At 45.3% G+C, this 71,535-nt stretch overlaps 1 protein-coding gene and 2 long non-coding RNA genes across 4 annotated transcripts; 2 read left to right on the top strand and 1 right to left on the bottom strand.

Moving 5' to 3' along the window:
* Positions 1 to 30,008: 30,008 nt before the first annotated feature.
* On the bottom strand, positions 30,009 to 32,210 carry LOC136553645 (uncharacterized). Of its 2 annotated transcripts, XR_010783196.1 has the most exons (3): positions 31,484 to 32,200; positions 30,731 to 30,917; positions 30,009 to 30,450 (listed from the first exon to the last, which is right to left on the bottom strand). It is a non-coding gene; the product is annotated as an uncharacterized lncRNA (long non-coding RNA). The 2 variants fall into 2 exon arrangements; XR_010783195.1 differs by having other exon boundaries at positions 30,009 to 30,917; positions 31,484 to 32,210.
* Positions 32,211 to 32,460: 250 nt separating this feature from the next.
* On the top strand, positions 32,461 to 65,187 carry LOC136553646 (uncharacterized). Its single transcript, XR_010783197.1, has 2 exons — positions 32,461 to 33,407; positions 61,684 to 65,187. It is a non-coding gene; the product is annotated as an uncharacterized lncRNA (long non-coding RNA).
* SOX1 (SRY-box transcription factor 1) lies at positions 41,834 to 44,081 on the top strand. Its single transcript, XM_066545309.1, has one exon. It carries the CDS (start codon positions 41,964 to 41,966, stop codon positions 43,080 to 43,082), a length of 1,119 nt encoding a protein of 372 aa, XP_066401406.1. The 5' UTR covers positions 41,834 to 41,963; the 3' UTR covers positions 43,083 to 44,081.
* Positions 65,188 to 71,535: the final 6,348 nt, after the last annotated feature.

The following is a 71,535-nucleotide window of genomic DNA, read 5'->3' as shown; positions in this document are numbered from 1 at the left end:
ATTTGACTAAACTAATCTGGGAAGACAGAGTGCACATCAAGACTGAATGGTGCTCTGTACAAATTAAGTGTGAACAGCTTGTCAGAGAAATAAAGACATATAGCAGAAAAGACCATTTACTCAGCCTTGGGATAACTACATTAATTGTGATTTTATTCTGTCTTCAAGGGTCTTCATTATCCTTTGTAAATATGTGGTCAAGTTGGAATTTTGTAACCAAAAAAAAAAAGAAAATTGTGATTGTTTCTATGCTCGCCAAACTTGCAGTAAGGGTAATATACAGACTAACTGGTACACAGCAAAGCACAACGTTCCTAAGGGTGAGACGGTAACAAAAGCTGAAATACTGGAGTATTTCTGAAGTTCCCAGCAATGGAGACTATTTTTTGTGCAGGCTGGCTCGAGCACTAATGCTGCCAGCACCTCCCTGACAGAGGCACCTTCCTGAAAACATATTTAGACAAATAAACTCTTTTAGCTGTGGTAGGATAATGGAACCGGGACTTTGTGGGGTTTGTAGTAGCAGCGTGCAAAATCAGCATAAGTATGTGAATTCTTAATGTTGTCCTTAACTGACTGCTTGATCCCAATTCAAGTTTTCTCATGTTTTCACACTGATCATACATTCCTAGTTGAGAATTTATATTGCATCAGTTAACTAAGAAAATTCAGTCACAAGTCTTCTCTAAGCTGAACAAACTATAGGAGTGAGCACAAATGCAGCTCACAGCAGATGATGCTTGAGTGGGAATCTGGGACTCTTAATCCTTGTTTTTCTATCACTCTGGCAGGTTACTTCACTACCAGCTTCAGTCCTGCTTGTTTTCTCCAGACTAGGAGAGGGAGATCATAACATAGGAAGTGTGACTAGATGTTACCTTTTCTTCTTTGGAGTTTGGCTCAGACCATTTTCTGATTCAGAATTCAAATTCTTGCATTAAGATACATGGTTCACATGCTATGTTTCTGTCTTCTGCTAGGAAGAGGAAAGTACTTAGGAAAAGATAAATGTCTTCTTGCTAAGAGCTTATTTTAGGGAATATTTTGCAATATATATTTAATTATATTTTATTTATTTAATTATATTCTTACCAATAAACTTGATTATTTGAGCATTTTTAGAAGAAAAAGTATATAGTCCTAAAAATATATGAAAAGAAAAGCCTCTTAAAATACAAATATTTGTGAGCATATTCTGTAGCTATAGTGTTTACTTTTCATTATTATCCCATTCCTGGCAAGCATAAAAAATTTGGGACTACAAACTTCAAAATTATAAAACCTTTCAGTTAAAGCTATTTCTGTAGGATGCAGCCCATGGTCTGGTGCACACTGATGGACCAGTCTGCACAATGTATTGTGACCAGTTTCGTCTGGTGAATGAGAATTTTTTATTTATGTAACAGAAACTCCCATTTTTTGATCCATGTGACTCCAACTCCTGTTTTTTTATTAAACAGGGTTCTGTTATAACAAACACAATATAAACTGTTTAGGGCCGTGGTAAAAGCAACTTGAACTACTTCGTGTAGATGTTGTCCTTGTATGTTTTATTTTATTAGAATTTTAGACAAGTTTAATATTAAACATTTATCAGAAGACTATAGAGTTTACATGAAAAGTATATCCTCTTACTAAAACCTCGATTCACCGGAAGAGTTCTGATAACACACATAAACCACTCAAGGTCCATTTTTGTTTGGTTATTACAATATCAGATCCCCAGCTGAATCAATTCTGCTTCTGCATTATCCCATATTAAATTTTTAAGCTTCCAGCTTAATATTGTTCCACCTTATTCATCAAGTAGATAACTGGAAAAGTATTCCCTTTTTTTATTGTGATTTATATGCACTGTAAATACTTCAGTCCATTTTCTCTCAAAGTTTCCTGCGATACTAAGTTGAAAGTCAATTGAAATTCACTCACTGAAGGTGCTGTGTTGAACTGGCTCAGCTTTTTCCCTAAACCATGTGTTGCTTCTCTTTTAAATCACTGCCACAAACTTTTTAGGGCTCATCTGCCAGTGCTACACACAATAAATTGGCGAATCCCAGAAAAGTAAGGGAAGGAATTTCATATCCTCTAATGGGGTATAGTGATTTCTCTTCCTGGTCAGAGATCACTTTAAGCATTCTCCTTAGTACTGTACATAAAATATGGTAGCCTTGGCTCTGGCCTTCTTTCCCGCTTTTGCCCTCCCTTACCATGTCAGGTTCTTTGTCAGTTTTTGGTTTTTGGGGGTATAATTAGTAGTTGCAGATATTTTTTGTAGTCATTGGTTATGCTGCAAAAGTGTAATTTGGTGAAGGGGCATTTGCACAAAAGAGAAAATGGAAGGCTGATTTCAGTAGTAGGGGGCTGAGTGATTATGAGACAGAAGGAGTTTATGTTAGTTCCAAAGCAGTGTAAGGTCTACCAAAAAAAACCCAAAATACAGTCTATTATTCCAGAATACTGTCTGTGTAGGAGCATAGAGAGTTACACAAGCAGTAGCTGCTGCAGCATTATAATTTTACAGCTGTAGTTCTGCCATAGTTAATTTCTTCACATGGACAAACCCTCAAATTTTTACTTGCAAAGGCTCACCAAGAACTATTATTCAGGATTACCTTCATGAATATCTGCCTTCTTTTTTAAAATGTATTGCTTTTTAAAACATCAATTGTTGTAAGAGCTATGAATTCTGCCCCAGGCATCACAATGTCTTTGAAGCACCGTGCAGATTTTAAAATGCCCAAAATACACTATCCCATTTTGTCATTTAAATGCTATGCAGATGTTATAAACCCCTGAAATGAATGGACCTCACAGTGTTAATAATAACAGCAGGTCACCTTTGCAAAAATTAGCATGGCTGCTAATTGGTCTTTAGGCATTAGGCCTGTCAAAGTAAGAGAGTAAGGAGTGTGGCGCACCAAAATAAGGGTGTAAGGTTAAGAATAGGGGTCTGAAGGCTAAAACAATGCTTAGATAGCCAGGCTGGCATTTCCTTGGAAAAATGTCCTAATGACCTGTGTGAGGAACGTTGCATGAATGTCTTTCTCAATCAAAATCTGTGGAAGGGAAGAAATAGGAGGGCACCACATTGCCAACTCCTTTAACTACACACGGATCTACTGCTCTTCTAGACTGGGCTGTAATACACACTCACACCTGAAGGGGTAAGCTGTCTCTCATGCAAACCACTGGCTAAGAAACTGGCAATATTTATGTAGTTATCCAAATCAGTTAGTTTGACCTAGGCAGTGGTAGGCTATGACTGGAATTATTGGGAGAGGACACCTTTGTAGGAGGAATGAAAGCAAACTGCACTGAATCTCTGCATTCACTTATGCTGTACAGCTGGGCCACCCTCATCCCCTTGTTATTGTTGGGCATTTTGTTTTCTTGCACATGGTGAGGTGAGTGTTTTGTTCTGTTAGTGATAGGAAGACAGAGTATGGCCTTGCTAAAAGCATACTTATTTTGAAATACATAATTTACTATTGAAGACAATTGTTAACAACATGGAGCCAAGAGGGAAAGCCATGAGGTTCTATTGTAAACATCCTAAATAAATAAGAGTAAATGCCCACATAACCCTGATAGTACAGCTGCAAAAAGTGTTTTCACAGTATTCTCAGGCAACTTCACAAGCTCTTCAAAGAACCTCCCTTTTTTCTGCTGTACTGGATTTTGTTACAGTTCAAGGGCAAATGGGTATTTGCTTCATTTAAAGCTCTGATACATTCTCCTGTTACATTAGGACCAAATTTTCAAATGGGAACAGCCTTTGTATCAGAGATAACCAGCTTGAGAGACTTCAGGGATCTTCACTGTCAGAAGGTGAGTTCTCAGGCTCTTTCAGACACCCCTCCTACTAGCACCAGCTACCATCATCCAGTGTCACAGCAAATGGAAACTATTCTTGAGCTTTTAGACTTATTTTTCAGTAATACTTAGCTTTATAAAAACTTCCTGCTTCAAGCCAGTTCCTTTAGTGAGAACATTCATTGTATTAGTAATCATTTACCCTATCCTGATCCACTGGTTGTTATTGTGGATCTGAGCACAGCAGAAAAATGTGCTATTTCCTTGAAATTGTGTCTCCTTATGTTTATGAATGGAATCATGTGTGTGGAGGCAGCTATACAAAGTAATAAACCTAATGATAAACTAAAAGGTCATTTCAAGTGCTGTTACTACCAAGAGAATAAAAAGATACATCAAGAACCGTGCTAGTTTCAATCCATGATCCCCAAAGAAAGGTTGAGGACAAACTAGTCTGTAAGGATAATAATCTGTCTCAATGGCATTGCTTTTATTAGGCTGAAACAAGCTCTGTAAGGTGCACTGGCTTTGAAGTCTGTTTTGCCCACCTTAGTTAAAATGTTTTGTACTGTATCTCCTCTGCTGGGTGAACAGAGTGTTGCCTCCAGTGTTTTATCTGATTATTCTGGGTAAAATTCAGAACAATTTAAGTTATTTTATGAGTTGTCTGTTACAAAATAGAAGCTGGGAATGTGGCAGGGGGAAATATAATTTACCATTATAAATTCCTGGACAACAAAGTCAGAGTTACCACTGCAATTGCTTGGTGCCTTGGAGAAACAGACTACAGAGTGTCTTGGAATAATTCTATGTGTAATCAGCATGCACTCCATTTAAAATTGCCAGTCTCAAACAACCCATCACAATCCCTTGGCCAGTAAAATACCCTCATCTACTTTACCTCATTGAAATAAGGAGATCAAAATGGCCTTAAATTTGTGATTTTTATACCTGCTAAAAATAAATGAGTTTTCCATCTTTAACGGCATTCCTGGGAGAGAGGTTGATTTTTCTTTCTTCAGGTTTTACCGGGGAGGAGGGAGATACAGTTACATAAACTACACAAATAGGAAACTGCTTATTTTTTAAGTTCTGGGTTCAGATCCACAACTTACTCATGTGGTGGGAGTTGTAGTGCCACAGCTAAAGTTTGAGTTTGACAGTTCACGTTTATTTCACTTCCAGTGTTCCAGATAAAGACTATTTTACTTGCAGCTAGTGTTCCAGATAAAGACTTCTGGGAAGACAACAAAAATCCCACAATGTGGTGTAAAGCTGACAAAACAGGAGAAAATGAGAGGAGAATAATATCAGAGCTCATAGGCCTCTAGTTTTAACAGTTCCACTCCTAATGCTTTCTTCCTTTATTTAAGCTTCCAGTAAAGTCTCCCTGTGTTTACCTCTAATTTAAGAAACTGTCCCTTAATCCCATCCCTTCCTATTCTCTGTCATCCTGTTATTACTTCCTTCCTCTTTTCTTTTAAAAGCTTGCTCACTGCCTCTCCACCCCCACCCTGGCTTATTCCTTCCATATTAATAATAATCTTAGTACTGAGCACTTATATCGCTCTCTACATGTTCAAAGTGCTGTACAAACCTTAGCTAATTAATCCTCACAACACACTCCCCTCCCTCTGTAAGATAGGTAAGTATTATTATCTCAGTTTTACAGATGGGGAAATTGTCGCAATGACTCAGTGGCAGAGACACAAGTACGGTAACCTTGTTCTTGCAACCTCTATTTTGAAAATACCTTCTCCAACCCAGCTTGCCTCTATAAATACATTCCCATCTCCTTTGTCTCCTAAATCATCAAGACAAATCCTCTGCCTACTCCTGCTGCCACAGCTCCCTTAATTGTTGCCATCTTTTGCTCCCTCAGACACCTCCAGCAGGAGCTTTGCCAATGGATTGCTCCAGTGCCTCTTTGAATGTCTTCCTATTACATATGCAGTTTTCATCTCACTTCCACCAAGCAAGATGAAAGTAACCCCTTGCCAGCCTCACTGGTTTATGGCTCTTCTTTGTTTCTGTCCCTGGATTCCATCAAAATCAAGGCATAAGTGCCTGACTCAAGGCTGTGCTTTAGGGATCTGGATAAAGATGACCTGAATTCTTTCTACATCTTTTCCTAGCACCTTGGGATTTCTGAAGGCATTGTGTACAAGTAGGAAAACAGCAGATGTAATTTTGTTACTAAAATTTATTCCCTCTGTATACATGCAGCTCCAAAACAGGTCCCAATGTCCTGCTCAGGATATTGGTTGAGGTGCAGTCCACTCTTTGTGGTTTCTTTCAGTGAGCTGCAAGTTCACCCCATAGGCAAAGACTTGGATCACCACTTGATCATTGAAGATGCTTGACCTCTCCCAGCTGATAGTTTTGTGTGACCTTCCTAGAATCTGGCATTTTGATACTTAAGAAACCTTGAAGTAGACGTGCTGAATCTGGCCCTGAGAACAAGTGGATTGAAAAAGGATATTCTTAAATTTACAAAAGAAGTGTCCACAGTTATAAGTGAGCCCATCCAGGATTTAACTGCCTTTGTACCTGTTGTGATGCTTCCTTGTTCTGGTATGTTGTAAATGGGTGTAAATGGATCATGTTTGTGTGTCATGTTTGTGTGGTCACAGAATATGTGTGACACAGTGAACCTAACTACTAATGACTTAGATATTATCCCTGATTTGCTCTCTCTGTGGTGGTTTGCTGTTGGTCTTATCTGACTGAGTAGCAATAAATTCTGATACTGTACTTCACTCAGGTTCTTGCTTAGCTGCAACCATAAGTTTTGTCAGTCTCTTGTTTCAGCTAATTAATTAGACATGACTACATGAATTTGCTCTTTAAAAGATTCTGCCCTAATGTCATGCCCTGTCATGAACAATCTGTTTAATGGATCAGTGCTCATTTTGTTATTTTGTGTTCATGTGACAAAGTATCATACTTTTGCAGGTGAGCTATCAGTATCTATGGTGCTATAGTGTAGTGGTTTTTTTTCAGATACCTTTGAAGACTTTTAATAAGACTCCGCAGCAAATTCTTACTCATGCTTATACTAATGAAAGCCTAATAATGATGTACTGAAAGTAAAGGCACATCTGTTTTTTTTTCATCAGCCATATGCATTAGTGTCATGGAGGTCAGAGACTTGGACAAAGAAATTTCTGGAATTTTGCAGCTAAGTTTTGTTGACCCATACCCACTTCTCCTGCTACCCTTTTTCATTACTTTATGTCAGCTTAGGTTATACACATACTATCAGTCCATGACTTTGGCATGCATTGGGTCCTCCCTTTCTGCAAAGAGAGAGCAAGGAAATTGGCCAGCCTTGGCAATGTTCTCTGGGAGTGGAGTCTCTGCGTCAAATGTTATTTACTTAGTGTTTGGCTTGGTACCCACAGTTCAGGTGATGGACCAGTGTGTACCTGGATGGGCTGCTTATGTGTTAGTTCAGGTATAACGAGGTCTCTGTTATGCCAGGTTTCAGGGACAGAAGATACTGTATTATTGCATAATTTGCATAAGTGTTTGTTCTCAAAAACACTTGCAATTTTTGATACCTCCTTCCTGCATTGTGCCTTCCTCCTTCTGCTAAAAATTTATGCTAGAGGGCGTAACCCACAAACCTCTCGTCTCTCCAGAGCTCATTCACTTTGGTTAGGGTTGGCATCACTTTCAGACACAAATATTCTTCCCAATTTGCCATCTGTACCTCTGTGTCTCACAGTACCTCTGAGACCAACTGTCCTTGGGTACTAGCTCTGACTTCATCTCTTCTGCTCTTTCCCCACCCTGACCTTCTTTCTGACTCTAACTTTTTTTAGGGAAAGTAGAAAACAGCTGCTTAGTTTGCCAGATACCTGGGTTGTGTGCCTGAGGGGTGGGAGAGACTATTTTTCCTAAGGACTAGTATTGGGTCTGCATGACAAGGTTTTAGTACTGGGGGGGCCACAGGGGAGACTTCTATGACAAGCTCCTAAAATCTTCCCCCATGTCTCAAAGACCAAATGTCAGAAGACTCCAAGTCAAAGCCAAGCAGTGACAGCTGTAGCATCTCTGTGATAAGTGTATTTAAGAAGGGGCAAAAGTTACTGCAAATGCAGCTGAGTGAGAATATGTGAGACAAACTGTCCTGCTGACCCCCGCAAGGTCATTGAAGAAGGAGGAGGAAGTCCAGGTGCTGAAGAGATTCCCCTGCAGCCTGTGGTGAAGAGCATGGTGAGGCAGGCAGCCCATGGAGTTCCAGAGTGGAGGGATATCCACCTGCAGCTCCTGGACTACCCCACACCGGAGCAGCTGGATGACCAAAGGAGGCTGTGACTCTGTGGGAAGCCTACCCCGAAGCCTACCTTGGCAAGACATGTGAATTCATGGAGAGAGAAGCCCACACTGGAGCAGGTGTCAGGACCTATGACCCCATGGGGCAAGCTGTTCCTGAAGAACTGCATCACCTGGAAGGAGCCACACTGGAGCAGTTTGTGAAGAACTGAAGCCTGTTGAAGCACTCCATGTTGGAAAAGTTAATGGAGGACTTGGGTCCCCCTTGGAGGGACCCCATGCTTAAGCAGGGAAGCATTTTTCCTCCTCTTAAGGAGAAAGGAGCAGGAGAAACAGCGTGTGATGAACTGACCACAGCCCCCATTCTCCATCCCCCTGCATCACTGGGAGGATGATGTTGAGAAACCAGGTGTGAAGCTGAGCCTGGGAGGAAGGGAAAGGAGGGGTGGAGTTGTTTTTAAGATTTGTTTTTATTTCTCATTATTCTATTCTGATTTGATTGGTAATAATTTTTTCCCTAGTCTAGTCTGTTTTGCCCATGACAGTATCTGGTGAATGATCTTTCCATGCTCTTATCTCTAGTCACAAGGCTTTCATTATATTTTCTCTCACTCCTAACTCCCAGCTTTCTCTCTCTCCCTAACTCCACAGGAGGGTAGTGATAGAGCAGCTTTGGTGGGCAGCCTGCCAGGGTCAACACACAACAGTTCATTCGGTGGCCTTAGAGCCTTTTAAGCCTGCAGATGGAAAATTGCTTTATTTTCTGGGAGCTGGGGCGATCATTGGTGCCTCTGGAAAGTTGTTCTGCCCAGTGGCAAGTGCAAAGATCCTTGGTCTTTTCTAAGCCTGGTTCTGACCTCAGCATTCAGTATATTCATTGTACTGTGGAAAACTTAATTATGAGAAGAGCAGTCAGGAACCAAATGAGCTCAGCACAAGGCCCAGGGAAAGACAATACTCCAGGTATTGAAACGCTGGTCCAGCCCCTATGCCTTCAGCCATTTCAATGGAATTTTTTTTTCTTTCTTTCCTACCTAACAGAATAATTAATGGAATTGTGGTTTTAGTGCATGTGTATGTGCTTACCCATATCTGTTAGCCATGAGTATAACTACTGCTGCCTGATAGAGTGAGTCCAGGGCCTTCTAGATACTCATTCAGCAAGGTGGCTGTAAATCCCATTGGAAAACAGTGACTGAGTGAAACCTGTTCATTGCTGGACTTTTTCAATTCTGTTTTCACAGGGTGTTGTATGTGGTATTTCACTTAAAAGCTCTGTTCTCTAGAGTAGAGTTAATGGGAAATATAGATTATCTTTAAAATTTGTCCCTTTTTCTATTTGCAGTGTATATTTTCCTTTTTTATTTAATCTTTCTAAATTCAAATGTAGTAAGTACATTGCTGAAACCAAGCTAAATGTTTATTAAAGTCAAATGTGAAGTAACAAGGAGAATCACATGCTTTCAGGGCTACTATAAATACTTCCTTTTGAAGAATAATGACAGTAGCTACATCTCCTTATTTCACCTGTATTCCTCATGGGTGTCTAAAAGTGCACTGGTGCTGGTGTTTTTACTAATTTCCTTACAGCCAAAAACACTGGCTGGTGTTTTTACTGATTTCTTATCAGCAGTATTTACCTCTCAATGTATGGAATGTTTCATTCCAAAAAGGTGCACTGGTAAAGGGTTTTGGTCTTTGCCAGCTTCTTTCATAGCAGAAATATTTTCTTACATTATTTGCTAGCAAAGTAGAGAGTCTCTACATTTTTTAAACAGTAAAATTTCTCAAAAAGTTTATATATTATGACCAAAACATTAACATTTCATTCAGTTAATTTGTTAGCCTACGTAAGCAGTCTTTCAGGCTACAAACTGATGTTTAAATAGCAAACAAAGAAAAAAACCAGTCTAGAGAGGTCAGTGCTTTGTATCTAATATGCTTTTGCAGTTTACTTTTGTTCTGGTAAGCAGATGCTTTGAAAACTGTTCAGCTGCAGTTCAGGCAAAGGTCAATCAGGCCAGTCAATATGTAATACAAAGATCCAAATCAATATCCTATGAAAGGAGGCTCAGCACCTTCTACCTAAAAAATATCTAGAATAGAACTTACTTCTCAGACTCATGCTGTCCTGGGGTATTTCCTTCTTGTTCCCACTGGAGGAGCCCATGATCATATTGCAGTAATTGGTAATATTTTAACCACCTAGCCATGTGGTGAATTTCATGATGTAAGGAAGCATATTGATAACCAGCCTTTGCTTTTTAGTACATAAATGCTAGGGTGCCAGGCTTATATTTTCCACATAGAAGTTCAGCAACTATTACCTGCAAAAGGTGGTTATTAGGGACTAAGACTAGAATTCATCATAGTAAGTATGATTATTTACTTTATACATTTATGCAGTGTATCAGCCACAGCTTTGACAGTGCTCTGCAATTTTTTTTTTCACATGAAGGCATTCAAAGCTAAGAAATATATTCATACCTGCTGTCAACAAGTGCAACTCCCTTGGAAAGCTCTGAGCCAATTTCAGCAGTGACGTGAACGGCAGCATAAATTTTAGTTCTAAATTAGTCAGAAAATAAGTGAAAGTGGGCATAATTTGCATGCTGAGGACTGAAAAGGGAAGAGTAGATAGCAAAAAAAGTGTGCAATTAAGTGGAGGGGGGGAGGAAATAGAGGATCTACTGGCATGAGTGTAGTGCGTCAAATTTGCTTCTGAATTCAGACAACTACAAGCAAATGTAAATGTTATACTTAATGCAACTAGCCATTTATAGTGGAGTGAACACACTTTCTCTACCTGTTATGCTTATTGCTATGCTAATGGATGGCCTGGAGAATGTCATGTCTAGGGTGGCATTCAGCACATACCTGTATGTATGTGCTGGATACATTTCTCAGTTCTCCAGTGAGCTCAGCAGTATGATTGCAAATATACTGACTCATTATGGAAGGGAAATCTTGAGAAATTAAAACAAATTACCTTGAATCAGTGGTCTTCAGGGGTATTTTGCTTAAATCAACCATTCCTGTATTCCAGCCTACTGATCTAGATCATGGAAGGTGAGGGAGATATGTCACTGAAGCACCACTTCTTTGCTACCTGCTCAAAGGAAATGGCTAAGAACTGTGTCATGAAGTGAAGGCAGTATTTGAACTGTCAACAGGAACTGCTCAGCTTTGGTGCTGTCATGCTTCTAGGCAGCCCCTGGCCCAGCAGGATGATTCAGAGCCTCTGAGATAGACATCTCCATTCCAAATACAATGGGTGCGGAAAGGTGGCCACTTCTGAAATAATTCAAAGCAGCTAGGAACCTTTCTTTCTCCACTGTCTGAGCAGGTCACTGAAACTTCCACCTACCAATCACCTGGGAAGCCTCTCCATTTTGATCTGAACAAGTGTTGAACCTCAGTCACCTTCCTCCACTTGAAATGCAGAGCACTGAGTCGTCTCTTGAGAGCAAGCAGCTGATGATGGGGGAGGAAGAGGCAGCAGCCACTTCAGAATAACTTCATTGTTTGAACACTCTTACAAGAAGTGGGAAACATGGATTTTAAGCCTTTCTTGGACTGAAGGGGTTTGAACTGCAATTCCTTTTTCCTCAGAGTTTATCCTCCCCATCAGGCTAGGGAAGTTCTTCATTCTGCTCAGTGTGTGAGGCTATGGAGCACAAAAAGAATAGGTAAGAGGGAGCTTGATTTTTCAGCCCATTGGTGAGGGCAGGCATGAGAGAGTCCTGAGTCTTGGTCCCAGCTGCCACTGCTGTTTAAGTATTCTTTACTGTTAATTTGTAATACAGGCACTCATACAGTCAAGTAGACATGGTTGACAGACTATGGAGACTGTAGTGTTTCATTCTGCCTGAATTTGTACTAAGCACCAAAAACATGTGAACGTATTTCCTGACTTTTCACACCCAGTGACAAGCACCTGAGACTAGCAGCAGAGTTGCCTAGTCAGGAGCAGAGTTGTTCAAGGCCTTCTGCAAAGGAGGTTGAAAGAGAAAGGAAATTGATGAAGGAAAAGTGAGACCATTCTTCATTCAAATCACATCCTGGAAGTGCCTGTTCTTCTCTGTTGATTACAGAGTGAGCCTAGAATGATAATGTTCCCCAAATAAACCTCGTGGCTGAATTTAGTATTCCCAAATCAAGGAATGTGATTTTTTTTCTCTGTTGTTTTTCACCTTATTGCTGCTGGTTTCCTTTGTGTTCACCTCAGAATGGTGTACACCTCAGAATAGTGTACACCTTTGGAGAAAGATACAATTGATTTGTCTAAATGCAGCCTAAGTGTCAAGACTGCTATCTAGCACCAACCTTTCAGGGTAAAGTGTGGGAGATTTTAAACCTTCCCTTTGCCCCAGGGCATTTGTGTAGAGGAAAGCCTTCACTCTTTCACAAAACTGGCACACAAAAACAGACCCCATTGGAAAGATAGGCTCAATAATCAGTCCTGAAATGTTACATCAGACAGCAGTTCTACCTTCTTTAACATCATTAAATTTATCTTCTCCTTCAAAGCGATGTGCAGTTTCAAAATATAAAATGCATTCTTTATGTTGGGATTTTTTTTCACCTCAGAACATTTTCCTTATTCCAAACAGTGGCTCTCCTAAAAAAAGAAAAGCCCTAAAAAGGTTGTGACAGGATATGCAGCACTGCTGTACTGCTGGTGTAGTTTGTGGAGGGATCTGTAGTGTAGAATCCCAGAAATCCCCTTTGAGGTTCCATCTTACTTATTTTCAGTATTTCATGATCTACCAGGATCACACCTCTTCTTATTAATGTGCTTCTGTAAGAAAGGTTGTTCACACAAGAGAGGAGGAAACTCATTGCTGTGAGAGTTTAAACTGGTAGAGTACCATTTAGCTAAAGGTTTCTTCAAGTGCAAGTATTTTAAAGGGACCTCTGTATTGCTGACTTGGGCTCTATAGGTAATTCTGGGACCATAAGGTCTTTTGTGGCAAGTAGTGAATCTTCTTAGATGTTTCCAAAAGGTGTTATTTCTGTCTGGGGCCTCATGTTGTTATTGTAATAGTAATGACAGCAAAATCAAAATTAGGCCACTATGGATTATTTTCGTTTTTTCTGAGATATAGCTCCTAGGAGCTTTGAGTGGAGGAACAATATTTTGTAACTGTAATCCAGAATATACACAATTAGACACTGTCCCAAACAAAAGATTTTTCTAAATCAAATGTCTTCAGTCCTCACCGGTGGTCTAAATGGCCTGTCCTTCCAGCAGTAGGGCTGAAGGGAAAATATGGCTCTGTAGGGATATTTTTCTAAATAACAGCGATGGCAATAGCAGGGAGAATGGTGGCTGGTGATGAAGAATGTATTAACTTTGGGTTAGCCAGTTTCAGCAAACTAGCAGAGAAAGCGCAAGCACTTGCCATTTTTGTTTGGAAAAGACTTCAGTAATAATGTCACCGAAATGACTCACCAGCCTTTATATCTCTCTGTGCAGTGTTTTTCACCTTTTCATTCTAAGGGGAAGTTAATTTGTTAGTGAAAATCACATAAAGGTCACATAAAGTGAGTTATCTGATGGTCTTCACATATTCATCACCATCCTTCATAACCATAATGATCCAGAGTAAATTATACACACTTTAATTGGCCCAGGGAAGCTTCTGGAGGAGCAGGTTACAAGACAGCTACCATCTCCCTGCAGGTAGTGCCATGTACCAGCACTTCTACTACAGTCTGAAAACAAAATTTGAGGCTTTTTCATCTCTAATGCCTTTAGGATTTAGGAGTTGTACTTTCAACAGATTTTCCTAGGATGATATGTATCTTTGTAACATTTAGACTGACTGTGTATTTTCCCCAAAATCATTCTAATTCTTGAAGTATCTTTTTTTGCTGATCAGTTCAAGAGACATGGAAAGGGTATTTGCCTGCTCATTTCACTGTATTAGTTGACTTTAGTCCAAAAATAAGTAGCACTAACTGGAGAGGAAGTACTAGGGAAGAAGCAAGGATGTACTTATTTAATCTGTAACAAAGCTCTTGTTATGGATAAAGAAAACACAGATACTCTCTTTGATTTACCTTAAACCACCTCCTTCTGTGTTACATTTAAAAACCTTCAAGACCATGAGGATAAAAAACTAGGGCTAATATCTTCCCTCCTGTACTACCTAATTTAAGTGTGAGTTTGAACAATTATTTACATTCATAACTCTGAGTAAAATCTACCAGCCTTGCCAGAAAAGTCAGAGAAACAACAAAGGCAGCAGCTGAACACAATTCTAAATAGGCAACTTCTCCCACAGCTTTCCCCTCATTTGAGATCTCTTTCATACTGCTAGGGATGATTTAGCCTACAGATTCTGGCAGCTTCCCTTCTGACTGGTTGTTTTTTGTGCCAGTGTGTTATGGAAACGTTTAATTTCATTTAGGGGTTCTTGTTTCCTGTTTCCTATACAGTAACTAACACATCACCTTCTGTGCAGAGTGTTGAAAAGTTTACATTTTAACTGCTAGGATCAAATCAGAAAGAGACTTTGTCTCTGAGAATAGCTTTCCAAAAAGTTACATTGAACTTATCAATAATTTAGTAGCTTGTGTACTAATTCAGACTCTATCATCTCTATGATTGCTGTCACTGTTGCTATTAAACACTACAGTTGCTTTCTGCTGCAACTGGTACTTACTTTATGGTACTTAGATGTCATACCCTCTGGCATCTCTGTGAATAAGCTTTGTTCTCCCAGTCCCATAAAATTCGATGTCTCCTCCCACTCTATCCTAAACTGTCCTGGCACTGGACTCCTGCCGGGGTTCCATCCCTACAGCTGCTCCACCCACATCCTAGGGACGCCAGCAGGGCTGTGCCTGGCTGGGTGTGCTCAGGCAGGGAGGATGCTGTGAAGAATGAAGAACCTGCTCCTGCTGCACCAAGGGCTGCTCTTGCAGGTTCAGAAGTCAGGGAGCAGGCAGGGTTATCCCAGCAGCCTCAGGGCACTGCAAAGGCAGTAAAATCCTGAACCCAGTCATGTGCTCGTTGGTGTCAGGATTTAATCCAAAGGCTTTCTCTGGCTGGCTTCCACACAGTGGTTCTGAAGGCAGAGGTCTGTATTGAGGCAAGATCTGACATGTGATCTTTCCTATTCAGAAAGTTTGTGTAAATGAAATCTATGGGTTTTTTCCAGGTGCAAGATCACTCCCACACCTTTCTGTCAGTCTGATCTCTCCGTATGGCTACATGTGTCACAAACAATGTCCCACTCTTTTGTGATGCCATCATGCAATACAGATTATAGGTTCTCCAATTCCTGGCAAATTGGTTTTTAATTTTAGGCCTCCCGGTGCATAGACATTTACATGAATTTTATCTTTATCTACATACCAATGTTTATTTAGCATTTTATTTGATATTATTATTTTTTTACAGCCTTCCCCCTATTATCTTATCCACATCACACGCTCTTTATTTTTTGTGTGAACTTTAAAGAGTTACTTTTGTATTCCTCAGTCTATCTGTAATTGTTACAGCTTTTATCCTTGGGTGTTACCCATTCTAAAAAATGCTACTAACTTTGGATGTCAAACAGATGTCTTAATAGAACCTCAGTGATTCTCAGCACCTGTTTCTTCCCACTCCTTGTTTAAGTAAGCACACATAGTACTTAGTCTTCCAAGCCAGTAGTCTGGTTTCATTTTTGTTAGGTAAAAATCTAATCTTACTGTACAGATGTTCTCTCTTAAAGAGAAGCCCAAATGCCTTACCATATAGTTCTGTTCTCTTTCTACCACACTCACTCTTTAAGTGAGGATTTTAACATCTGTCCTTATCATCCCATTATATGGTCCTTTGCAGAAAACTGTTGGAGAAAACTGCCTGAAGGTCTGCATCATCAGTGTACGATAATATAGGCATAACTCCTCAATCCCTGTATTCCTGTCTGTCTTTAGCATCAATCTATATCTAAGAGCACAGATACCTGCTCCGTCTATAAATCTAGACTTTAACCGAGATCCATAGCCTGCATAGTCACAGAAGTACTGATATTTCTACTAAAGTCCCTATTTTAAAAACTCGTCTTTAGCAGGACACTTTCCAAGCACACTTGCTTTCTTCTCTCTGTCCTTTGAAGTGAACTTGTTTCTTGTGTACCATGCCTAATAACCCTCTTTCACCATGGAGAAGAGGGGATCTTTGGGATCAGCAAAGTGAGAGCCCCAGTTTTACAAGCATCATGCAGAAACCTTTCAGGGACTATTTACAAAGTCAAGAGTTTTAGACCATGTGGGAATAAATGAGTGTGAAGATTCAGTAAATTAAAGAGTAAATTTTCAGTCTATCAAGAAGAGATATAAATCAGTAGTTTTTACACAGAAGACTTTTTTTAAGCTTCTTTGGCCCAAAGATAATGTCAAATCAGTTTAAATTTCTTAGACTTGATTGGAAGAATTTCAATGCCTGTATCAACAGTATTTTCCCAATCAAGTTAAATTTGTAACAGCATTATAACTATTCTGTGACATTTGATCATATCACAGCATTAGTATATGATAAAAGTAATAAATTAACTGAGTTAGACAGTAAAGAATCTAGATTAAGCAAATAATCAAAAGCTGGGCTGCAATTCTTAGGTATCTTCAACAATGACATATAAAAAAGATACCATAGCACAGATGAGACATATGCCAGATTCTGTGTGCTTAAGTAGAAACAGAAGGGGGAACTTTACCTACATAAATTGACACAACTGCCAGCATATAAAATTATGACATTTTAAGCATTTGTTCACTAGAGAAAATGAAGAATAAGAAGTATTCTTGCCCCAAGATAGCACTGGAGAACTGATAGAAAAAAGATAAGAGTTGGGTTTTACTGCACAGTGGAGAGCAAGTCTTTGTGTATGTTGGTGGTTTGATGGGGAACAAGATGCTGAAGGGAGGAGAATATGTTGTTCAGCTGAAGAGAGACCTAACCTTCTATTTTGTACTTGTAAAAGAGCCTTTTCAATTTCATGATCACAGTATAAATACATGAATATTTATCTGAACACTTGCACTTTCACCTACCTGTTTGATCATGGCCATGGCCTGGGAAAGCAGGCTGGTGCTCAAGAGTGAATTGTGAGTGCAAAGCATTAACATTTCAAATACCCAAAGAGCTGAAAATCACAGTGGAAAAATATTTTGATAATACTGCAGATTACAAAGCACAGTATTACAGCGCATTCCCCAGATCAAAAGAAGTGCAATAAAATCAGCAGGACATGTAAACTTCTAAATAAACACCTCCAAAGTCTAACTTGAAAACAACTGAAGGTCTTTGGTCTAATTCACAGAGAATTAGATGAATTAGATTTGTCTTCAAGGAAGAATTAGATTTGTCTTCAAGGAAACTTATGACCAGCCCTATCTACAGACAATGGCTTCATCTCAGCATATATTTTTGAGCTGATGATAAAAGCAAGACTAAGGCTTCTTAGGACTAAAGATTTGTGGTCCTACTCCAACTGCTTCATGCATCACTAACAGCATATATTGCTTCCTGAGGATTTCTCCTTTCAAGACTACTTTGATGCAGACTGCAATTTAGTACTTCCTGTATGAAGTTTGATCTAGAAACAGAATCATGAAACAAGTTAAAAACAACTTTCTAACTTCAGAACCACAGTATATAGTCTGTATAACTTCTATAAAACCAAGGTCTGGAACAATAGCTAAGTTTATGTAGTGTTACTGGACAGTCTTGAAGTTCTCTGCTGAAGATCTGGTGTGGCAGCAGTTGGTAGGTGTCCAAGGCTGTTACTCCCTGGTCTTCCCTTGTCCCACCTACACTGCTAATGGTTTTCCAGCATCAGACATGCCTTTGGTAGGATTTCTGTCATCTAGTTTTAGATGTTCGCATCTGAACTTGTTACCTCCAGATCTCTTCATTTCCAGTGAAGAAAAATACATGTAGTTCTAGAGAACTACGTTTTAGACAAGTACTTTAGTAAGAAACCATTTGTTCCTACTGACTTCAGAGGGTGTTCAGATGACCAGCTCAGGTACAGACTTTGAGAACACAGGCTTCTGGCAAAGTTCATCTCACTCAGTTTTTCTGTATGAATTGTCAATCATAGAACCATCTGCAACTTCAATTATCTGAAAATAAGAAAATGATCTGTCATTTTTCATTTTCTTCATTGCAGGTCACCCATATGTCTGTTCTTTGGCAGCTGTTGCACTTCCTAGCATTACTTGCCATGGTACTGTTAAATTGAGCACAATCCTTTTCTCTTCATTGACCTTCCAGCAATTAACTGGCTCTCTTTATTACACCCTATTTTAATGTCAACAGTTTTATGCTAGAGTTCAATCACTTGGACACTCAAATGACTTCACAGGAGACTAAGAATGATAAAGAAGTCCCTTTAATATATTTAGATTAGAATTATAGTAGATAATTAACTTTAAAACACATTTATATAAGTGAAATTTACTGAGTACAACCAAACCAAAAACAATTGAAGTTATTCCATTCACTACTTGAACTGTGTTTTTACTTTCTGTGTTTTCTAAGACATGCAATTGATTTTCATAAGATAACTTTTTAGCTTTTATTTCCAAACCAAGCCAAGCCAACAGGGAAAAAAAAAAGGCATGGAGTTTGAGGGTCTCTCAATTCCTAAAGATTCTCCATGTACTCCCATGTCTTTAGGAAATACCTGGTTTCACATTGAGAGTCAGAGCTTAACACATAAACTGACTTTGGAAGTGTAGAGAGAAATGGAAGAAGTAGAAATGGAGATTAAGAATTAACCTATTTGAATATTAGGTATTTTGAATAAGATTCCTTTCTCATTACTGTATATCAGCCACTTCTGGCTGCTCAAATGAATCACAAACTTTTTGTTATCACAAGGCTTTAGATAAATAAAATGCAAAGATCCTTCTCACTTATTTTGGTGTCTTTAAATAAATACCATGAAAATCATGAACAAGCACTGTGTTCCCTGTAATTAATCTAGTGTCCTTGCATGCTTTTGTAATTTTTTTTCTAGTATTTGTTGGACATAGATGGAGTGAGGGGAATCTTTATAAATTTCTTCATGGACTTTGCCTGAAATAAAGCACCCAAAGAGAAGTGCATTAAAACAACACAAACAAAACCATCTTAAAATCTTATTGTGGACCAATAATATATTACACTATCTCTAGCACTGGCTTTCACCTTCTCCTCAAGAGAACATTATCTTAATTCTAGATCTATTCTAGTACACTCCACTTCATCCACTCCCACCATCGTTTTCTTCCACTGATCTCCCTTTTGCATCCAGCAGGAGTTCTGAGGGAAAAAAAGACTGATAAATCAGGACCATAAAAGCCATTTTATGATTTGGGAAATATCTTTTCTCCTGAGATGACCATCTCAGTTCCTGTCCACAAACATGTATTTGGGCTTAGATTGTGTTTTTCTTTGCCCCCTGGACAAATGACACTGTCCAGGTAACACTGGCCAGCAGCATTTTGCAGGTGCAGCCAGGAGTGGTATTTAATGCAGAGGTAGTCCTGAGGACATGAATACCTCTTGGTCTTGTTGGAAGTTCAGTTAACAGAGCACCTGGGTAGCAGCTTTCATTGCTGACCTTCAGAAAGAAGTAGGCTTTCCTTAATTTCCAGATGAACAGCATAAAAGCTTTGGTGGGTTTGTTTGTAGTCTTGGCTCAGCAAACAATGTCTATGTTGATACAAATTTATGTTGATGCTTTCTTTTATTACTAAGCCATAGTACATTCAGAAAACAGACTTCCTTATAAAAATCAAGCATGAAATTATATATCTGTTCTACCACTGACAAGAGATAGAATATTGTCCCTTGTTGTTTCTGAACAATGCCAGTGTAGTTTTTTGTAACTTTATGCTGGCCACAGAAAGAAACCCTTTGGTTTTAAGACAAACCCAGTGCAAGCTATTTTCTTTTATAATCATATGTACTATGTCACTGAGATCTGTACATTCTATCATCCAATAAATATTTCGATAAACAGAAATATGTACCCTCCCTTTAAAAAAATTTAAAATAGTTATTAAAATGCACAGAAAGCTGTACAACAGATGTTCTAGACTTTTGTAATAAAATATATTTTGGGAGAGATAAGATAAAACATAACATAATTCGTTTTCTTTATGGTAGTTTTGGGTTTGTTTTTTTTTAAAGACAAACTGAGCTGAGATAATAAAATCATTAAAATCTTGTTTAATCACTTAGAATGTTTTATCATGTGCATTTCTACATTTGGAAACATTTAAAGGTTATTTTTAGGTAAATTTTTATTTGGCTAAGCAAATCTACATACGTTCTCTACCTATGCTCATTCCCCTGTTAAGCAACTGGCAAGTTGTTTTTCTCATGTGAAGAAGCAGTTAAGCATCTTAAAATATATATCCTAGTGTGGCAAAGCAAACACTTAAAGCTCTACCCTTTTATGTGAACACTAAACAAAATACTCTTTGAGCATTAGCACTCAAATAAGTAAGCAGCAGTGAGATGCCAATGCTGTCTCTTGTTTCTCAGAACCTCAATTAAAACAGCAGGGTTGTGTGGAGGGGGAAAAAAAGCACAGGAAAAAAAAGGGTTACCAGTAGGTAGGCAGGGTAGAACTGTCACTGTTTGTGACTGCAAAAATCTTAAATGATGAGAATTTAATTAATGTGATTTGTGTTGCACACAGGTATGTGAGTAGCTTGTTAGCCACCATAATTAGCAGGACTGGAGAGCTGGTTGCTTTGTGGCAAGCAGCAGTGTGAGGCAGCAGCAGTGGGGAGCAGGAGCAGCGGCACAGCCCTGGCTGCACCTTGGGGCCCAGCACTCAGACAGGTGGGCTGCAAACTGCACACCTGCCCTCCTGCCCCTCCCATAGCTCTGCCTCCAGGGCAAACCTGGCCAAGGCAGCCCAGTGCACAGAAAGGGTTAGCTGCAGACAGCTGTTCAGAGAATTCCTGAATCTTTGATTTACTGTGATCAATTGCATGATTAGGCTGCATGTCATTGAGGTGGTGATTATCTAATGGGGGCACTGTGATCTCTGTTGCAAAGAAACTCTGCTGGGGAGGAAAAATTCTCTGAAGACATCAATATGCATTTATACAAAATACCTTGGGGCATCTTTGCAACCAACAGACTGTAAATTAAAAGAGCTTTTTCTCTGTTAAGCTAGTGAAGAAGACATGCTTGCATTAGATTTATGTCAGAAAGTGAATCTTAGTGTTGGTGGTTTTCTTTCAGCTAATGCATTTAGCCACACTAAGGTATGAATTCAATCACTGAGCTATTTGGGAGGTATCAAGCACAGACATTAAATAGGATTATGCAACAGCCGTCTGCAGTTGCTAATTAAAATGTGGAAAACAGCCAGTATCAAATTATTTTGTTTAGACAATTCATGGCTGGGTTAAGTAGTTCAGCTTCTATGCAGTGGTTTCGCTCTTTGGTAAGACTTGTACAATTTCACTATGACCTGTATCATTCTAATATACAGGTTCTAAGTACAGCAAATGTCATTGTGCCCAAAAAGAAACTTTAAATTTTTGTACTGAAGTAGTGTTTTTAATAAATAATTGTCATTTTATCTGTGTAGTTTGGAAAATATATTGAACACAATTTATGGAGTCTGCACACTATAAATTATGTTCACCAGTAGCTTCAGCTACCAATTTCACCTACATTTCAACTAAGTTAGGGTCAATTCTTGCTTTTAGAAGATTTTCCTTTAGTTTAAAAGACAAATAATGAGCTATGATTTTGCTTTTAAATGGGCTCACATGAATTCTAGAGAATTTGCTTTCTAATGGTACCTTATTCCAGCAAAATTTCCTTTTACAAGACTGAGTTCTAGTCACAAGTTGCACTGATGTGCTTTGCATGTATCCAGCAAGCAAAATCCAGAAAAACATTCATTCAATCCTGCAGCCTATTCCCTGTGACCCACCAGCTTGTCCCAGTGAGGGAGCTGTAATCTGGATGAGTTGTTCTGGCAGTCTGTGTCCTCTAGCTCTTTCCCCAGTGCCCAGTGCACACCCCTGCTGCCCTGGTAACATGACCAAAAATTCATCCCTTGCACACACACGCTGCCTGCAGCCCCTGCTAAATGCCACGTGCACGTGGGAATGCAACATGCTACAGGAACTACCTTCCTTTGTGCTTTTTTGTTGCACATTCTCCCACATCCTTATGTGGCTGGAGCTGTGTCCTTTGTTGTAGGATGCTGTAGGATGCCCAAAAGCCATGAATCTCAGTGTTTTAGATGAGGAGACTCACTGCCACACATGCCACAGGTCTTTGTCAGTACATCTGAAACAAAAGCTGAACACAAGGATTGGATGGTGTGTACCTCAATCTACCTCTGTCGTGGAGCTCGGCCATGTCTGAGTTGCCTCACCAAAGCAAAGAGGTAGGAAAGCACCCCTACATTCTTCAGTGTGACACAGCTCATGTGGCTCACTGTAGCCAAAATTTCATGCCCTCCTTTATTGGTGCTTGAAGGGTCAGTATGTGCCATCTCTCCATCTTGTCAGTTGAGTGAAACCCCAGAGGAACCCTAGTGCAAGAGCACATGTGACCATAAGTAGGGTTTGATGACCACTGTAGTTGCTTCAGTGACCAGTGTAGGAGGTCTGGCTCATCTGTTCTTCTCAGTTGTTTTGTTGGGTTCCAAATTCCCTGTTCCTCTAAAGAAACTATCCATTGCAATTAGTTTTCTTCTCAAGCCACCCTTTGTCCAAGTCAGAATTCAAGCAAGATTGGTAGGTTTCTGCACTCATTAGAGACCCCACTGAAATGATCAGCACAGGAGCACAGCTTAAAAAATTACATTTATATTGTCACCATTATAGTTTAGAGCCAACACCTGCTACAGATGAAGAGAACTTCTGCCCTACTAGACTTCCATCTGCACTTCCCTTGCCCTTTCATGAAGAGATGATTTTGCATCCTTCTAACATTTTGACAGCTACCACTAGCAACCCAAGTGTTAAAAACTTTATAAACTAAACCTTGAATTTCACTTCACTGTTTTGTGGCAAAGTCAATTCAGTGATAAAATTGCAGTCCCTTCAAAGGAGCAAAAAGAAACTGGAGTTCTTCAAACTTATGAGTTAGAAGAAAAGATGGTTTGAATAACTCTTCTCACAAAACAATCTCAGTTTTAAGCAACCTTGATTCAAAAGGGAATCTTGAATCAATGAGCAGCATGCTTTAGGAACTTCCCCAACCACTGTTTTTCTCCTTGCATGAAAATGACTCATTAAAAGGACACATCAAATTGCTTTCCATGTCTGTGAAAGCAAACACCAACACAATTGGAGAATTTGCTAAACTGTTACATTGAATGTGATATATAACAAAAGGGTTAGGAAGCTGCTCCATTTACATGTGGGAGATGATAAGAGAAAAACACAAATGTCTATGTAAGAATAGGCAGGAAATTCCAATGTGCAATTATGCTTTAGTTTTTCTTAACAGACATTGCAGTTTGTAAAACAGAAAAAAAGCCTAGTTTTGTAGTTCATGCTCCCAATTTTCAGTATAATTTTAATGTAAGTGTACAAAATGTTTGGTTTTATGCTTTAGGTTTGTTTAGGTTTTGTTGTAGTATTTTGCCCTGCATCCTACACAGAGCACTCATGACATTCATCTGTCTCAGCTGGAAACAGAACCTCATTTTTAGGCCCCCATATAGACACAAAGTGAGAGTTGATGTTTATATTTAGTGATTATATACTACTAAATGTAGAGATTTCATAGTAAAGAAGTCTTTTAAATGAAGTGTCATATTAATCAAAGAAAATAACTTCTATCCATCCTTCTGTTCACCTATTAGGTGAACCCCTAATAGGGCTAAGTGTCAGGAAACTGGACTGTAAAAGAAGAAAACAAAAAAAATCTGCCTGTCTCTCCCAAAATCAAAAAGTCCCAAAGGGACAAGGAATTTTTTTGGCTGAAAAATAAGTTGTACTGTGCTTGGATTTGGGACATGGACAGGAGCATGGCAAGCACATCAAAGAATGCCATTGCTTGATAGTCAAACCCTATCAGAGAACGCACATCTACTGCACTTATGAAGCTTCTCTGTCCTTCAAAAACAGCCATCTAAATCATCTAGCTGAGGATCAAGCTGAGTTTTTACTTTCCCAAGCCAAAAACGTTTGCCCTTTCAAGCATCAGAATTCATATAAAATACAGCGTGATTTCTTTGAAAAAGCCACAAAGTATTCATAGTGCTCCAGAGGCTAATAGGGTGAACACCCCTTAGGGTCTGGCCCCACAGACTGTGAAAGGAGACTTCTCCAGTCCTTCCTCTCACCACTAGTCCACTTGGCAACTTTTGTTGGTTAGTGAAAAGAGAATGAACTCACAAGGACCTGAAGACAAATGGAATCAATAGAAAGTCCTAGAAGGATGTCATCCCTTGAAAACATTGGAAGCATGTATTTATGGACATGATTTCACACTCTGTTTGGAAGGTGTAAACCTTGTGAGACTCAGGGCAGTTGTTACTTCTTATTATGTCTAGCTGAAAGCAACAGTTGAATCAATGTTTAAGCAGAAAAGGCTGTTCACTCTGGTAATTAAGAGGACTGGAACAGTTAACCTATCAATAAGGGCTGTGCCAGTCAATTCAATAGATCTCATTTTCATATGGAATTCAGATGGAATACTCTGCATGCTATTCTGTTCCAGAAAAGGATCTAGTAATACTGCATTAAAAATACATATGTGTTGAAGAAAATATTTCATTATAATGACCCATCTGACCACATTTGTGGTAATATTTTTCATAACACAATAATACCAGTGAATTTTACAAACTTGCCAAGGGAGACATGTTACTATCAGGATGCATCCCAAATTGTTCAGCTAGTTCAGCTCAGAGGAAACAATGGAGCTTATAGACATGGTAGGCTAACATTCAAGCTGGCAAGGTTCCCATTAGTTCCCATTACAAATATTCCTTCTTTTGAATATCTCTTGCCATCAAAGTCCTACATGATGCATTTAATTTGAGCATTCTCCTTAATGAATGACAAATGAAGAGCAATGTCTACAAGGGATTTCCGGGGGAGGTGTGGGTAGGATCCTGTCTTACACTGACAGAGTATCTTCAGAGCAGGCAGTGAGGGTAGAGACCCTGATCCAGAGATTCTTGGTGGAAATATCACCATACAAAGTTTTGGATCTAGCCCAAACAGGGCACAACACCTCTGCAGGGGTGTTTAACTGCCAGCAGGATAAAACCTCAGATAAGTGTAGATAAAACTAGAGAACTTTATGTGGTTTTTGACATTTAAGGATAGTACTGTAGAGCTTGACAAGACAAGCTTTGTCTGATTAAAGAGAATGGCATGGCACCCTAAATTATCAAAAATAAAATATGTATTGTTATATATTGCTACTATATGTTTTGTACAGTTTGTATATGAGAAAGTATGATTAAAAGTCGATGAGAGACTGTTTATAAATTTTGATTGCTTCATAATTTTAACTCTGAGCAACATTTTTATCATAATTATAGGCTTTCTTAAAGCATTTATGCAGATTGTTTTATTCAAAAGGGGGTTTATTCCATATAAACTCCACTCTTTTATCTCTCCATAAAATCAGTATGTGAATTCCCAGCAACCACAACTCCACTAGACAGTCATCACATTAGTAGCAGAGATATTTTCAAACAAGACAATATTCCTCAGATTTTTCTAAACATTATCTCCTGCTTTCCCAGCCAGTGAGTGTCACGGTGATAAATAGTAATGATAATCCTGAGTACATTTGATACCTCTTTATGTCTCTTTAAAAGTATTAGCAAGTTTGTTCTCATAATTCCCCTGTGATGTTCCTGTGTGCTATAGTAGCCAGTGTATCTATGGTTCAGTGGAGGCTTGGGGAGATTAAGTCAGATATCTGACATCTTCAGGCCAAGGATACATAAGTCTAGGGATGTAGATGCGGAGCTTATGTTCATTTCAGTGACAATTTTGTGTCTAAATATTCTGGAGCCCTACAAATACTGAAACCCAAAGGACTTAGCAGGGACCTCAGGCTGTTTCTTAGTCATTATTAATAGCCAGTTGGTTGCACTGTTTCAATGCATCTGAGCAGCTTCTGAGAGCTGAAGCAGGGTCTGAGTCCATGACTCCCAGCTCAGATTGGCTCATATCCATATTTTGCCTTTGAGAAGAAGGCTTCAGAGAAAACCATCCTCTCTCCTTCCTCCAGGTTTTCTCACAAAGGATATGAGATGTCCATCCCAGCCAAAAGCCCAGGATTTCTGCAGTAGCAACAATCAGAGCATTGGGACACTTTGGTGGAACATAAAGCAACAAACTGACAGCAGGCTGGACCTAATGCAACAGAAAAGCAATCTAATCCCCTAGGGGACCCAGGAGCAGTCCTGGTAAAGCAGCAAAAGTGAATCATCCTCACTGGAAGAGGAGCTGAAAGATTTGAATAGTGTCAGAGCAGTCACTTTCTCAGCAAGCTATGCCTCATTGTGATCTACTCATCCCAATGGTTTGAGAAGGAGCTTCTCCAGCACTGGAACTTCTACAAAGTAAACAGAAGAAAATATATATTCCCATTTTGCATATGCTGCTGGGGCATCAAATGGAGAGTATACTGTCTCCTTCCCCAGGAAATACAAATATATTATGTTAAATATATACAAAATATGTGAAACCATTTCTGCATTGCCATAAAAATATGATCTTTTGGTACATGTGCTTGGATACTCGGAAAGAAACTGATTTCTTAAATGTGTAACATGTTCTGGTGGGTTCATGACAATGATGACACTCTCTAAACACTTCAGTGAGGAGTGTTAGGTTGCCTTGGTCTCTTTGAAGCTAAGCCTGATGCTAAGCCATGCTCCATTTTAAAGCACTGCCTTCAGCTTTGGTGATTTCATCAAATGACTGGATTGCATTGCAGTGGGATAACCTAATCTTCACTCATACTTTCTGCTCATAAGCCACTTGAAAAACTGTTTTGCACTTTGATCTTGGAGAGTATATTTCGCACTTGAATGTTGTGGTTTCAACTTCAGACCCTACTGAAAGGGGAAACAAATCTAAGACCTAACCACCTCCACTCTCCCTCCAAAAGAAAAAAAACACCACACTGAGAAAGCAATTCCATTACTGTGTACTGCTTTAAAATTAAATGACAGAAGCAACACAAACAAACAATTATATTTCCCGTGTTGATTTTTATAGCTTGCATGTTACAGAAGTCACAGCTTCCCTTTGATTTCACTCCAGTATGGATCAGGCATCCTTCCACAGCAATCACAGGAACCAAAACCATGGGAGACACAATTTTGGTGAACTTTGTTCTTCCTGTCTACAGCACAAACCCCATTTAATCCTTAAACATTAAAATTAGAATCATCTTTGTTTACATTTTCAATGTAGTTTTAGTAATTTCCCTGCTCTATCATTTGAATTTGTTCAATGATATTTCCTCCTTGAAAACATGCTAATATTAACATCTGAAGTAATGGAATAAACACAAGTTAAGTGCCTGGATTTCCCATGACACTGCTCTTGGAGAGGGTGCTGATCTGTATTCCAGAACAATTGTAGGACACTCAGGTTGTCACTGGACTTAATTTAAAGACTTGGTAAAACTGCTGCATTTAGGAAAAAATATTTAGCTGTGTCAATTACGTTTTGACTTCTGAAGCTTGCAACTGTTTCATGGCAGAATGCTGAAAAAGAGACAGCTGTGTCTATGATGGAAAGCACTCATATAAGTATATTGGTAAAAAAAGCAAACATATTAGAGGTAACAGAATGTTCATTTTTAAGCAGCAAGAGAAGATTTTTAATATCTATCAAGGATGGCAATAATTGTTTTCTAGATTTGTTGATCACTTACTTGTTTGAAAATAAGGGTGATGTTCTTGCCATAGCCTTTCTTTGCAGGCAAATGGGCTGGATAACAGCTACAGGCATTTTTCTGCATGAGGAAATTGAATAAAGACAGTCCAGGCTCCTCTCTGGAGCCAGGGGCCAGCCGCAGAGCCAGCCACACTGCCCATCAAAGTTGCAGCTACAATTGATTTAAAATAACTCAGCGGCAATTATTCCAGAATAAAACCTTATTTCTTCTTTGATGATGTGATGCGGTGCTAGGCTGTAGTCGGTGTTGTCAAGGCATGGAAGAGACCTTACCTCGGGGCTGCTGCTTGGAACCCGAGGAGTCTCCAGTGCCCTCAGCGTGGGACACTCCAGGCGAACCGCTGGGGGGTTTAATTTTTTTATATATTTTTTTTTAAATCTGGGGTTTCTGAAGCGGCAACTTTCAGGTCAGACCCAGCAACAGAGTGTCTACTGTACTGACCCAAGAGCCTGGTAGGGGCTGGCGAAGGCTCCGAGCCCCTCTCCGACAGCCCTGGGTGCGAACTGCAGCCCCGCAGTTGCGGCCGGGGGCAGCTCCCGCCGGGCGCGGGGCTGCGGGCATCCCCTTCTGCCCGTGCTGCCCGAACACCTGCGGCAGGATTAGCCAGGCTCAGGCACTCATTGTCGTTCTGCAAACTAAGTGTCGAAAGCCCCCGCAAAGCAACAAACAAAAACCTGCTAAGGGGAAAACGCTGCAATCAAGCAGCAGAGCTCTGGGGATTTGGAGACGAGCGTGGAGAGAGTTCGGATCAAATGGGATTTAAATGTAAACAGCAGTAACTGCATATGATCAATAATCACCCCGTGTGCATTCCTCTACTCATTTAACATCAGCTAGGACAGTGCAAATATTGCAAGTGAGTACTCGACAAGGAAATCAGCTGAGTGTGTGTTTAAACTGTGGTTAATTATTAATATGAACAATTCTTTTCAATTAAATGTTTCGTTTAATCCCCTCATATCGAATTGTCTAGGAAACTACATGTCTAGCTTCCAAAATGATAATGTGGGTGCAGACTTATTCTGAGGAATTTGATATAATCCATATAATATCATTCGTGCAATGAATTATCATCTTTACTCTTCTTGCTTTGTCCAAACCAACTGAGGCAACGAACAATTTTTTGTGTAAATACTTATGACAGTTTTTAGATGCTAAAAGGAATTTTGTCAGGAAGGTCCCTCAAAGCACAGGGGAAAACCACATCTCGGTGAAGATATGAGTTTTGGAAATGTGAGTTCAAAAGGAAAAGCAGCTCATGTTTCTAATAGTAACTTCTGAAGAAATTAATTGTGACTGATATGTTCCTGCTACCGTTCATAATATTTTGCCATGTCCTGGGAGAGTGCCCTCCACCCTTTGCAGTGGCTCTGGCCACCTCATTGCATGGTCCGTCGTTCACCCCACGGAGTTTGTGCTTCTGCAGCTGCCTGCTCCCTGCATCTGCGGTCTTTCCTTCCCCTGCCACCTTCTCCTAAATTAAATCCCTCGGGTCCCACTGTAGAAAACAGTCCCTAAAACCTCTGTACCTGCAAAGCCCTTCCCTCCCTCTCTCCCTCTCTCCCTCCCTCCCTTCCTTCCTTCCTTCCTTCCTTCCTTCCTTCCTTCCTTCCTTCCTTCCTTCCTTCCTTCCTTCCTTCCTTCCTTCCTTCCTTCCTTCCTTCCTTCCTTCCTTCCTTCCTTCCTTCCTTCCTTCCTTCCTTCCTTCCTTCCTTCCTTCCTTCCTTCCTTCCTTCCTTCCTTCCTTCCTTCCTTCCTTCCTTCCTTCCTTCCTTCCCTTCACATTTGGAGGAGTAACAACAAGTTAATGAATTAACAGCCTTGGTTTCTCCGTACACGCGGCAATCAGACCCTTTCAACGAGCCATCACATTTGTCCTTAATTTCGACTTTCCCAAGCACTGTTCTCATATTCCACTGTTTGAAATGTAGGAAGATTTAGCATAATTTGGAGGTCAGATTTCTAAATAAGCCTACTTTAAATAACAAGCCCACACGGGAGATTGTCAGTATCTTTATTTTGTATACAGTTTACACACTGGCACAGCTTTTTAAAACCCTATATGTGGGTTAAAACTCAATTTTACAACCCCCATTTATATGAGATGTAGGTTTGACATCTGTTTGCCAGAGTGTTTTGCACTTAGCCTAACACCCACTATTAAATGACAAAATTGTGGCAGGCTGTCAAAGCCAGCTGACTGACAGCTGCTCTACTTTACAAAAAAGCCCCATTCAAATATTTGCAGGGTTGAAGCTTTCTGTAACGCTGTCGCCATTCTCCCCGTTATTTAGCATGTAAAATATAAGTCAAAGTTTTAAAGCTGCTTTCCAAAATGTTGCCATTTTTCCATATAAAAAGAGCGAGCGGTGGCTGCTGGCGGGGATCCAGCGCCAAACGCATTGGGTGGATATTTCGCCGGGTCCCCGCGTTCCTCCTATCTGCACAAACCCGATAAAACTGTCATTTAGCAGCGTTTCTTAATATTGCAGCTAATTAGAGCCGGCGTGTTATTGAAGTGAGAGCAAAAATCCACTTAAAAGAGAGGGGAGGGAGGGGGGTGGAAAAAGAAGGGAGAGGAATTTTCCGTGCAGGCAGAGGTACGCAGCCGGGCACGGCTCACAGCGAGACCCCCCCGGGAAAAGGGACGGGCTCTGGGGAGGGGACACCGAGGGCATGCCGGCACTCCCGCAGCGGCCGTCCCCCGCTTTTTGCCCTCACCTCCAGGGGTCCTTCTGGGCAGCTCTGGAAGGACGTGCAAGGATCGGCTCTAGCGGAGGGCGAGCGCTGAGCCTTGGTCGAGATGTCTCCCACTTCTAGCGCCACGGACGAGGATGTAACATTTAATTCTGGTCCTTAATACACGCCCGTCCGTTGCCCTGCTCCCCCTCCGAGCGTCAATACGAATCTGTAAAGGGCAACGGTGATTTAAACTTAAAAGCAATCTGCTTTTTATTCCAACATCTCTAATGATTGTATGCGACTCAGCACCTCAGAATAGCTGACGAGGTAATCCCTGCATGCTAAGGAGCCTGTGCAGCGATTGCTGGGGTGTATTTGAAACTCGGGTACTTCCCGCAGTTTTTGCGAGACAAGCAAGGCACTGGCTGGCAACAGAATCGGAGGGTGGCGGGGCGTTGGGGGGGTGTGCATGTATTAATTTATATTTTGAATGAGGACTAGATCCACCCCCTAATAAAAGGAGACAGTCGGGCCGTAGGAAGAGGGCTGCCCGCGGTGTCCGTTCCCAGCGCTCGGGCCCCGGCTCCTTTGGCTCCCCCGCAGGGTTCAGCCCCGGCAGCCACGACCCGCCCGGATGCTCCAGCCGGCTCCTCGGGCGGCCAAAGCCATCCCTCTGTTCCCCTCCTCCCTCCCTCCCTCCCTCCCTCCCCGCCGCACATCCTCGGCACAGACGGGCAGGCACACACCCGCACAGCCGGAGCAGAACGGAAAACGGGGCACTCCCCGCTTTACCTGAAAATCTTTAGCTGACTTGTGTCCATTTTAATAACCTCTATCGACTTCCTTTCCTAGAGCGGTTGTCATGTTGGCAGAAAGGGACTGGAAAAGAGTGTTTTAGGGAGGGAAGAAAAAAAAATTGCAAGAAGAAAACTAACGGCGCTCTCTAGGAAAGGGGAGGTGATGGCAATGAGCGGTACAGGGCGGAGGAAGAGCGGACCCTCCGCAGCGATCCTGAGCGGAGAGGGGGAGGCTGACAAAGCCCGGCTCCATCCAGAGGGAAGGCCGGGAGAGGGGGAGCGAGAGGGCGGAGGGGGACTCTGAGCCTCCCTGTGAAATCCAAGTTTATTGTCAACAAAGGAGGGTCTGGCCGGGCTCAGAGCCTCTGCGGTCCCGAGATGTCGGAGGCAGAGTACGGCGAGGGGGGGGCGCGGAAGCGGGGTCCCTGGGCAACCGGGGAGCTCCAGGGTACGGGGGAGGGCAGGAACGGGGTCCCTGGGCAACCGGGGAGCTCCAGGGTACGGGGGAGGGCAGGAACGGGGTCCCTGGGCAGCCGGGGAGCTCCAGGGTACGGGGGAGGGCAGGAGCAGGGTCCCTGGGCAGCCGGGGAGCTCCAGGGTACGGGGGAGGGCAGGAGCAGGGTCCCTGGGCAGCCGGGGAGCTCCAGGGTACGGGGGAGGGCAGGAGCAGGGTGCCGGGCAGCCGGGGAGCTCCAGGGTACGGGGGAGGGCAGGAGCAGGGTCCCTGGGCAGCCGGGGAGCTCCAGGGTACGGGGGAGGGCAGGAGCAGGGTCCCTGGGCAGCCGGGGAGCTCCAGGGTACGGGGGAGGGCAGGAGCAGGGTCCCTGGGCAGCCGGGGAGCTCCAGGGTACGGGGGAGGGCAGGAGCAGGGTCCCTGGGCAGCCGGGGAGCTCCAGGGTACGGGGGAGGGCAGGAGCAGGGTCCCTGGGCAGCCGGGGAGCTCCAGGGTACGGGGGAGGGCAGGAGCAGGGTCCCTGGGCAGCCGGGGAGCTCCAGGGTACGGGGGAGGGCAGGAGCAGGGTGCCGGGCGGCCGAGGCAGACGCGGTGAGTGTCGGGAGGAGGCGCGGGGAGCCCCGCGGAGCCACACAGGTGCGGGAAGGAGCACCTAGGGGTGGCTCTACCCTTCCGGGAGGCTTCTCTCCCACAGAAAGGGGCAGGGGACAGTGGCCCAGCAGGAGAGGAGAGGCAGAAATGCAAGGTTAGAGGAGAAAGTGCGTGTGAGAAAAGGAAAGGGGAAGAGAAAGAGGACGAAGGCTCCGGGCTCCACCTCCCCGCTCGGTGCGGCGCTCCAGCTGCTCTCAAACCAACTGCTCAATTCTATTCACTGCCGCGACGGAACAAAAAAGTGGCTATTTATTAGAATACTTGTTTGGTATTGTTCGGTGCCACACAAAAGGCGTTTCATTATGTTGGGGTGGGGAGAAAAGCCCCTCTCCTTTTTTTTTCTTCCTTTCCTTTTCTTTTTTTTTTCCTTTTCTCTGCAGACCGAAACAATAACTTGAAATTGTCTTTAAAGTCTTTTCTATCAATAATAAATTTCGTTTTCTTCTCTGTCTCCCGCTCTCCCTCTCTCCCCCTCTCCTGTGCGGTGTGTATGTGTGTGCGTGCGCGTGTGTGTGTGAGGGGGAGAGAGAGAGAGCGAGTGAGCGAGAGAGCGCGAATGGTGAGTGTGCGTGTGTCGCCGGGCACTCGTGGCTCGGGCACAGCCGCCTGGGAGCTGCGGCTGGGCGAGGGGCGAGGAGGAGACCGCCGGCTCCGTGTCGCGCTGCCCTCCCTGCACCTGCGGGCACGCTCGGAGGAAGGTGTGAGTTAGGCTAGAGCAGAGGGAAAAAAACAAACAAAAAAAGTAATAATAATAATAATAAGGCTGCCCCTTCAGATGATATGTTGGGAGGAGGCTGGAGCTGGAAGAGCAACTGTAAGTGTGCCTCTAACTTTTGAGGGGGTCTTCACCCTGTCTTGGGAATGGAGGAGGGGAAGCCGGCGAGGGGAGGGCTTCCAAGTTACTTTTGCTTCAAGGAGGGAAGAGCCGGTTGCAGTCACTGGGTTATCGGCTGTGACACGGATTTGGGGGGGTGCGGGTGTGGTGTGACAGCGTTTTGGGCTGCCCCCCTCCGCCTTCTGGGGAAGACGCCTCGCTGGGTTTTGAGGCGGGGGAGGAAAGCGGCGGCCGGGCAGGGGCAGGGGGCTGCGGGAGGGCTGGGGCGGGGAGGACGCCGGGGGCGGCGGCGCTGCCTCCCGAGCGCGCAGCGCCCGCTCCGCTCACACGTTCCAAAATTAACATGTCGGTGCACGGGTGCCATTTAGTGAAAGGTGTCTTGGGCAAAGAATCAATTTCGCTGTGACTGACCGGCGGGCTTGGCTGTATTAATACTGCCAAAAAAAGGGAAATCAATAGGCAGAGCAGCCCTCAGCTATTACAACTAATGCCTGCTTAATCTCTCCCCCTGGGAGAGAGAATTCACATGGGCTCCCAGCAATGCTACTGCGGCCGGGCTGAGGCCGGCTCGATCTTCCCAAAGAAAGGGGATCCCCGGATCCGCTCCTCTGTGAAAGTGACAGCCGGGACCTCTCGACAAGAAGGTTGCGCCCAGCCTCTGGAAGCCAAGTCCCAGCCCGGAGGTTAACGTTATCTGGCGTGGTCCCACCCAGGGTCTTACTCTCCCTCCCCAGCTTCAAAGTGGCTGTAGAGTTTCTCACTATTGCTGTAAAATATTGGGATATTAAAAAAAGGTAAAATGGATTTTCCCTCTCATAATTGAGGGTGGTATTTGAGGTCGATCAACAGGCAGTGCAGCAAGGTTGTACATCTATCGATCAGGGAGGGGACGCGTTTTGGCTGAATCTCTTTTCAGAAACAGGTGTTTAAACATGATAGCGGCTCCAGTCAATTAACCCATTAAAACCCCGTTTTATCGCATTGATTCCACAGGCTGCCATAAAAGGTTATGTTTTGAAAGCCTCTTTGTTAAGGGGGGCTGGGGGGATGGATGGATGGATGGATGGATGGATGGATGGATGGATGGATGGATGGATGGATGGATGGATGGATGGATGGATGGATGGATGGATGGATGGGGATAGGGAGAGTGGTTGCAAATTGGGCAGCCAGTGAGTTGCCGTTCCCAACAAGCCAGGCTGCCCCAGCGCGCCCCGTCTTCGCCCGCCGCTCCCGGTGCCGGCTCCATGGAGGGGCAGAACGGTCGCTGCGGGCCCGGGGGGCTCACGCCATCCCCTCCCCGCCGTGGGCCGCCCGGCTGCGCTGACCCTGCAGCAAAAATTGACATCTCCACCTCGAGAAAGGATCTCCCGTGAGGGCTGCGCTTCCCACCCGGGGAGGAGGGGTCCGGCCGGGGGCGGGGGATACCGCCCTGCAGCGGCTGCGGGCTGGGTCAGGCTGTGGGTGCAGCTGAACTGTAGCCCCAGCTATTTGCAAGCGCTGTTATTCCTAAAACAGGACCGTCCATTAACAACCTGCCTCCCTCCCCCCGCCCCCGCTCCGCTCCAGCACCTTTTTCAGGTTTGCCGGTCTTTGCTGTAAATTACATATTTGCTAAAGATGTCAGGAGCGGTTTGTTTACTATCCCACTTTACGATGACTACTAGGGCGGGCACCCGTTTAAGGACACTGTGAAAATTTGCTGAAAAACAGATGACAAACACCCCTTTTCCAAAAGGCAAATAAAGACGGGATCCCAACACCGACCAAGTAACCGGGATCTCCCTTTGGTGGGAAATAAACTGGGTTTTTCTTTTCCCTTCACTGGGGTTCGCTATCTGCCTTCCCATGGCCAGAATGCTGCACTGGATGGAGCAAGACGATCATGTATTTCCTCTGGGTACCTTTAATTTCCAGACCAGCCGTCTGAGATTATTTAGATGTTTCTAGTTTTGCCCTTGTTTGCTGTTTTCCTAAGTAAGCACTGAATGCGTGACCGAAAAGGTTTGAAACCGTGTCAAAGTGATGTTTTAATCTCATTGAAAGGTGTATTAAACGAGGAGATGTAATTTGTGTGGGATGTTTCGATGAAAGGAGAGATTGGAGTGGATGATACTTTTGCTCTCCTGTGAACCTCATGTCATGTTTATATTGAAGCCTGTGTAGCTAATCTAATTTACAATAACAGGATGGCCTGCAAGAGAGAAGCTAGCATATTATTTAGGCTTTTTTCTTTCCTCGTTTATTTTTTACACAAATTCATTCTGACTTGCTCTGAATGATACCTTTGCAGTTTGGGGATAACTGAGGGGGATGCAAACCAGAAATACTACCTTTATGGTGCTCTGAGCGACGCGCCACAGACATAACCATCCAGGTTGCCCTGCTGCAAATGGGATGCCGCATTTGGGCTTGAGAAGCTCTTTTTCCGTGACTGACATTTCAGCAGCACAATTTTAAAGATTAACTATGTAATAACTCCGCATGTCGTTCTAGTCCGACAGACTCTCCACCCCCACAGCTCTTCCTTTTCCTTTCCAAGTTTACAGTTACAAAACTAAACTATATTTAAATATTTTTCTTTTGGTTGAAACTAAATTGCTAGGTATGTTTTCAGTTCGTGGGTGGGTTTTTTTGTTTTTTGATGTGACGTATTTTTGTCTAAAGGACCACTCAATAACTCGACTGTAAAAAGTAAATGGTCTGGCTATCCTTTTAGGTAGAAACCCCAAACCGTGAAAAATAGGATAGTGCAAACCCTTATTTCCCGCGAGATGCTGTGCCATCTGATCAGCACATATTCCTGCTGTGTGCCTTAGTAATAATAATTTTAAAAGAAATTTTAAAATTTGAACAGACTTGAAAAGTACAACTTTCGTGTAATGTTGGAAGGTGTATTCAGCTTGTTAATCACAGGGAGCTGTGTCATTGGAATGTTATCAATTACTTGTTCAATTTAACTGTAATTACTAACAAAATTAGACAAGGATGGATAACAATACAGGATATTCTTCTTTCGGAACAATATTGTGCTGGAAGTCGGGCTGATGCGTAGCATAAACAAACATTTTAGAAAATGCTCCTGCTGGCAAAACTTCGTAAAAAGACGACTCTGTTTTTTCTACCGACTCGAAAGTCCCACTGGGGGAAGGATCGGGGCCGTTCCAAGGCGAGGGGACACGCAGAATGTCCTGCCGGGAAAAGAAGGGGGGAAGAAAATCTCTGCTTAGGCGCGGTCTGACCGTCCCGCCGTCCCAGCGAGCTGTGCCTCGCCTTTCCCTCGGCCATGCCCGCCACCGCCGGCACACCCGCCCGCCCGGCCGGGACCCGCTGTCCCCTTGGGGCGGCCGCGGCTGCTGCGGAGATCAGACGTGCGGGGAGATCGATACTACTTCTTTTAGGCGCGACGGAAATATAAAGCTTATTTTCAAAGCCAGTGAAAACTAGAAAGGAAGGAGAGAAAATAGAAAGGCTGGGATATAGAAACTCTTCGGGAAGAGGCAATTTATCGACACTGTGGAGAGAGCGGTGATGCAGAATTCCTTTAGAAAAGTGGCTTCAGGCGCCCTTTTATGTGACACAATAAATACATAAATAAATGGCAGTAGCTACAAGGAGCAGCAGCCTGCCCTCCGGCCGCTTTGATTTTGCCCGGAGCGGGCTGGCCCTGAGCACACCCCTGGGCTCCGTGTCGCGCCTCCTGCCCCGCAGGGCGGGCGCTCCCGGCAGCCGAGCCGAGCCCGCCCGGCGGTGCGGGACAGCTGCCTGCTCTCATGAGGACTTCAGAAACCTTTCGGCCCCGTCCCGTACCACCCTCCGCGTTTCCCCGCCGTGCTCCCGACTTTGCCCAGGGGCACCCCCGCAGGACAGTCTCGGTGTTGGTGGCCCTGGCTGCCCCGTACCCGCGTGCTCCCAGCGTGGCGGTGGGCGACCCGTGGGTTGGGGTGGAAATAGAGGGAGAGCGGCCTGCGAGCCACTGACCCCCGCCCGAGCCGCTCCGGGGAGCCGCAGCGAGGCGGGGCTGCCTCTCGGGTGCCGCTGGTGTCGCAGCAGTCCGGGCTATCTGGGAGCGGCGGCCGGGAGCGGGGCGCGCCGAGGCGGACAGCCCTTACTCTCCTCACGCTTCCAGTTGGTTGGCACGGCTCTCCCGGGCGAAGGGGGGAGACATTTCTCGTCAGGGAATTTTAGACCTTTCCACCCCCCCCCCCCTTTTCTTTTTCTCCCTTCCCTTTCATTCATAAACCTGGTGGCTATAGACGCAGCTTGAATATTGACGTCTCTTCCCCCAACTGCTCCTCCGTTAACCCAATTACAGAATTCATCAAGAACTGTGTTGAATTATCTCTTTCCATACAGTATCAGCATTAGCCTAATTAAAAGCTATAATGTCTGATATAATGATTAAATCGTTAGCTCTGCTGTAGGGAAGCAATATTTTGTTTTCCCTTCAATTAGAAGCTGATTGAGGTTTTCAGAGCAGGTCAGCTGTGAAATTTGAATTATATGTGTGAGTACCGTTCACAGGGTGAGCCCCTACTCGAAAGCTCCAGAGATTCTCCATACGCTTTTACCCAGCAAGCTGAGAAAAGACAACAAAACACAGAGAGAGCCTGTAGCTGATTTAGGACTGATGCTGTAGGATGGCACAGAACAGTTGTTAACGCTGCAAAAGAAAGCGGGACTTTATTCAGGCACCCTTTTTCCAACCATTCCATCTCGACTGGGTAGCAAGCAGGTCACATTGAAAGCTGTGATCCCCGAGTCGCCAAGTCACCGAGGCAGGAAAATGCTTCCTGTCTCTCCTTTGCCTGCCCTTTCTGCTCCCTCCCGGTTCGCTCGCTTTAGCCCAGTAATGGCACCCCTGTAGCGAGGGAGTGTTTTGCATTTCCTTCTGGATAGCGGGTTTTGGAGTGAAGTGCCAGAGGAGCTGCAAGCGATCCCACTCCCTCCCCGCCTCACGTTTCAGACAGGGCTGGCGAGGGATCAGGCATCGCCTCGGCGCGGGCTGGCGCTCGCCGGCCCCGACGCAGGCCGAGGGCAAGGGAGGCACGGCGGCAGCCAGCAGACGGCGATCGCCGCCTGCTCCGGGGCGCCGGGCTCGGCCCCGCCGCCCGCTGCCCGCTCCGCTCTGCGCGGGCACAGCGGGGGCACAGCGGGGGCACAGAGGGCACAGCGGGGGCACAGCGGGGGCACAGAGGGCACAGCGGAGGGCACAGCGGAGGGCACAGCGGAGGGCACAGCGGAGGGCACAGCGGGCACAGCGCCAGCCGGGCCCGAGGCCGGGACCCCCGCCCCGAGGCACAGCCGGGTGCGGGAGAGGCACAGCCCGCCCAGGCGGTCCCACCTGGCAGCGCGGAGGCGGGGGGCAGCCGTGCCCGGGGGAAGCACTCGTCACTGCCACCGGCCTGCGAGAAGCCCTCGCCGGTAGCTGTCCCCTCCGCGGGCCCGGCGGGCGACAGAGGCCGCGGCCAGACCTGGTCCTGCTCCCAGTGCGCGACCTCCTCTCCGCCTCCCCTCTGACTTCCCTGCAGCGTTTACCCCACACTCCCGGCCGCCCCCACCTATTCCCTCCACCGCCCGACTCCTGATTCTTGACAACCACACTTTCTGCAGGGGAAAGTCCAAGGACCTCTCATCTCCAGGCGCAGCCCCGGCCTGCACTAGCCCAGCCCCGCAGCCCTGTCAAACGACACTCGCCAAAGTGCTTGACCTCGTTCCCAGTTCCGTGAATCGGGATCTGCGCTACCTTTACCACGGAAGAAAAGCCCCTGGCTGCCCCCTCGAACTGGCTTTTACACCTTCCTCCCGCCCGTTCAGTCGATAGACACCCGCTGGCAGCAGGTGAGCGGGGTGCGCCCGGGCCAGAGGCACTCAGGCAGCAGCACATCCTCGCTTCTGCTCCCTGCCCGCGTTTCTCCCCGCTATCGTGTTCGTGGTCGTTCGGCTGCTTCTAGGGGCATCCTATATTTATTTGCCGGGGGTCAGGGGAAAGGGGGTAAACCCCACACCGGGAAAAAGTAAAAGTCCAGGAGGGGACAGACCCCGGGAGGGTGTGGATTAGCAGCTGCCTCTGCACCAGGGAAGGGAAAGTTCTGCCTCCTCCCTGAAGGTGAGGGGGAGGGAAGCTGGTGTGCATCCCCAATTCCCAGGGATAAGAGTGTGTTCCCACAGGATCCACTGGCTGGCAGGATGCATAGGACTCATCCGGAAAAGACTGCCCCACAGCGATTCGACCCATTTATTTGTCAAGGAGGCCTTTAGGTGCCTTTCTATCAAATTTCAGGGAAAAATACCACTAGGGCCTTGGGTGGATAATTTGCAAGCCATGCCATCGTATCTCGCAGTTTTTATTCCTCATACCTTCATTTGTCCATCCAAGTGGAAATGTGCCTTTCTGCAGTAACCTTCTCCCCCCTCTTCCTCCTCTCCTATCCCAACCAGTTGTAGTTTTAATACATAATTTAGCAATCACAAGGGGCTCCCTTGTTTTACCATGGTAAATACTTAAGAAACTATCAGCTGGAGGAGCGCGGGTCGGCTCCTGCACCATCTCCCCTGCCCCCTTAGGGCTGACTGGGAGAGAATAATGTCCTCCCAAAAGCATCGGCACCCGAGTTAACAGCATCACTCAGATTGAGCTCAAAGGCTGGAAGCAGGCTGAGCCTTCGGCCGTCAGAAGTGGAGAGGCACTCTCCTCTCCCCAGCAAACCCATATTATCATAACAAGTCATTGGAAATGAGAAAAAAAAAAGTCTAATCCTAGCCCAATGCCTAGGACCGGTGCTTTGTGAGCGGTGCATACTCTTCCTGCATAAAACTTCTGGTGGTAATAACAGTAATTGGGGGAGTTGCAGCGTGATTCCAGCCTTGGATGGCCACTAGGGTCAGGAAAATTAACACGGACCATGAAAAGAGCAGGCACGCTGTGTGTGCCTTTCTCCACCTGGCAGAAGATGATGGGGGCGGCCCTTCATACATGCGTGGGCATTTGTGCGACGGACTTGCCATTCCTATGGCTGCAATTAAAGACTGCAGCATGAATTTCCACGTGGACTATTTTCTCCTCCCTATAAAAATAACTATAATCTCACAGGACAGCCAGGGCACAAAGGTAGTCTTTTAATGTTTTCAAGGGAAAAAAAAATCATACACCTGTACTTACTATATACAAAGATAACATGTTTCCGTGTACCTTCTTTAGTCGCAGGTGCTTTTAACTCCCCTAGGACTAAGTGAAAAACGACTGCGTCCAGCCTCTTCTGCATGCCTGGGCCTGGCAGCAGTTTTAACACCTGGGAGAGACGTCTGAGGGGGCTCCGGAGAAATCTCCAGAACGAAGTCCCGCAATAAAGCATGTTTACCTGCCGCTCGCACGGCTGCGGGAGCGGGGCGGAGATCCTGGGCGCCTCAGCCCCACTAAACATTGCTCGACGGTCGTCTCAGTGAGCGGGGACGGGGCGGCCCGCGGCTCCAGGGCTCCCTGCGGCGGTGCCCGGCGGGGCTGAGGGGTGGCCGGGCCTGAGGGGTGTCCCCGCCCCGGGGGCGCCCTCAGGGGCCGCGGCCGCCCCTCCCGCCCCCGCCGAACGCGGCGCGCCCCGCCGCACGTCACCGCTCGGCGCGCGCCATATGCAAATGAGCTCCCGCCGGCGCGCCCCCATTGGCCGCCGTCAGGCAATTTAAGGCGGGCTCGGCGCGCGCCGTATGGCTGCGGCGCCGCTCGCCCGCGCGCCCGGCGGCTCCTCCTCCCGAGGCGGCCCCGTCCCGGCCCTGCCCGGCCCGTCCCGCCCGGGCCGCGGGAGGGAGACCACCGCCAGCAAATTACTGTGCCGCCGGCCCCGGCCGCCGGGCTCGGCGCGTGTTTTGGTTGGGCTCCTTCCCCCACCCCCTCCCTCCCCCGATCCTCCTCCTGCATTTTTTTTTTTTTCAGTTAACGTTGAAATACTTTTTTTTTTTTTCCGCCTCCTTTTCGCGTGGCGGTGGGTTCTCCTCTCCTCTTCTCCGTTCACCTGCGATCAGCGGATGCAAGTCACACACGCTCCCTCCCCTCCCTCCCTCTCTCTCTCCAAGTTAGCAGCAAAGAACAAAAAAAAAATAGCTCCGTTAAGGATAAGAGCGGGAGCGGAGGGGTGTGCGCGCGTCTGCCGGGGAGCGCCGGCGAGCGGAGGACACCGCCGACGGCTCCGCACACTCCTCCCGCCGCGCCAAGTGAAGCAGCAAGTTTGCCGTGCACCTGTTTGAGCAGCTCGAACCCCCGTCGCCGCCGAGCCCCGAGAGTGATTTGCGAAAGGGAGAAAGTTTTTTCGCCGGCAGGGTCGCCGATCGCTCTCCTCGCGGTTTTCTTCTCCTCCTCTTTTTTTTTTTTTTTTTTTTTTTTTTTTTTTTTTTTTTTTCTTTTTTTTTTTTTTTTTGCCGCACGGCGGTCGCTACCTAGATACAAACGGGTTTCGCCTTGCTCGCTCCCCGGCCTCCCGGGCTCCTCTATGTTTGATTCATTTTTCACGTCTGGCACCGGTGGAAAATAAAAAAGCTATTTGAATGTACAGCATGATGATGGAGACGGACTTGCACTCCCCTGGCGGAGCCCAGGCCCCCACGAACCTCTCGGGGCAGACCGGAGCGGGAGGCGGCGGAGGCGGCGGCGGCGGCGGGGGAAACAAAGCGAACCAGGACCGGGTCAAGAGACCCATGAACGCCTTCATGGTGTGGTCGCGGGGCCAGCGACGGAAGATGGCCCAGGAGAACCCCAAAATGCACAACTCGGAGATCAGCAAGCGCCTGGGGGCCGAGTGGAAAGTCATGTCGGAGGCCGAGAAGAGACCGTTCATCGACGAGGCGAAGCGGCTGCGAGCGCTGCACATGAAGGAGCACCCGGATTATAAATACCGGCCCCGGCGGAAGACCAAGACCCTGCTCAAGAAGGACAAGTACTCTCTGGCCGGGGGGCTGCTGAGCGCCGGCTCGGCCGGGGGAGGCCCGGCCGGCGTCGGCGTGGGCATGGGCGTCGGCGTCAGCCCGGGCGGCGTCGGGCAGCGGCTGGAGAGCCCCGGCGGCACGGCCAGCGGCGGCTACGCGCACATGAACGGCTGGGCCAACGGCGCCTACCCGGGCTCGGTGGCGGCGGCGGCGGCGGCGGCGGCGATGATGCAGGAGGCGCAGCTCGCCTACAGCCAGCACCCGGGCAGCGGGGGGCACCCGCACCACCCGCACCCCCATCACCCGCACCACCCGCACAACCCGCAGCCCATGCACCGCTACGACATGGGTGCCCTGCAGTACAGCCCCATCTCCAACTCGCAGGGCTACATGAGCGCCTCGCCCTCGGGCTACGGCGCCCTGCCCTACGGCTCCCAGCCCCACCAGAACTCGGCGGCGGCGGCAGCGGCAGCGGCGGCGGCGGCGGCCGCCTCCTCGGGTGCGCTGGGCGCCCTGGGCTCGCTGGTGAAGTCGGAGCCCAGCGTGAGCCCGCCCGTCACCTCTCACTCGCGGGCCCCGTGCCCCGGGGACCTGCGGGAGATGATCAGCATGTACTTACCGGCCGGGGAAGGCGGGGATCCGGCGGCCGCTGCCGCCCAGAGCCGGCTCCACTCCCTGCCCCAGCACTACCAGAGCGCCAGCACGGGGGTGAACGGCACCGTTCCCTTGACGCATATCTGAGCCCCCGCCAGCACCGGAGCGCCGGAGGGAGGCACGGACGCGGGCACCGGCTCGGCCCCCGGCCCCGGGCCGGCCTGCAGGACTGCGCGCCCGCCGCTGCCACCGCACGCTCAGCCCCGGCCGCCCGCCCGCGCCCCGGCCCCGCGCCGCTCCTGCCCCGCTCCCAGGTTCCCCCCTCTTATTTTTGCCTCTCGCGCCCCTTCCCTCCCGCCCTCCCCCGCCTCTCTTTTTTTTTTTCTTTCTTCCTTCCTTTTTGTACAGAAATGTTTTGATGTTCTTGTAATAATAATAATAAATAATAATAATAATAACGAGAGAGAAAAAAGGTAACGGTTGCTTTACTTACCTTTTTTAGAATAACTAGTTTATGAAACTAGTTTTAGACTGAACTCCTGTGTTTTATCGAGACTTTTTGTACAGTATTTATCATTCACCCAAGAGACATAGAACGTTTATTTGCAAAAGAGGAGAAAGAAAGAGAGAAAGGGGGAAACGGCGGCGAAAAGAAAAAAATACCAATAATAAAGACACAAAGTTGTAGGTGATGCCAACTTTTATACCGCGCGGAACCGCTACGATTTCAGTCACGGATCGCTTCTTGCGAAGATTTTTTATTGACTAATTAACTCGAAGTTGATGAGGAAACAGTTCTCATTTATTACTCATGTACTAAGACAAATCCAAAAGAACATTTAAAAGTTTTTTTTTAGATATTCTCGAGGGTTTTTTGGGCTGGGGTTGGGCTTTTTTTTCGTTACTTGTTTGTTTATTTATAAAACTTTTTTTTGTTTTGTTTTGGAAGCTCCATTTTTTTTTCCCGGGGTTCGTTAAACTTTATTGTATCTGGATATTTTTGTTTGTTTTCTCTTTGATTTTGTTTTCTTTTTGTATCATTTCTTGTAAATGCATTGTGAAATAATTTTTATTTAGGCGGTACGAAGGAAATCAGATTGTGTATATAGTTTACTAAAAAGCCTTTCTGCTAAATGGAAATCCTAAGGATGCGGTCCTTTTTTTTTTTTTTTTTCCGTTTTGATTAAATAAATTTCAAAGCGGAAAAAGTCACCTGTATAAAAAGAAAAGCTAACTGGCGAACATAGTGGTGTTTACCATGGTAAACCTGGAAACACAGCAGAGAAACCTAGATTTTGGGAAGGAAGTTTTAAGCAGCAGCGGCAAAGAGAATGAAGTGCAATCTGCAGTAAATGTCGATGTTCCCTAACCTGTGTAAATCAGAAGGGGTGAAGGTAGATTTATTTTAATACTCGTTCCCTACTGCAAGGGAAGGCAGTTTACTGCGTTACTGTTCTAGCCGTGAACGTTCATTTTGTGGATTTTATGGCTGGGCTGGTGGTCCGGACCTTGCCGGAGCCTTGACTTTTCCCCTGGGGGGTGATCGGGCGCTGCCCGCCCCTCTCGCCTCGGGCCCCCACTCGGCCGGGAGTCCCGGGGGACACCCAGCTCCCCGGGAAACGGGAGGGCACCGTCCAGCGCGGCACTTCCCCTCTAATTAACACCACGGAAAGTGAAAGCGCTTCCTTCTGCGCGTCCCGCAAAGAAAAGCGACCTCTAAACCTCCCGCCCGAAAAGCAGCCCCATCCACCCGGAGCGTTCCGGGGGGCGAGCGGGGAGCGGCGGGGTCACACCTTTCTCCCCCTTCCCCATCCCCCCGCCCCCCATTTTTAGCGACTGGTGCGAAAGCTGTCGAGCAAAACGATGCGTGTCATTTCATTACAGAATGCTGTTTAATGCTTTGAGATCTAATTTAAATTTTTTTTCTAGCTGTTGAGAGATACTTTTCTATATGTTAGAATTAAAAGTTTGCTGTAAACTACTGTAGCAAATGAATTTTTAAAGTAGTCATAGCTACTTAAACAAAAGGAAAAATAATTAACTTCCAGGACTTCAAAGTCGATCCCAACAGGCTGTAGGACTGTTCGTCTTTTAGCTCTGGTGAATGAGTACCGCATCCGTCCAGGAGTGGGGAAGTTTTAGTTAGCTAATGAGGAGCGGGTTTGGTCGGTCTTAGACATTGCACTTCTGTAATGCGGACATGTCAATTGACATACATAACTCTTCGGACTCCTGTCGATGATTTTGTATAAATCACTCACACTGAACGCAAAATTTTCATAGAAGCTGTCCGCTGATTTCAGCCCAAACTTTTTTTTCTTTTCTTTTCTTAACTATTCGAGCCGTTATTAAAATGGAGGAGTGTGCGGGTTCAGGCAGTCAGCAGACGACTTTTGGAAATGCTCAGCGACCAAAGAGTGCATACAGAAAGCAGGAAAGGAACCTGTGGGAAACTTTCTGCGGTGTTGATCACCTCCAGCCAAGCACAGTCTTAGATGAAATCTTAAAAATAGCTGTACCTTTAGGTATGCAGATTAAGCTGGGTACCTGTTGAACTGTTTCTTGTTGTCCTTCATGTGCATATACTCGGAAAGATCTGTACACACCATAGATAGCGTCGTGACCAAGAGAAGTGTGTGTGACGTGCACATGCAGACACATACACGTCTGATGCACCCTTGTTACGTGCCTTTTTCTTTAAGGGTCATAGCTACTGAAAATCACATTTAATGACAATGTAGAATAGAAAAATCCCAGCGAGACGATCCTGTATCGCTGACTACGACTGATGGAACAGGATTGGAGCGGTCAAGGGAGAAAAGCAAACAAACATCTGTTCATTTGCGTCCAAACAGCAGAAATACTGTGGGGAAGTGCTTTTTTTAAAAAAGGAAAAAAAAATTATAACTCTCTTAAATTAGCTCCTTTTAATGAGTTTTCCCTCCTACCATCACAATTTAGCGGCTCAATGGCGTTATGCCTAGAATAATAGGAATACCTGCACTTTCAACACAAGGGGATTAAAGAGACCCAATGTCGTCTATATTTAAATAAGATTCAAACACCCTCAGCCCGTCTTCCAATGTAATGCAGTTCGCTCTGCAAATGTCCAAACCCCCCGCCCCCCCAAAAAAACCAAAACAAAAAAGCAAACCTTCACAAAAAAACCAAACCAAACAAAAGAAAAAGAAAACAAAAAAAGCCGAGCAACCAAAAAAAAAAAAACCCACCCCAAAAAACCCCCCATCTCCACGAAATACCAAAAAACTACCTACCCATCTTACCCCCACTGAAATACCATCGGGGTGTCAAGAATTTTTTTGCTGTTCGTGGTCTATTGGTTGGTTTGGCAGTTCGGTTTAATTTGAGTTAAACTTACTTGTTTGGGTATTTAAACAAAACAACTTTCCTAGGCAGATGAGTTGGGGTTAGGTACAGTAACATAATTATATCTTCGGGCTTTTTGCTATGAGAGTTATATATAAGAGAATAATTGAATATGCAAAACTAAGAATAGGTTTAAGCAATTTATGGTTTAAGTACATTACATCTAAAATTGTATGAAATGTTCCTCCTATAGCATGATTGACAGAGCTATTAAAATCACGTATGTGGAAGAATTAAAGCAAAAAGTCATCTCGTTTTCAGTAAAAGGAAGGAAAATCCAGGGAGTAAGGCGGATGGGAGCGGGGCCGAGGTGCCCTCTCCGCGCAGTTCGGCTGCGTGTAGCGTGGGGAGCTTGGGGTCACGGCCCCCCCGGGCCAGAGCCCACCCCGCGGTCACCGCTCTCCTGTGCCCCGGGAGGGGGACGGCGGCAGAGGGGCCAGGAGGACAGGAGGCACTCAGAGATAACAGGTTCGATCCGCTCCGAACTTCGAGCCAAAACCCAAACTTGGCCTGAACTCCATAGCTCTTTTCCCAACGGTTCTCCTGTTTTAAAAAACATTTTCCCCCCTCCTTCCACTCCACCGTGCGTGCCTCAGTGAGCTCGTAGGAGTGGCGTCGGGCCCCGGGGAAAAGCCGTTCCCTCCAGTTCCACTCCCCCGCGCCCTCAACCGGAGTCACATCGCAACGAGCCCCGGGGGGGAGCGTCGGTGGGACGGCTCCGAGCCTCTGGGAGCAACGGAGCGCGGGAGGAGGGCACACGAAATTGTCCATGAAGATAAAAAGAGGGACGATTCCAGAAATCAGAGCCAAGGCGCCCGTAGGGCCACAGCGGGACAAGAAGCTCTGCAAAATGCTCCTTGGTAGGGCGGGGTGGGGGGTGGGGAGGACCCTCCCTCCCAGCTGCGCCACATGCAGGCGACATCAGGCCGGGTCACCTGAACGTCTGACGCGGTTACAGCATTTTATTATTACGTGGAAACTGCCACGGAAGGAAAAAAAATCTATAAAAGAAAAAAAGCACCGCAGCATCACACAGACACGCTCCCCCGCCGAAAACCAAACCAAAAGGCTGATCTAAGCATTGTTGTAAAGTAAAACGGAGCTAAAAGATGCGAACTGGCAGGTGTCTGTGGGTTTGATGGGTTATCTGGACGGGATGCTCTCCCGGGCCTGGCGCCGACGCTCTCCCACGCCCCACGATTTCCCCGCCTTTCCCGAGCACTCACCGACTCCCCCGAGCCCTTTTCTGCTCCTCCCTCCCCCTTCCCTCACACTTTCTGCCAGCTCGCCCCAGTAATCTCCAGATCTCCCCTTCCCTCCTACAAAGCATCACGTGGGGAGCGCCGGGACGGGGCAGTCCCGTGGGGACAGACAGCGTCCCTGTGTCCCTGTGTCCCTGTGTCCGCGTGTCCGTGTGTCCGTGTGTCCGTGTCAGTGTGCAGAGGGCTGATCTCGCAGGGAGGGCCCTCCTTGCTCCCGGAGTGACGGGGCAGTGGGCCTGGGCGATGTTGTTTGTGGGGTGCGAGTGGGTCTCTGCGAGCCGCGGCCCCGGGCAGCGAGGTGCCCCCGATGCCGTCAGAGGGGCTGCAGATGAATGATGCAGGAGGAAAACGGGGGTGGCAGGAGGGGAGAGAGGTGAGAGAAAGGGAGGGAGAGCGTGGGGAGGAGGAGGGGGGCGGTGTTTGGAGAGCGAGGGATTAGCGAGGAGAGTCCTGACCCCGAGATCAACGGCCAGTCAAACCCGTTTACAATCACCGGCGGAAAACCGACGGCTCCCGCTGCAAGCCAGCGGCCGGCCGGGCAGCCTGCGGGACCAGACCCCCCCCTTGGAGCGAGTGGGGTCGGTGGGGGAGGGCCCGGCCCTACTGAGGGGAGAAGGGAGACGCCACAGTCGGGAAGGAGCGAGAGGAGCGGTCCCAGCGGGAGGCCGGAAGGCTGCCCGGATGGCGGTGGGGGGAATGCTGCGGGGCGCCCCGTCTCCCGACTCGCAGCCTTCGAGTCTCCCATGGACGAGTAGGGCAAGAAGGGAAGGAGGGAGAGCTCCAGGCGTGAGGGGCGGGGGCGGGTCGAGATAGCTGGACAAAACAAGCGCATTGCTGTCAGCCGGGAAAGGCCGCTCTTGAACTCCGCACGGGACCCTCCCGGGCTGGGCGGCACCAAAGCCCGGCTCCAGTCATGCGTTCACCGGCGGGCGGGCGCCCTCCCGGACCGCGAGCCATCTGCTGCGCGTCTCCCGGGGGCGGGGGATGGCCCTGGGCGGGAGAGAGGGCCCCCGACGGGCCGCCGAGCGCGGCCAGCGCTGGGCGCCTCGGCTGCCGGGGCGCGCCCCGCGGGGAAGCGGCGCCGCCGCTCCGCCGTGCCGCGCACAGCCCACGCACACAGACACTGCACAGGGCGGGCAGACGACACAAGCTATCTTCCTTTTTTTGGTGGGGGGGTCGGTGGTGGAGAGTGAAGGGAGCTGTCCCCCCACCTCGAGGCATTTTGGCTCCTCCTCTACCAGAAAAATCAGCACCTCAAAAAACGAGGATGCTGGGTGGTTCGGCGCTACCCCACGAGCAGCACCGAGCGTCTCTGTGCGCATCGTCCGAACCGAAGGGGATCTGAAGCCAATGGGCCTGGCCCGGTTCGGAGACATCCCTTATGAAAGTGCAGAGTGAAACCCCAGGCACCTGCGGCCACGCGTGGCCCCACCCTGCAAAGCGCGGCGCCGTCGCGCCCCGCTGCCTTTCCGTGTCCCCAGCGCCTCGGGACTCACGCAGCTCCGCAGAGGCTGGCGCCCGGGACAGCCAGGCTGGGACAGGAGGGTACCGGCCAAGATTAAGCGGCTCTCACTCTGTTTGTTCTAAGGTTAGGGATGGATGCTGCTTTCCGTGGGGAAACTGAAGTCTGAGGCAAGAGGTTTCACACGGCCGAGGCGGAGAGGAGTCAGACAGCCAAGCCTGGCTGAAAAGTCACTTCTGAAGAGGCAAGGCCAAAAGAAAGAGGAGGCAAAACAGAAAACGAGGCAGGACATGGTCTTGCAGAGCTCCGAGCCGGGAGGCTGGTGCGAACCGAGTATCTGCAGCCAGGGGCGTGGTGGGGGAGCAGCGGGAGCCGACCCGGTGCCCGGGGGGTAGGAAGGATAACAGATTGTGGGTGCGGAGCGGACAGGGCCTTGCCTGCCTGCCTGCCTGCCTGCTGGCTCCAGCCCCGTCGCGCCTCTGCTCAATAGTGTCAAGAAAAGCCGGAACACTAGGGCGGCCCCGAGTAGTGGGACAGCTGGCAGAGGAGCTGGGGAACCTGGCGTGCAGGTACAGATGCAATGGGAGGCTTTCTTTAGAGGCTGAAGTGAAAGCCCATTGACTTTGCACACACTGAACCACGCTACTGTTGGAGGAAACTGTGCAAAAGTAAAGATTAACAAATTAAATTTTGGAGGATCTTGAAGATCTTTGGTGTAAGAGCAGTGTGATATATGGGGCCCACTCCTGTATCTGCATGGCCAAAATGCTAGCAGGAAACCTGTAAGTCCTCCCCAGTCTTTATGTCTAAAACCAGGACGCATCTGGAGATGCCTCTGTAGGATAGGCTAGAAATTTGTAGCTGACTGAGGTGAACTACACGGCAATATGTGCCGTCAAAAAGTCTGGAAGTTCTAAAGTGAAAATCCCATCCCTTAACATGTCCGGAGCTTGTGGTGAGTGAGGGGCAGCCCCCAAGGTAAAACACACTGGTCCCTGGCTTTGGGGTGGAAGCAGTGGAGCTTTGTGACAAAGGACACACACCCCATCCCCAATTTACAAAGCCTTGGGTGCCCCCGTGCAGTTTCATGCCTATCTCTCCTAGATGGTGTATTTCTCTGGAGGGAGGAGCCTTCAGCGTTTCAAGAAAGTCATTCAAATGCTTTAGCACGGCCTGTCAGGATGGGTTTGGGGGTAATATGCTTCATGCTCGGTAAAATCCCATTGTCCACGCTTTCAGCCCGGACACCTCTCATTGATTTGGAGAAGACGTGTGCCACGGTTAACTGCGGCTCTCAGATAGAGGGACTGCCCCTCAGAAACCTTAAAAAAAATAAAACGAAGGACAATAAAACCGAGGAGAAGCAGGAGAGCATCTGTCCGTGGTCAAACAATTGGGCAAGTGCTAGAGGGTGAGCTGAGATCCGAGTGGGAAAACGCGGCTTTAGCCCGGGGCAGACCAGCGTGGGCTGAGGAAGTGCGACCGACACGCGGGGGGGAAGGACCGGAGTCTGCAAAGTGTGCATTTAGGGGAAGAATAGCTTTCACCGGGAGGAGGTGAAATATAGTTTACCAAGGCGTAAAACTCCATAGCAACTAGGAACTAGTGGTGAACAAAGGCGCCATACATCCCAGAAAGGGGGTGAAGTTGCAGGAGAGGTGTAGGGAGAAGTTTATTTCCTACCCAAAAATTGTCTTGCACAGATTTCAGAAGGGTTTGTTTTGATGAGATGGTTTTTGTTGTTGTTGTTTTTGGAATTTTTTTTAAATCTATCCAATGTAGAAAAAGTTTATAGGAAGATTGTCCCGCTAAAACCACTGGTGAGTGGATAGTTCAATCCTAATCAGATTAGAAGAATGAATGGCAGTTCAGTTTTGGAGCTGCAAACACAAGTAGCCCAAGGCCAGGAAAGATCTAAAACCCCAAGCACGGGAGTTCAAAATGAAGTATAGACACGAAAACACAATTCCCACCTGGTGAGGAAAACTCTGAAACCATCTACAGTACTTCCGAGTTACATACACCTCAAACATGGTCTCTCCTTTTTTCCTTGCTCGCTGGGTATCTTTATCTTTTGGAACAATCTTGAGTAATTCCTTGAGCCCGTGATCAGATTAACGTTCCTTATTACCTTTTATTTTACGTGTAGGTAGCGGAAGAGAGAAAGAGGGCTTACTTTTGTCAAGGGCTTGTTTGTTTGGTTTTTTAAATTATCTGTGCCTTCGTGCATTATCAGTCTTACCTTCCCCTAAATGGCTTTTCAGTCACAGGGCAGGTGAAAGCTTTATGGTTTGTCATGGTCCCCCTCCCTCCCCGATGACAGAATGTAGGAAATAATGCAAACCCCAAGATGTTGTGCAATCGAGTCACTATGAACACGTGCATTTTCTACCTTGAAGAACCATAAAAAGGAAAACTAAGTGGGAAACGTCTTTTAAAATACACAGTTGTAGGTGAGCTCAAGCCTACATGTCAGGACAGAGTACGAATAAGGGAAGCATGGAGTTGAGCCTAAAAAACTCCTCAGCAGTGTTTTGAACAGCCATAAGAGTGAAGACGGATATGGACATGGATTGCGTTTTCCAAACGGGAAATTTCTGTGCTCACGTGCCAAATAATTACTTACGTGTCATATGGAACAGCCGGGAACGAGGTAATGACAGTAGAACATGCATTTCTCCCTCCAAAAGCGCTTCCTCCGTTCATCTTCCTCTCAGTTTCTAACTTTCTAGCAAGGCTGAGGAAGTTTCTGCTATGCCTCCAACGAAAATGTCTCTTTAGCAGACTAAGTTTGGGTGACAGCAAATAATTTCCTATTTGTTTTGTTTTAACTAAGCAGCGGCAGGGAAAAGTTCTGCCTGATTTTCCCGAATATAGCAGCATCTCAGTTTTAGTTTTGGTCTCACAGACCAAAACTGACTAGATAAGTGGGACAAGCTGATTATGATGAATGTGCCATAAATCCACATATTTAAGAATAGGAAAGCGATGAAGTGGCATTATTGCAAAAGGCATCCTTGCGTGACCAAACGAGCCCAGTTCTGTACAATTCAGTAGAAGCGTGCTATGTAGCTTTACTGTTCAGTGGGTAGTTTCAGGTAGATAAACTAGATGTGTCTGTGCGTCTCAGACATGTTTTATATATTTCATAATATCTAAACGATGTGTTCATGTTTTCATGGTTAAGTGTTCCTGTTTAGACATCTGGATTTATCATCTGTCTTAGGGGAGCCTTAGATGTTCAATAAGAGAAAATACTGCATTTGAAAGGTAAGCCTATTGTCATGAAAATGGACGAACTCAGAGCCCGTTGTTTAAAAAACGGTCTCTGCTCCTCGGGGTATTCTTGTTGATCTCCTTTAACAAGGAGACACATTTAAAAAGAAAAAATCTGTAATAAAAATTGTGTCTGCTTCACAAATATATGCAATGACGTCATGTCCTTGGGTGCATCCCATCATACTTTCCGGAGATTTGCTGCAGAATGCAAGTCCCTCTCCATGCTTACATGGCTGCACACCAGATTCAGGTACCGTCGAACCGAGGTGTCTTGCCATACCTGCTAGTTTTATTATAACATTCTCATTGCCTAACAGGAAGAGGACTCGCTACAGGCATGAAATTTGAGTGGAAGTATGAAGAAAATCAGAGCTAAAATTCACAGAGGATCGTGTTTGTCTTTTGTGGTACACAACATATTAATTTCTAACAAATGAAAAACGAGCAGAAAAAGTATTACAGAAGCTCAGTTTCCATTCTGTGAAAGAGTTGGACAACATCTGGAACGGAGCCCTTTCCCTCAATGAGCGTCAAATAGTAAGCGCAGCCGCAAAACCCCTGAAAGGGAAACTTCGGCATTCCCTCCGCCGGTGCGCACGCCTCGCTTAGCGAGAACACCAGGCTTACAGGGATTTCCAGAGTCTCTGGAGATGGCAAATGGAACTCTGAAATGCTGATTTCAACAACACTCTGGGAGTTTGCGGTGGAAGACGTCTGCCTTTTCCCTACGAACAGGGAGAGAAAGATCTTTCTTACGGAAAGGGGGGTTGGAGACAGCTGCAGCAGAGCTTCCTGCCGCTCTGCCTCCAGCCAAAAGGGCTGCAGATTCAAACCGGGCCGGATTTGAGCCCGTTACTGCCAAAATCCCCCCGATTAGACAAGCTAGTTGCCAAAAGTCATTTAATGAAGCCCAGGAGCCGCTATCCCGTGCACACCCCCTGTCACCCCCCCGGCAGCGCCACACAGTTTGTTACAGAAGGCGAAGTGAGCGGCCCCGCCGCCCGGGGGGCACCGGGCGCTGCCCCGGCGCCCCGGCTGAGCCGGCTCAGGGCTCCCCCAGGCCCGCCCGCATTCCCCGTGGGGAGCTGCATTCCGCCTCTCCGCGGGGGCAGGCGGGCTGTGGGACTGGCGGGGGACGGCGGGAGGTGCGGTGGTGGCAGCCAGGATGCGAGCGGGGAGCCCCAGGTCCCCGGGGAGCAGCTCCGGGCCGGGCTGTGGCGTTGCCGGGGAGATAAACGCCTCTTGTCCCTGCAGAGGGGACAAGGGACAAAGGTTCACCTGACTTGGGTCAGGGAACCGGCGGCCCCCGGGCTGCGAGGGCTCCGCTCTGCGCTCCCCGAGCGGGACAGGTGGGACTGGTCCCGGTGGAATTTAGCGGGGGTGAATCGGGACCCGGGCGTTCCCTGTCCAGAGGGCCCGGGAGCGTCTCATGGGCCAGCACCGCCTGCGAGGGGCAGCCCCAGAGCCGGGCTTGTCCCCAGGCTGTCGTGCTCCACATCCTTGCTCTCCGCTCCCTATGCCCTTCATTTTTGTCCACTAGTGACCAAATGGCAACTTCTATGACTTTTGTCATAGACTGTCTGCTCGCCTACCTTCCTTCCCCAACGATGTGTTTCAGGTCATTTTGAGGGAAGTCAGCTACTTATTGGAACTTGAAAAAGCGAGACAGCCCTTGGAAATATTTTTAGGAAACCTGTGAAAATGTTCAGCTTGGTATGAAGTATTTCTGCCTCTCCACAAAACACAAAATACGAACCAATTTAAAGGAATACCTCAGAGGGGAAGAGAAATAAATCCACAGTCATTCAGCAGTAAAACAAAAGTCAGAAAATTTTCTCCTCTTAAAAGAATAGTCAAGGAAGAAATGTCTTTTCAGATATCAAAGAAGAGATATTTTAAAGAGTGTTCCTAATGGAAGGGCCTTTGTATTTTCTGCTCTGACAGCGGGGTTCTGTATTTTGCAGAGTATCCTCGTACCACCAACACAGGAAAAATACCATTCGAGAAGCCAGGAGTGCTGACACACAATTCAAGAGTGAATTTCTTAAAGAACAGTTTACCTCCACCTGACAATAAGGTGCTAACAGAAACAACATTTAGAATTTTGCCACTGTACAGAATACTTTCTGAACTTGTAAATAAAATAAACTCAACTAATATTATTCTCATTTTGGAATCTTTACAATACAATTACTGCAGACTGCTAAGATCATTCCACTGACCCTCAACCATACTACACAGATACTGCCAAACTGAATTCCCTTATTGTTTCTCAGAGCCAGCACTTGTTTAAAAGGGGAATGCAGAATCACTAATTTAAATGTTAGCTTTCGAGAAAAAAAAAAAAAAGAAAAAAGAAAAAAGAAATGAGAGAGAAAGGGGAAGCGAGGAAAATGGTGGTAAGCTGTCTTTTAAAATTAAATAAATTTGAGAAGTCTATAGGAAAATGGCCTAAGGGTGACTAGACTAGTGTTGTCTCTTCTTCAGCCTTCTGCAGGTTATTTTTCTCCAGCATAAATGTAATTTAATAGCCGAGATGGATATTGTTTCACTTTCAGTTATCTGCTCTATACTCCGGTCTCATTCTACATTAGATGATTACCTTACTGTCCTATATGCACAATTTAAAGGGAATTACCTATTACTTCAATTATTTGTTTCTTATCAACTGATGTTACACTACAAGGATTTGCATTGAAAGGACACAAAGAAAGAGCAAGTCATGGCACATTGCCAAATAAAAGAGTAATGTTCTGGTGAATTTAGCCCAAATAATTTACTGCTATATAAAAGTGGAAAAGTGGAAGGTGAACCCTTTGACCAATAAATCTCTTCTGCATGTGAAACCCTTATCTTGTCCCCTCCAATATATTCCACACTAGGAAGCCATCATCATTGGCTCTGGTTTGTTATTTGTAAACCTTGATCTTCTGCACTCGGTGTCCTAAATATGGATAATTAGCATCAGTTTATCACGCCTCTGCATATTTTCTCTTCTCTCCAAACATGCATGCTTCTATTGGCTGCCATTCTGTCACAGAAGATTATGGAGACAGATTGCAGAGAATGAATGTGCTAAACGAGATTAGGAAGGAATAGAAATAGCAACTTGGCCAATAAATTCCTCGTGAGAGCCTTATCATACAATTACACGTTGACTTGTTTCACACTCTCCCAGCCTCTTAATCCAACGCCCCCACCAAGAATAAAATTTCACTAATTTCTGAATTACTGCATATCCTCATGACTTGTCACTGAGAATGGTTGGAAGGAGCAACACGGTCGAAAATAGCACATCAAACTTCCAAAAAGAAAAGAAACTTTACAGACAGAAAGAAATGTGGCTTTAAACCGTTTGTAGCCGTGTGTAGAAGTTTTTGTGCAGCAGCAGTTGGAAGGGTCAGGACTTCAACATCAAGACATGGTCCTCTGCACTTTTGCTGCCTAACTCTTTACATCAGAGGTTACCTATCCTTAGAGTGACTTGCGGGCCACGATACAGAGGGTTGATGCTGCTAAACTATTCACCCACTGTGTAAGAGACTGTCCAATGAGCCCTACAAACTCATCAGAAAGCAATGGCAAAAATACCTACTGCTGTCATCAGTTTCTGGGACATTCCTGAAAATTGCGGTAATTGAGAAGACGCCCAAAGCATGACAGCAAAGGGAGACAGAATCCCGCTGAACTCACAAGAAACATCTACCAGCTCTAGTGGAGCTAGTTCTGCCCCTTCTGCCACGGCTGTTTTAATGCGGATGACAAGAAAACATGATTTCCATTACGTAATTCAGAGGTATGGCTAAAACCTTCAGGAGACATCATCTCTGGAAATGTTGGAAGTCTACATTTCCCCCCTTATGCTAGCCCAAGAGGAGGGCTTGCAAAAAATATTAATGTTGTCATAATGTTGTTTTCATTGTTTTAGATACATGTAGAAGAGGAAGGACATAAATGGAATTAAAAGTCCCAAGAACAGAAGACAAAGCCTTGCTGTGCTGGTCTATACTCATGGACTTGATGTCACAGTGCTTACACACGTCTTACACTTTTAGATTTAAGAACATTTCATAGCGTTTATTACAGTGACAGAACTTGCTTTAGAAAGGAATGGGTTTCTATAACTCGAGTAATTGTTTCCCCTAATAAATGTGAATCTTCAACCCCATACAGAACCCAGATGAGAGGTGTGATGAAGTTGTGCTATGTATTCCCGGGGTGTTTAGCGTCACTCCTGCCTGTGCAATTAGATGGTGGGAGTAGGAGTGAAGGGATACATGTTGCAAGTGTTAAGGATGTTAAAAATGAAGGGATTGCTTCAAATGGGACCTTTCCTGAACGCTTTTCCCCAGTAGGGAAGTGATCCAGGCTGCAGTGGAGAATCCCCTCTTCCCCCAAGCTGGGGACCATGGGGTGGCCGTGAGCCTTGGGCATGGCAAACCCGTCCTGCGAGTGCCCCAGAGCCTTGGTCCTCGAGTTATTCTGAAGTGGGTTTAGTGATGGTGGGGTTGGTGATTTATTTATTTATTTTAATCTGCTCGTTATTTCCTTTTGCTCTCCTCCGGAGTTTTGTTTGATACTAAACCCCTCCAGATGGAAAACCAGACTGCAGATGAGAGTCACTCATCCAGAGTCTTGAAACCACACGGGTGCAGAAAAGACTGAGACGAGAATAGCATGACCCTGTGGGATAGCAAAACAGCCTGCTACCTGTTTGCTGCCATGAGAACTTCTGCGGTCACATAAAATAATAATAACTCTCCCTTATTTCCTTTTTAATGTTATAGCCATAGGCTTGCATAGATATTCATGTGCACGTATATCTATACACATACACACACATACAGACACACACACACACATACATATATGCATTTATATATGTGTGTGTGTGTATATATATATATGTACACACACATCAGCCGAATGAATTGGTTAGCATCGGGCAGAGAGGCGTTTGCCATTAATCTGGGAACAAACCGCTAACCTCGGTGACTGGTATTTTAGCTTTTCTTTTCTCGCTTCTCTCAGTGTGGGGAGAGCAGTAAAGCTTGTGTGGACTGATTGTGAGGGGCTCTGCTGGAATTTGGCAGGCCAGGGGCTTGGAGAGAAGCCCCATGCTGACTCCTATTCAGCGGGCCAGTTTTCTGCGAGCTTTGGAAGTTTCACTCAGCCGTGCACTCAATGGCTTCACAAAGCTGATTACAAGCTTCAGCGCATTCCTGAAGGAGCCAAAAGCGACGCAGGTGCAAACGAGCCGAGGGAGCCCCTTATCCCGGTGACAGAATGGGACAAGCTGGGAAAGGCTTGGACCACACAAATCCAAGGCTCACCAGGCAGCAGCAAGCCTGCCTTGGGAACCGGGGATCATTATCCGCTCCATTCAGCGGGGACCCAGCGGCGGCAGCGGCACGTCCCAAGGCTGGGGACGGGCTTTCCGTCCCGGGTGGGAGCAGAGCCCTTTCACCTGGCATCCTCTCTCCTCTCCCCTCGCGGCTGCCTCAGGCACGAACCCGAGGTGCCCCTGCTCCCCCGAAATTATTTGTTTCCCAGCATCTGTTAGGCTTCAGCCTGCCGCCTGAAGCACCTTGCCGTTTTCTCCCCCGTTGCCCCGTCCCACACGAAAAGCCTCCCTCCTGCTCCTCTCCCCTTCCCCAGATGAACACGGTGCTAAGGGTCTGTCTGGAAGCCCAGCACAGAAAACGCACTGATCCGAAATGGCAGGTTTCCTCCCAGCTGAAGTTCTCTAACAAACACCCTATTTTGAAGACTGCCTTTAATTCCAGAGAGAAGCCAGCCGGGAGTGCACCCTCCTCCCCTCCCAATTACTCGAGCCACCCGATTCCCACAGAAACCTCCCGCAATACAAACGCCTGGTGAATGCTTTCTGACTCGGTGAAAGCAGCCCACGGTCCCTGCCCTTCCTGCCTCCCTAGCGAGCGAGGGGGTGGCGAGGAGTCGAGGGGGGTCTTGGTGCCGGAGAGGGTGAAGCGTGATTACTTTTAATTAGGGGTTCTCGGAAGGAGTTCCTCTCGCCTCCGCTCCCTCGCCCCCTTTCCTCGCTCTCAGTCCTTCCCCTCCAGCCGAGAGAAGAAGCTGCACTGTACTTCCCTGAAAAATTAATTACGGCCCTTCCCCGCTATCAATTACGGAGGAATCAGCCTTTCCTAGGGAGAGGAGAAATAATCAAAAGGCTTTTCAGTCTTGCTAGGGGGGGGACGACCTCGGACCGCCGAGCACATAATGCGGCAAGGGGCTGCCGCGCTTCTGGCCGCTGGTTTCATATGCAAATGGCGAGCTGCCTCCAAGTTATCATTATGGTTTTATTTTTTTTCCCCTCTTAATGTTATTATTGTGTCGGGGTTTTAATAGCCACATGCTCTACCCTTCCCTTTCAGCGAGGTTTCCTTGGCGATCAGCCACGCCGCTTCTTCCCCGGGCGCATTGCCCCCGCCCCAGCGCCTGCCCCACGTCCATGTTAATTTCGCCCTATGGAAATGAAAGCGGCCGGGCCGGGCAGCTGATATTAAAGCGATCCCCCGGCCCCGGGGCTCGCCCTCCCCGCTCCGCGCTTGGCCGTGCCTCCCTCGGCAGGAGCGCGGCGTGTCGGTGCCGCGGCCCCCCCGGGCCCGGGCCCGCCGCCCCTTTCATGCTGGGGAGATGCTGGGGAGGCAGCGGTGCGTTTGCTTGTGCGGAGCACACCGCCTGCAAGCGGTTGCCTTGGCAGAAAGGTGCAGCTTTCTGATGTTCTTTTGTCTGATAACTAATTCAAGTTAATGCGATCTTTATGTAAAGCTAACAGCGGATAATTGTCTATTTTCTCGCCAACAATCTCCATCACAATCACTTATCTGGAAACCTGCGGTTGTATTAATCGTTATATTCCCCGAGATAAGCGTCTCTCGAATTATCAGTAAACACTGGAGGGAAATTAAACAAACTCCAGAGCCACTTAAGTTTCCTCTGCAGCTTTTAGCCACCTTCTCGGGAGGAGGGGGAGCGGGGACGACGGCACCCCTCAAACCAACCTGGGACCGGAGCACAACATGAAAGGGGGGTGTGTAAAACAGGGAAGAAGGACCTGAAATTTTGGATAAATGTGAAGAGCCGAGTCCCGCTGAAGGCGGCTTCCCTTCGAGGTGCCGTGCAGCAGTCAGACATGCACCTTACGCCCCGCTCGTCGGGCGGCGGTCGGTCTTTAGCGGCCCCTGGGACCTTGTTGGCAATTCTTGTAAATCATGTAATTAAGTGTATTAGTCTCTGCAGGGGAAAGACGAGCAGCTAGGAGAGAATACACCCAGAGATTAAGCAGGAGTCGCATCAGTCTTTAGGTCTGATACACGAGGAGAAGAGAGTTCTGCTGCCTTCCGAGAATCACCGTATTAGCACAATTATTGGCAATATTTATGCTAGAGAGTGAGCTGAACCCCAGGAGGGTAACAGAGAGAGCGAGAGAGCGAAACTACTGTGGGAATATGTTTTACTGCTCAGATCCCATCAGTTCCGTTAGGTGTAAAGAAATTATAGCAAATTGTGCTGGAAACCCCTCCAGGGAAAACATACTTGTACGACAAAGATTTTGTCTTTTTGAGATGAAGTCAAAACATCGGTGTCAAATGAAACTCATTTTAGGGGCGCTACCGTGTGTGTGTGTTTACTTGAGAACCTGAGTATGGGGGGGAAAGAAAAAAAAGCGAAAAAGCAGCCGAAACCATGACATTTCAGTGGTGAATCTGTGCCAGCAGAGAGTTTGCAACTTCTTGGGGAAGAGCGAGGCGCCCTGCAGCCTCCCCTCGCTGCCCGCCCCGAGCCCGGGCTGGGGCCGCCGTCCCGCCGCAGGGCTGGCCGGCAGCGTCCGGCGCGCTTCGCCCTTCTGCCAGGCTTTTCCTCCTCGAAAGCGCTTTGTGAACGTTAACTGAGTAATCCTAAACTGGCATTTAGTTACGGAGCGGGCACCAAAGAATTTTAAAACTCGCCTCTATGATGAGCTTTATTTATATACGACTTCAGATTTTTTTTTTTTTTTTTTTTGTAAGCAAACTTTTATTCACGAAGGTTTCCAGTGGCATGGTTCGCGTCCTAGCCTGAGGAAGGTGAGATCTGGGATGGAAAAGACAAAAAAAAAAAAAGCAAACTACCCGGCAAAAAAAAAACAAAACAGAAAAAAATTCCCCCCAACACAACCAAACACAAACAAATTAAAACACCTCAGCGAAACCCACAAACCTCCTATTACTTATTTGTGTGTCATGACGGCGCAGTTCCAAATATGATCGTTTTCTTGAAAAAAAAATTAACTGCTTTAATTCTTGAATTATTTCACTTGAGCTAAAAGTTCCCAGGGTAGCTTTTTCTTATGGCATTTGAGAATCATCCCACTTCATCTCTCACCTGAATCTTGTCATCTGTGCCATCTTGAAGTGATCTGTGAACAATGCTGGTCCCTTGGACAGCCCAAGCTGGTCAATCAGGCAGAACAGACTATGCAAATGGAATGGAAAGGCGAAGCGATGAAGAACAGTGGCCCCCATTGTCTTGGGCATTTCAAAGCGAAGCCCAGCTGCAGCAGGCGTTGCTGTCTCGGACCCTTGGTTGCTACTCTAATGTCATCATTGCAAAACATCACATTTTGAAAACACTACAGTCTGAATGCATGATCAGCTCTCCACAAAGATTTCACTTTGCCGTGACATCTTTCGAAGTCACTAAAAAAAAAAAAAATCGTGTGGAGGAAAAAGAGCAAAAAAAGTGCCACCACAACTGGGGACTGGGATCCCAGCCACGCTGGCCGCTCCCATCCCGCAATCCCGCTCCCTCCACTCCTAACTGCGGTGCAGCTGACTCCTTTTGCAACCTTTTGGTGAACGCCTCGCCTTTCGTGTCGCTTTTAGCGTCGAATGGGGTGATGATTTAAGTTGCATTTAACTTATTTTCTGTCGGGTCTCTTTCAGGCACTCTAATGAGCTAACGCCGGGGAAACGTCGCTGTGAGCAGGCAGTGAAGTATTTATTCACAATCGCTTCCAAAACTTCAGATACTCGCGGCTTTGAAAGAGTCAGGCAATGTCTTTGCGAGTGATTAAACCAGCAACTAAGCTGGGTATTTATGGGTCCGTAAGGAGTTTTTGTGAATACTCTGTTTCTCAATACACTCATGCAGTTGTCGCTCCTGAATATTGCTGCCAGCCCTGCTCCAGCTTCGCTTCCCGGCACTGGTCCCAAAGTTAACTCTGCCATGAGAAACGAACTTTCAGTTCGGTAAAGCTGAGGGCTGTCAGATGATTAATATGCATTTTCAAGAGACTAAATCATTGCCCGTGTTTCACTTATTGTTCCTTTTCATTTTCTTTTGTCTGTAGGTGACATTTGTGATCACCATGTGGTGAGCAGAGGAAACTCCCCTCTCTTCCACCCTCATGTCAGGAGCCTGTGCTCAAGGAGCAAAGGTCTGTGCCATCGATATCTAAAAACGCTGGGGGTTGTGTTTCATCTACCCAGTCTCTTATCTCAAAGGAGTCAGTGAATCCAAAGCTGCTTCTCCAAGGATAGTCTTACTCCAGTGAGCCTACAGAGATGGATCCTGCCCAGCCTCTGCCACTGCCTACGACACAGACACAGCAGTCACACGTGAGAGTGGTCACCCTTCAGTGCAGACAGTTCAGTGCTCATGAGGGAGCAGAGAAGAAAGTTTCATTGGTCTAAGGGAGCTGGGCTAAGAAACTCTTAAATGCATTCTTTGCAGGACCAAGAATAATTCAGTGCTTCTTTCCTACCCCTTAAACTGGCTCTTTCCCTTTAGCTTGGTTAGTGCATTCTGTAGCAGCACCACATAAATTACAAAGGAAGAAAAGGATGGAATTATTTAAAATTAAATAATTATTCACTGTGATTTGTTTGGCTTCCCGAAATTAAAGTTGCCCTTTTCAGACTGCAGCAGTGGATATGAAGGAAAAGATGAGAGTAACAAAACCAAAGAGAGATGAAAGTGAATGGGGAAAATAACCTAATGTGCAGGTAACGTTTCATCTTTTGGCTGGAAGATCTTTCCCCTCACCAGAGAGAGTTTTCCAAGGATAACTACTATGTTAAAAGAAAGCCTGTTTTCCACTACATAAGCCCTGTGGTCAAATGCAAGAACTCAGACTGCTATCTGCCTCATACAAATATTTCAGTAAAGATGATATGCACTGTAAGCACCCTTCTCTGCCAGGTATTTGTTTACTTAGCACCTCAAAACTTTTCCTCTTAGACAACTGGATCCCTCAAAACCTATGTTCTAGGAAGTGTCGGACATGCTTCAGGTCTGGATAAGTCACTTACTGACTTGAATGCAGAAACCCAGAGGAAAAGCAATGTTTTGCAGCCAGTGCCTACACAGAGGACAGCAGGGGCCAAATGCCCTGTTCTTGTTAGAGGTGCATCTTCATCTGGCTCTCTGCCAAAGCACTTCCAGAAAGATCTTGTAAAGCAGGAACTCCAAAGAGGAGCAGCTTCTGGTCACACCTTCCATGGAGGTGCTGCCATGGGGCTATGTAGAGGGTGTGGCCACCACAACTCCCAGCTGCTGATGGTGAGATGGATGATGTCCTCAGGGTGCAGACCAAGGGTGGGAAACAGGGGCCCACAAGGTCATGTCAACACTCTGGACTCAGGCATGTCCGTCTCTACAAGAGCCCTGTTCTAAGCTCGTGCTGCCAGCTGGACCTCAGCCCTTCTCAGCAGCCTGCCAGCCTCACACACCAGGGGTGTCAGCCCAAAGGTGGGTTACCCACCTCCACTCAGGCTTTTTGTCCCTTCATGGAACCAAACCAGTTCCCATCACCCCAGCTTAAGGACCTTGGCTCTACTGGGAGGGAAATGGCCCCAGATCTGCCCTTCAGGCAGGGTGGTCAGATAAGCAGGGACAACCTCCTTTCCCAGTGGCCCAACATTGGGTGGAGGAACTAATTGGAAACAAGATCAGCTCCTCCCTTGAGAAGCTGAACTTTGCTTTTCTCTCACAGCTGGAACTTCTGCCCCATCCCTATACCAACCCTAGTCCTGGTACATTCAGCCACAGAGATCTCTGCTCATGCACTGACTGTATTTTTTCATGTTTATTATCATCCAGTCCAGTGTGGTGCTACCTGGCACACATACACTTGGGGAAGAAAACCATGTATTCAGCAAATGGAGCATACAGGGTTTAGGCTTTGTTTTGTCTTGTTTTTCTTATTCCAGTTTCAGTATAAAACTGTAGAAAAGATAGCCAAGCAACTCTCTGTCATGAAAAATGATCAAAACTCCGAGTTATGAGATTAAAAATTACTGGAGAGCAGAGATGCCAGGAAGAGACAAGAACCCCTTTCTGCTGAAATACAAGTTCTTCTTTTCCTCCTTCTGTTTCATTTCACCTCATGCTCAGATAAGGAACAGAATTACTTTAAAATGTTTGCATTAACTCTTTTTATTCAGGATTTGTTCTAGCCTTTCAAAGAATTATTTTACTGTAAGACATGTGTGAGTGATATATAACTAATCACACTCCTCCAAAGCAGTAGAGAACTACAAGATATCCTGCAGTCCTCAAACCTTTACTATTTTTATTGCCACAAAAAAAATTGATGCAAAATACCTCTTCAAAGTACTATAAAAACCCACACATAGTATTTTCAGTGAAGATAGCACCTATTGCATTGCCACCTTAATTCAAAGACAGTTTTGTAACAAAGTTGTACAATCAAAGCATATGTCTTTCCTGATAATTTATGAGCTGTAAGATTATCAGTTGAGTTGCCCATGGAAAAAGTACTACACCATGTATTGTATTACTTGATTAATTTTCTTTAAAATTTTACTTTAATTTTAACTTCAGCTAATTACTGCATTGTGATCTAAGTCAGCAATCTCAAATTAGCTATCAAGGTAACTTTTGAAGAAACTCTACAATTGCATGATAATGATGAAATTTAAGTTCCTGTCAGTTATTGTGCAATGTCTACACTATGGAAAAGTAAACCTTCAGGTATTTTAATTCTATTTGCATATATAACATTGTGGTTTTCCTACTTCATTTTTCAGAGTAGAATTCTGAACTATAAAAACACTACAAAAAACCTGTTTGGGGTATTTATTTATTTTATTTTTCTAAACTGAATTATAGCTTTGATGAAACTGTGAAAGGAAATAGTTTTGGGGAGCAAATTGTCAGCTACTCAGATTTCTTTGGAAAAGCAACTTGTTTTGCAGGTACTGATGCAGACTGATAGAATTGTTCTCTAATTCTACTAAAATAGACAAACACATTTCAGTGCAATTGATATCTATATATTCAACTTGATTCTGGTCTCACATCTGCTTAAAATTCCAAATACCTTTTGCTCAAGCCTTGATCCAACCCTGAGTGATGTCACTGTATAATGACTTCTGGTGGGCTGCGGTTCAAGGGCTTTTACACCACTGTGCCTCTTGCCACTAGGCTGAAAAAGGTTATTTTTGCTACATCTTTCTTTTCCTGTGAGACCAGATTAACTTGGAAAGAATTAGAAATGCTTGAACAGAGATGCTCAAGGTTACTTTTTATAGCAATACTTTTAACTTTTAATATTTCTTACAAATAAATGTAATTTGATAGCAACACAAATATTTGCATTTTCTGGTGTATTGTCACTCATTCTTTATTTTTTTGGTGAATCTCAATTTTGCCTGTATGCATTCATTGCCTTATTTCTAGCAACACAGCATTGAAATTTTAATGTAAATAACAGGTGAAAAAAGAATCTATTGTAAAATACAATATATGACAAATTCATTGAAATAAGCAAAAAATTTTAAATAATAGTTATTCAATAAATGTCAGGAAAGCAATCTCATATCTTCACTGATCAAGGCTTCTGTGTAGCTTGGAAGAAAGTGATGAAGGAGGACTTTTTATGCAGTAATAAACGGAGCTTGTTCCAGTTGTTAAGCACATAAATAGAAATTCAGCAAGTCTTACCAAAGAGGGTAATGAACAACCACAACTAAAAACTCAGATCTCTCTCTGTTTTGTACTGCAACATGTACAGGGAGGAAAGAATTTGTTTGTTTTTTTTTTCTTGGTGATGACTCAGATTAGGTTGTATAAACTTAGCTTTGACTCTGAGAGCTGCAAAGCAGCCACAACTTTGCTGCTCACTGTTAAAGGTTGTTTTATTTACAGACTGGTAGAGTTCCTTTTAAGCATCTCCAGAAAAAGAGGTACAAGAGAGAAATCAAAGTGGAAAAAGCAGTCAGAACACTACAAATATAATGCAGAATCCCTTTGTGTTGGTAAGCATCAATAGGCAATAAAGCAAACTCAAATCTACTCCTTTTTCTTCATCCTGTATGCACTGAATAGGTTAAATTATAAAAAAAATCTTGTCATAAATGACTCTAGTTTTCAGAGTTTACATTGTTTGCATAAATATTATGAATTTGAATACCCAGGATCAATGTAGCTTGGTTAAAAAAATCTATAATCTATAAAATTTTGACAGTGGCATAAAGATCTTTCAATGAGTCAAAACTATCTTTTGCCACTTACATGGACTGAAATGGCTGAGCAGGCTTGCTTCATTAAACTCCATCTGGGAAGAAAACCTGTGGGGAAGGAAACACCATGGTGATTAAACATTCCATCTAGTTTACCCTATTAGTGTTAGGTCATCATAAGTGGTGGGTAAGCAAAACAATGTTTCTTTTCAGTGGTAAGTGCTTCTAAAATGTTACAGAATTTAAATGTTTGGAGATGTTTCCCAGCTCACCTACTTTCATCAACAACTTTAGCCCTCGATACACTTATTTATTTCTCTAACTCTCCTGAAGTGGCCTTCGAAATGCATAAGCGTGGATTTATCATAAACTTCACTATTGCAGCTCCACTGTGGTTGTTCTGATCATTTCAGGACAAATGCGACAGTTTAAACTAATGACTGAACATCTATTGTGTTACTGCTGTTTCCTGGTTATCTGGTTATTATTTATTTCCTGCTTGTTCTATTGTTTCTTGCCTCATGAAGACTCCTGTTTGCTCTGATAAAATTCCTTACAACATGGCAGCAACACCAAGGGTTGGGTAAAAGGGCTCCTCTGAACGATAACACAAAGAGCATATAAAGAATCCATCACAGCAGTCAGTAGTATAATGTAATTTATTTTCAGTAGACATTCTCTTCCCTACTGGATTAGTCACTTTGTTAATGAGCAAATGACCCATAACTCACAGGAGTGGAAACTTTATGTGCAGGTCTTGCCTTTACCAGAGCAGATGAACTGCAATCACTTGATATTATGGCTCCTTCAAATCTTTCTTGTGCATTCCATACATTGTGGGAGTTTCAGGTGGGTGAAAAATGCAGGACCCAGTGGTAAAACAGACTTATATGGGATTTATATTTTGTATTGTACTAGGAAGCATTAATAAAAGATGCCTCTTGCATCTAGAACTCACCATGATCCCATAAGCAGACAATGAACCAGTTTTAAAAAGCGAGCTTTGTACGTGCTAATACATTCAAGATGCTATTTTCTGCCACTATATACTAGGCATCTTTGGAGTTTATTGTCCAGATTTCACTTCAGCATGACTTTAAAGAGAATTCATCAGGTCATTCTCTGTATGAATGCAGCTTGTCTCACTCTGCTCGGAGAAGTTGACACTGTGAAATCTAAAAAATTCAGAGGTTGTCAGTAAAAGGAGAGTTTACAGTTCCAGTAGAATCTAAGAGCTTGTGAGATTTTGCTTTAAAATGTATTTTTACCCCTTTCTTAATTTCATATATAGAAAACATATGTTTACAGAACCCTGTGACATCCCACCTTAAAAAGAAAGGAAAGACCTGAGATTCATTGACAGCTGTGGTCAAAAACAAACTACAGAAGTCAGAGGGTCTGCAAAAACTCACTAAGTTTTATTAGTAAATTATACACATGGCCTGGAAATCGATTTGCAAGTCCCTTATCCTACTGCATAAACACATAGTGGTTCATTTTGCATAATGTGTAGGGTCAAAGAAAAGAGAGGGGGATTTAACAGAGAGAGAGAGAGAGAGAGAAAGAAGGGAAGAAAGGAAAAAAAGAAAGATCACAAGTCCTGGCTTCAGCATCAATCCAGCTGATGGCTTGCCCAGGCTCCTGAGGGGATGCTGCCCAGGCTTAACAGGGCCACCTTCTTACAGACAAGCTTTCCCAACCTGGAGCTAAGTTTCTCACTTTTGACACAAATTAGTTGTCATGGGCATTTCATTCTGCTAGACCTTTCTGGAAATGGGTAAGAGGGCTTTGGGGTCTTTTGGCCTTGATCCTCCCTTACTGGGTTGGCCTTTGGTCAACAGGCCATGCCTGCTTCTCAACCTCATTCTTGCACTTGCTTGTTGTGCTTTCTCCAGGAGCCAGAACAAGGGTATTTGTTCAAGAAAAGTGCTGCCCTACCTTCATATGGTTCATTTCTCCAGCCACATCCTTCTCACAGACTGTTCTTACCAAAAATCCTTGGTTGGCTCCATAGCTATCCAGCAGTCAGTGTTTGAGACATACACATTGGCCCCTTACCTTCTGGGCTTTTACAGAACCAAAAATTTGAGTCCATGGCTCTATTAAAAACTCAGATTTCAGAACCACATTAAATCAAAAGTATGTAACATTCAAAAATTTAAATTAGTAGATTACCCTATCTGATCAGGGAAGTAGAAATGGAAGCATCTGGTAAAAAAACGATGAGAAGATTTCTATACCCGGCATTATTTTTAGCACATGAAATTAAATTCTAGGACTCAGCTTGTACATTTTTTAATACATTTAAACTAAATTATTTACTACAGACAAAATAACTTTTAGCTTTGATGATAGGGCTAAATTTCTTCTTCTGAAATACTCAAGTTTATCCCTGACTTTATACCTGAGAGATCACAGAAAATTTATCTGCCTGACACAATAAACCCCATGGTAATTAGAAGGATTCTAAGCCTTTATAAATATTCTAAACCTTTACCCATTTACACATGAGGCCAGAAAAAAATGTTTCTGTTTTCTCAAATCCTCAGTAAGACCTTGGACCAACTCCCACTGAAGTCAATTACACTGTTTTCTGTAGATCTGAAATCAGGATGTACCTGCAATTCCCTTCTCTTGCTCTGCATCAGTGACAGTTTTGCACAAAACCTTGGACAAAATGTTGCCAGTGGCTCTCTGGATAGAATTTAACTGAACAGTAAAATGGAATGATTGGCCCACTGCTGTGTTTTGCATTACATTTTATTGATGTAGCAAATGTTATAGGTGTTAGGTCTATGAATATCTCTGATCTTTCCTGAAATAATTCTGCTTTCAAATCAAAAGCCTGTGGTTAAAATGAAGTATACTTTGGAAACATGTTTTATTTGGAGAATTTTCAAGGATGAAAAATTCACCACAACTTTCAGTAGACAATTTCAGTGGTTAATTGCCATCAGCATTGACCATTTTGACCTTTCTTTAAACAAAAATTTGTCTAGCTGGAACTTCCAGGTGCAGTGTAACATGATTACCTTTTCCCGATAGACTGAAGAGTCCTCTACAGCCATCCCTTTGCTCCCATACAGACACTACATGGCCAAATAATCTGTTAACATGGGCTTTAATACGATTTATCTAGGCTGAATACTTTCCCTTTCTTCTACATACTCTGCCAGTAATGCTTTCCAGTCTTTCAACCATGCTACTTGTTCTCCTCTGAAATCTTTCCTCTAGGTTCATAGCCAGATGTTCCCGAGCAGTTGTGCAGAATTAGGACCATTTTAAACCCAGAGCAGTGGCTCCTGTTAAGTTCTTATTAGAATTATATTATCATGAAGTCATTAGAAATAACTAGCAACGACTGTAAAAAACAAAGGAAGTGGCATATCAGCTGTTACTTCAGGGCTAGAACTTTAGGTACAGGGCCTTAACAGGAAAATAAAAGGCGTTCGTGCCTTCAGCACTTACAGCATCAACCTCCTCACTGGGGTTTCTAAATAGAGATGTAGCAGCCTGAAAAGAGGTGCCATTTCAAAATCTAAAACCTTTCTCATTTCATTTATTTTCAAGTGTGCTTTAATATCCTGAAATTTTCCATCTTGCTTTGTGTGAGGGCACCGTTCTCCGTCTTTCTCTTGGAAGGTTGCCTGGTGTTTATGTCCACTGCCAAGATCACTGCAGCAGCATGGTTGGAGGGTTGATGTTGTGCAAAGAAATGGTACACTAAAGTTTGCAAAGCACTTTGCTTGGGGGTAAAAAGAGCACATTAAAATTAATGGAGTTTGCATTCTCTTTGAGTAATTACACTGTTATCATTCATACATGCAGTAAAATCTCTGCGGCAACTCTTTCATGAAAATGTTGCAGTAACATGTAAAGAGACTTATAAAACTTTCTTTAGGTATTTCAGCCTGTGGTTGACAACTGGTAGACTGCTCAATGGTACAGATATTTCATGCAATGAATAAGCAATTGGCATTTCTCATCTAATCATGCTTGTATTTTATGAAGTCACTTAATAAAAAAAATTGGAGGAATGACATATTCTGTTTTGCTGAAAAACATTTTACTAGTAAAACAAGAAATACCCTGTAAAACTGTACATCTCTTAAAGCAATCAAGCAAGCAAGCAAACAAACAAACAAATAAACAAACGAAGTAGTTCAGTGTGTTACTTAATCAAAAATGCTTAGCTGCTCAATATTTCCCATTATTGAGTTTTTCTTCTAGCTTTTTCTGTCAGACTTTTACTTCTGCTTCTGTTGATTTTATGCATGCTTTCAGTCTATCCCTGTTCTTTACACTCCTTCTGTTTTCCTCTGTCCTCTATTTCATTCTGCCTTATCAAGTACATGAAGGATGAGCAGAAACACAGACTCTTCTGACCATGCCAGTTTTCAAACATTGGAGTTTTGGGTTCTAAATACTGGTGAGATAGCTGATACCAAGGCTAGGGTGTTCAGAGAATTAAAAATAAGATTACACAGGGAAAGAGAACAGGACTGAAAAACAAATCTCAACAGAGGGGGTTTAAGAAAATCCTCTCTGTTGTGCAACTCTACAGTCAGTTTCTGAGAGAGGACTGTATATCTAAGCAGTCCTACTAAGCCCTGGTCCTGCCAGGGCAATTTGTCCCATTTTATAACTTCAACACCACATTAAAATTTCACAGTGTTCAGTGCACAGCCATTTCACTTTCTCTCATCCCCCCTCACTCCTGCAAGATGAGTCTAAGGTGCAGCAACAACCACGAGTCAATCAAGGATGGTTCTGATTATAAACGCCTGCAATGGTATAAATGACTGTGCCGAAGGAGATTGTATTCAGAGCCACATACATGCTGCAGAGGTCCCACCTCGAGATTAGCCTAAAATACCACCCAGATCTCCAGGTCCCTCTCAATTAGCGCAGCCAGGCAATCTTCCTGGCACTACAGAGGCAAAGACGTATTTTTAGCTCAGTGCTGTGCTCTCTCCCTGAGCTCAGGAGCCCCGCTGAGCCGATGGAGTCCCAATCAGTGGGCTAGCTCTGATGCTGCCCCTTCACAAAATTGCCTGTAAAGCCAGTTCAGTGAAGGGATCTGTAATGAGCTCAGCAGCTCGGGGCTCTCAGTAAACCACAGCGGTGAAGTGAGTTCATGGCTGAAATGCCAGCCCTTCTATTCATCAGTAGCACATCAATTAGTAGTTTAACAGGCAGAGGAAAGATACAGTGAGTGTTCCTTTAATATTAGACTGATTGTAGTCTGCGTTTGTGATAATTCTGGCAAATTTTCCACATTTCAGTTCTTGAGGAGAGCTATTTTCTTTTTTTTTTTTTCACCATTACCCATGCTACAAAGAACCTGCCAGCTAAGTTCAGTTGTGATGTATAGAATCTGAATTTAGAGATTAGTAAATAAGTTAAAGAAATTATTCTTACAGATTGAACAATTAATGAAGAAAGAAAAAAGATCCTGTAGAATCCTGTAGGATTCATATGTGATTTGTGATATTGTTGTTATATTTATGGTTCTGGTTTATTAGTCTCAGAGACGATTAAGCATTAATGATTTGCATTACACGGGAAACACTTGTGAGTTAATCAGTGCCTCACGTTCTTCAGTGGTTCTACCCCTTTCTTTCTTCCTGTCTTACAAAGAGCTGATTTTACTACTTAATTAGTTCCTCTGGTCAAGGACCATGGACCCAAGTGTTGTCAAAGTTAGCAGAAAAAAA

Source organism: Molothrus aeneus, chromosome 2 (genome assembly GCF_037042795.1).
Source record: "Molothrus aeneus isolate 106 chromosome 2, BPBGC_Maene_1.0, whole genome shotgun sequence".
In the NCBI taxonomy this organism is placed as follows: domain Eukaryota; kingdom Metazoa; phylum Chordata; class Aves; order Passeriformes; family Icteridae; genus Molothrus; species Molothrus aeneus.
This window is presented reverse-complemented; position numbering and strand designations above follow the sequence as displayed.

What these genes read in the sequence shown, in the direction of transcription:
- SOX1 (XM_066545309.1), top strand. Translation starts at nt 41,964, where the DNA reads ATGTACAGCATGATGATGGAGACGGACTTGCACTCCCCTGGCGGAGCC.